Raw genomic sequence first — 69,604 nt, forward strand, 5'->3', positions numbered from 1 at the left:
TGAATTGTTTGAAATCTGATCCTTGGTATTAATCAAACATTTTTGATAAGCAAGTGTGCCTTTTCAAAAATTGTGCAATGTGTAGACCTAGGGTCAGGGGTTCATGTGTGGTAGGAGCACTCCTGATTATTGTTGAATATTACTGATTAGTTGACATACTTTTTTGTTCCCCTACCCTGCTTATCGGTATTAAGTAACAAACTTAACAATTGCTAAGTATAGTTATGATTAGCAATGGTGCCTCTTTCAAAATTGTGAATGCCATAACATCTAGCTTAAAACATGAACCAAATTCAATCATTTGAAAGTTGTTGCATGATGCTCAGGTGACCTATAAGGCCCATGGGCCTCTTGTTTTTTTTAAGTATTTTTTAAGAGGGCCGACTGTGATTTTCATTGCGCAATATTTTGTGCATCATTGTAAAATGAAGCGTATTTACTGTTATAAAGCAACTTATCTTCGCTTAATAAATAAAATTAAAGAAAATTAAGAAATTATAGGTTTAAAAATATAATTATATCTTATATAACTGATTTTTAATCCATTTTGCAATTAATACTAAAGGGAGGTTGACGTCGTTACAGTGTGTTTTTGACGTTATGATAAACTTAAGCTCTTAAAGAAAGGGGTAATAAAACTTATTAAAGAAAAAGTAATAAAGATACGCTCTTAAAATTCGGTGTCGGCGTCGCTGGTTAAGGTTAAGTTTTTTGGAGCAGTTTTCTTTTAAGTACTTCTATGTCCCGTATTGATTAGACATGCATGGAAGATGCTGAATCTGACCTACATTTTCCGAGTGAACAGGTTTATGTTTCGGTGCAGGTCTCATTTCCAAGTAACTATGAGCACTATGGTGACCAAACTTGCATGGATGATACATCTTAGGATGCATATTACCAGACTTGCTTCGGATGCTGAATCTGACCTACATTTTCCGGTTGAGTGAACAGGCTAAAGTATTTGGTGCAGGTTTCATTTCCAAGGTACTATGAGCCCTATAATGACTAAACTTGCATGGATGATACATCTTAGGATGCATACTATCAGACTTGCTTCGGATGCTGAATCTGACCTACATTTTCTGGACGAGTGTACAGGTTCAAGTTTTTGGTGCAGGATTCATTTCCAAGTAACTTTGCTGGCTTCGGATGCCTAATCTGACCTACATTTTCTGGATTAGTGGAAAGGTTAATTTTTTTTTATACAGGTTTCATTTTCAAGTAACTTTGAGCTCTATATTGAGCAAACTTGCATGGATGATACATCTTAGGATGAACACTAATGGACTTGCTTCAGATGCTGAATTCGATACACATTTTCCAGATAATGGACCTTGTAAAAGTTATGGGTGGTGGTCTATTACCAAGAAACTATAAGACTATATAAACCAAACTTGCACAAATGATGCATCAAGGGATAAAACTCTCAAACTTGCTTCAGATGCTGGATTTTAATTACATTTTCATGATGAGGTATCAGTTTGAAGTTTTTATATAGGTCTGTTCCAAAGTATCAAATCAAAATTGCATAAATTTTGCATGTTTTGGATGTACACTTTTTGTTGGTTAATTGTGTGACTTTGCCTTACTTAAAGACAAAATTCACTGAGGTGAGCTCTGTAATCTCTGATTACCTATGTTTCTATATAATCCTATAGTAAATGAAACAATTTTGAGATGGTCCCTTAAAAAAACTGGATGGTAGATTTCCCCCAAACTTGGCATGTACACTGCATGGAGTTCATGTCAGTTATGGTATAAAAATGAAGAGTTTGCTATTGTAGTGTTCACACAATAAAACCCCAGTCGACCCCCTTAAAATTTGTCATATTTTGAATTTGTTAATATATAAATGGTGCCTGTTTTGGAGGGTAACAGTTGAAATTGACACCCCAAGGAAAACCATTGTCAACCGACGCGTCAGCGGAGGTTGACAATGGTTTTTCGAGGGGTGTCAATTTCAACTGTTACCCTCCAAAACAGGCAACATTTATTTTATTATACTGAATGTCTTGTTGATTTAGGAAGTCAGAAAGAAAACCGTTGATCGTCTTTACGTTCACGTGTAGAAAGCTTTCAAACTCCCCGCTACTTCGAAAAAGATTTACTGACCTCTTTATTGTTTGTTTGATACAATAAGAGTCCTTTTATAATTATCATCTCAAGTTTTGTTATTTCTGTAGTTGCAAGCATGTTTCATCTGTCATTTGTTGTTTTGAAGTACATGTAAGATACATCGGACGCAAGCTTTATTGACGTTAGGCTTATTCCTGTTCTTTCAAACACGCAACTGACACTTTTAGAATTCTACGGTGAAACGTACGCGCATAATTTCCACACATGTGGCATTACCGTTGTGTTACTCATTGCCACGTGTGTTGCTAAGGCTGAGGGTAATAGAACGGATTGTTAACTGCGTCTAAACCAATCAGATTTTAGTATTTAACATGAAAGTATAATAAGTAAAAGTTTTATATCTTAAGTTTCACTTTTTATTTGGTACAGATCATTGTTTATATAAATTCAATTTTTTTATACCAAAAAATCAACTACAACTAAAGATTTTTTCTTAGAAAATAACTATTTTAGACTTGAAACGGTTAAGATAAAATTTGGGACCCATGTTTTTTTAATGCTGCCTAATGTGTCGACCACATTAGCAGGTTCCAAGCCCTTGCGAAAGCAGAGGAATTTTTTTTAGAATACACTTTTTATGTCACCTGAGTAAACTCAGTTGACCTATTGCTATCCGTTTTTGTCCATTGCGTGCAACGTTCGTCGTCCATCATGTGTTTACATTTGAACATTTTCAGCTTCTTCTCTGCAACCGCTCAACCAATTTCAACCAAATTTAGTACAAAGCATCTATGGGTGAAGGGGAACACAATTTGTGAATTTCATGGTCCCTACCCCCCTGGGGCATGAGGGGTGGGATCAAAAGCACTAAAATTAATGCAATCTTTGAAAATCTTCTTTACTCCTGGACATCAGGCAGTCAAAGTGTTGGCATGATTGTAATCAGCATTGAGTCCTCTATCAAAATTGTGAAATTCATGGCCCCTGGCTAAGGGGTTCTAGTGCTAGGGTGGGGCTAAATAGAGTATATAGTGAAAATGCATAAATTCTTTGAAAATCTTCTTCTCTGCTCCTGGGCATTAAATTAACTAACCAAGTACAAAGTTATGATGAGCAAGAACGTCTCTTCCAAAATTATGAATTTCATGGCCCCAGGGTCAGGTTTTTTAGTGTTAGGGCGGATCGAGCTCTATTGATTACATAGTGAAATTGCATAACTTCTTCAAAAATCTTCTTCTTTGCTCCTGGGTATTAAATAAACTAACAAACAAAGTACAAAGTTATGATGAGCAAGAATGTCTCTTCCAAAATTGTGAATGTCATGGCCCCTGGGTTAGGGGTTCTGGTGTTAGAGCGGGGCTCTATTGATTATATAGTGAAAATACATTAATTCTTCAAAATTTTCTTCTCTCCTCCTGGGCATTAAATAAACTAACCAAGTACATAGTTATGTTGAATAAGGCTGCCTCTTCCCAATTTGTGAATATCAGGGCCCATGGGTCAGGGTTTCTGGTGTTAGGGGGGACTCTATTGATTTTATAGTTAAATGCATGAATTATTTGAAAATCTTTTGCTCCTGGTTAATATGCCATTGATCTAATTACATCTTTATAATGAAGAAATGTGCCTCTTTCAAAATGATTAAATTCAGGGCTTCTGGGTCAGAGGTACAAGGGGGGGGGGGTACTTTGTCTAAAAGTAAATTAATGCTTTGAAATCTGCTATTTGGTATTAATCAACCATTTATGATGAAAAATAAATTATGATAAAATTTCCAAAATTTCTTAAAATGTGGCCGTAGGTTAGCAGTTCCTGTGGGATGGGGTGCACAACTGGTGGTTATAAAGTGGAAATGCATTTTCTCTTTGTAATCTGATCTACCTCTGGGTATTAAGTAACCAAAGTAAGCATGCCAAGTGATAATTATCATTAGTCTCTTTCAAATTTGTAAATTTTTCATGGTTTTTGTATTAAACAAACCAAGTTCAATTGCTTGAAAGTTGTTACATTATACTCAGGTGACCTATAAGGCCCATGGGCCTCTTGTTTTTTCTTACCGATTTTGTGCACGCGATTTCTCGAAAACGGCTTGATGGATTTCTATGAAACTTTCAGGACTTATGTTACATCACTTGAACCTTATGCTTTTTTTCCGTTTTGATGACGTCACTTCCGGTCCGGAGTTGTCAGCACTTTAATGGTTTTTTGAGGGTCGTTTTGTCCGCACAATTTCTCCTAAACGGCTTTTGATAGACACATGATACTTTCAGGTATGGTAGACCTATGTCTGTAGATTTGCAGAATGTATTTCATTTTTATCGGAAGTGCTGCACGTCGGCGCTCGCTTTGGCCCTAAAAAAGTCCTATCGCGAATTTCAAAATTTTTGACACCTTTTCATTGATATCTTTTAACCTGGAAATATTTTGTTAAAACATATAGAACAAAAAAAGTGTAGAATCTCAAGACATTTCAAATGATATCTCGAAAAAAGGGCTGGCCCCTAAAATTAAGGGCCTAGAGGGGCCGAAAGATTTTCCTTTATATCTCAAAAAGTATTGAGAAATTGTAATACATCAAAGAAGCAGAGTTGTTCAAAATGTCAAGCTTAATCAATTGGTGTCGTCAAAATATGTCCGGCGACGTCACTTCCGGTCAACCGGAAGTAGTCAAAAATTCATATTTTTGCCTTTCTTGACAAGTTTTTGGGTAACATCTGTCACTGGGAGCATAAAAATCAATTTTTCGTCCGTAAATGTCGTCACTTCCGGTCACACCAGAAGTAGCAAAAAATGGCTTAATTTTGCAATAATTAATATAGATTTGGAGGTTTAAACCATTTTTGGACTTCATTACTCTTTTTTTTTAAATTAAAGTTACTTCCGGTCAAACAGGACGGAAGACCTACTCGTTGCTTTGCAACGAGCTCGGCTCTAGTTATTAAGGTCTTTTGTCTTCAGCGGAAGACCTTATTGTTTTTCTTAGGTTTCTTTTCCACTATTTTTATTATTGTTTTTTTTTCTTACCGATTTTGTGCGCGCGATTTCTCAAGAACGGCTCGATCGATTTTCATGAAACTTTCTGGTCTGATAGAACATCAAAAAATCTAGACATATATTTTTTATTTTGATGACGTCACTTCCGGTTCGGAGTTTTTGGCGATTTAGTGATTTTTAGAGGGTCACTTTGTCCGGCAGGTTTCTCAAAAAGCACTTAACACAGAAGCATGAAATTTTCACTGATGCTTAGAGCAACCTTTGGAGAAGTGCACTTAGTATATCACAACTACCGGAAGTACGAAGCGCCGACGCTCGCTATGGCCCGAAAATAAACCTTTCAAGATTTTCAAAATTTTTACCACCTTTTCTACAATAACTTTTTACCTAGAAATATTTTGTTAAAGGATGTAGAACAAAAAAGGTGTAGAATTCTAAGATCTTTCAAATGACATCTCGAGTAAAGGGCTGGCCCCTTAAATTAAGGGCCAGGAGGGGCCAAAAATTTTTTCTTTACATCTCAAAAAGTCTTGAGAATTTGTAATACGTCAAAGAAGCAAAGTTGTTCAAAATGTCAAGCTTAATCTATTTGTGTCGTCAAAAAACGTCCGGCGTCGTCACCTCCGGTCAAACCGGAAGTAGTCAAAAACGCGTATTTTTGCCGTTCTTCTCAAGTTTTTGGGTAAAATATGTCTCTTGGGGCATAAAAATTAATTTTCCGTCCGTCGTCATCACTTCCGGTTAAACCGGAAATAGCAAAAATTTGCATATTTTAGCATTAATTAACCTACCTTTAGGGGATTCAAACCATTTTTAGGCGATATTTATCATTTTTGTTAAAAATGAAAGCCACTTCCGGTAAAACAGGACGGAAGACCTACTCGTTGCTTTGCAACGAGCTCGGCTCTAGTTATTCTTCTTTTTTTCTTACAATGTTTGTGCAGAAGATTTCTCGGAGATGGCTCCATCGATTTTGTTCAAATTTTCAGAGATTATGTGTATCTATCTGAAGTTTGTACCCCCGACTCAATTTTGAAAAAATCACTTCCGGTCGGAAGTTATCACCCTTTCAGTGAATTTTAGAGGGTCTCCTTGTCCATGAGTAAACTCAAAAACGGCATTAGCTAGAGAGCTGAAATTTTCAGCGATGATAGAGGATACATTGCTGAATTGCACATTGGGTTTACAATTTTTCAGAAAGGTCCAATATGGAAGCTCGGTAGGGGTCGAAATCTAGGACACGAATCATGAGTGAATTTTCGGGACAATTTGTGTCATATCTTTTAAAATATAATTATTTTGTTAAAACATACTGAACAACATTTGTGTGGAATGCTAAGATCTTTAATATGACACCAAGAAAAAAATGCTGACTCATCACATTAAGAACAAAGAGGGGCCAAAAGTATTCATTCAATAACTGTTTAGCAATGAGTATTTTGTTAAACATTACTGAAGCAAAAATTTTTATTCAACAATCTACAACTGTATATTATAATTTTAATGTCGTATATTACATAATAAGGGGCCAAAAGGGGCCAGAATACGAGGTCTTTGACGCTTTATATCTTGAAAGTGAGTATTTTGACAAGTAATGTTGAACAAAAGATGTTCAAAATCATGTTCTGAACAATATGCAACCTTTCATTTTTCGCTAAACGTCCCCATTAGGGAGTTGAGGGTTGGCCCCTAAATATTTCTTTTGCAAATAACTCAAAAACAAAAAAGAATCTCTGAATAGTTGTTGAACAAAAAGTGTTCAAAATCCTAAGAGCTTTAAGATGAAAGCAAGAAAAAGGGGCTGGGCACTCAAATTAGGGGCCAAAATGGGCTAAAAGTCTTTTTTCGATAACTCTTTATCAGTCAATATTTTGTAATGCATTACTGAAGCAAAAATGTTCATCTTAGCGATTTACTACTATATATTATGTTTTTGTGTCGTATATAATAAGGGGCCACAAGGGTCCAGAATTCTAAATCGTTGAAGCTTTATATCTCCAAAGTAAGAAAAATTTTGATAAGTAATATTGAACAAAAGATGTTCAAAATCATGTTCTGAACAATATACAACCTTTCATTTTTCGATCAAAGTCCCCAACAGGGAGTTGAAGGGTTGGCCCCTAAATATTTCTTTTACAAATAACTCGAAAACGAAAAAAATCTCTGAATAGTTATTGAACAAAAAGTGTTTAAAATCCTAAGAGCTTCAAGATGAAATCAAGAAAAAGGGGCTGGGCGCTCAAATTAGGGGCAAAAGGAGCTAAAAGTCTTTTTTCGATAACTCTTTAACAGACAATATTTTGTTATACATTACTGAAGCAAAAAATTTTATCTCAACAATCTACAGTAGTATATTATGATTTTAATGTCGTATTTTACATGATTAGGGGCCACAAGGAGCCAAAAATGCTAAAACTTTGACGCTTTATATCTCGAAAGTGAGAAATATTTTGATAAGTAATATTGAACAATATTGAACAAAAGATGTTCAAAATCATGTTCTGAACAATATGCAACCTTTCATTTTTCGCTAAACGTCCCCATTAAGGAGTTGAAGGGATGGCCCCTAAATATTTCTTTTGTGAATAACTCAAAAACGAAAAAGAATCTCTGAATTGTCGTTGAACAAAAAGTCATCAAAATCATGAGAGCTTTCAGATGATATGAAGAAAAAAAGGGCTGATCCCTAATGTTTGGGGCCGTGAGGGGCCAAAAGTCGATTTTTTAAAAAGCTTTTAATAATCAATGTCCCTGTACAGATTATGGTAAATTATTATTTTAGAATGAAAATCTTAATCAAAATCTTATCTCATCTTATCAAAAATCGGACGGAAGACCCACTCGTTGCTTGCAACGAGATCGTATCTAGTTAAGGTCTTCCGACTTCCTTCGGAAGACCTTATTGTTTTTCCTTCTGTTTTCTATTATTACAGACCTATGTCTGTAGATTTGTGGAATGTATTTTATTTTTACCGGAAGTGCTGCACGTCGGCGCTCGGTATGGCCCGAAAATAGGTCTATCGTGAATTTCAAAATTTTTAGCACTTTTTCTACGATATCTTTTTACCTGGAAATATTTTGTTAAAACATATAGAACAAAAGAAGTGTAGAATTTTAAGTTCTTCCAAATGATATCTCGGAAAAAGGGCTGGCCCCTAAAATTAGGGGTCTACAGGGGCCGAAAGTTTTTCCTTTATATCTCAAAAAGTATTGAGAATTTGTAATACATCCATGAGGCAAAGTTGTTCAAAATGTCAAGCTTAATCTAATGGAGTCGTCGAAATACGTCCGTCGACGTCATTTCCGGCCAAACCGGAAGTAGTCAAAAAATGCGTATTTTCACCGTTCTTGAAAAGTTTTTGGGTAACATCTGTCACTGGGAGCATAAAAATTAATTTTATGTCCGTCGTCAACACTTCCGGTCACACGGGAAGTAGCATAAACTTCCGGTCAAACAGGACGGAAGACCTACTCGTTGCTTTGCAACGAGCTTTGCTCTAGTTATTTTTCTTCTTCTTCTTCCTGGGTACTTTTTTGTCCGGGAATGATCTTGTAAACTGTTCGTCCGATGTAGGTAAAACCTTTTAGGGTCAGAAGACATGTTACGTAGATTTGCGGAATCAAGGTCATTTTGCACGCACGTGCTTGCAAGAGTGCGCACATGCAACACGTGAAGTGACAATAGATATAGCCGCAACTTTTCTATTTTTTGATGAAATGCTTTGAAACTCATAATGTGAAGATATGTTAGTAGTATAGACATGATGACATGGTCAAAATAGCAAGATCTCATGCGCATGCACGTGCACTTCGCTCTGATTGGCTGAAACTAAAGTCTCAATGTCTTTCTTGTTTTTTGACAAACTCATTTGAAATTTTGAACATAGTCATACATTATGAAGATCTACAGCCTGATATATAAGAATTATCATGAAAGCATGCGCATGCGCATGTGCTGCAATCTGATTGGCTGAAACTTTAAATGCCTATAACTTTATTGGTTCTCAACAGAACGGGATGAAATTTAGAATATGGATAGGTATGATGGATTACTACATTATGCTACTATCAGAAATGAATGCAAGGACACGCATGCATGCACGTGCACAATATGCAAAATGACCAATATATCTGAAAAACGGTAACATTTATATTTTTTATGATTTGTCTTATTGATTCTCACGACACAAAGAAATGGTTAAGACAACATGCCATGATCATCTTGAATGTGCATGCACGTGCGTGTGCGTGCAATTTGTTAATAAATAACATATTGTTGGTAACATTGTAGCTTTAATAATTCTTATAAGAAATCCTTTGAAACTGAGCATATTTTAAAAATGTCTTACAGGGAAATGGCACAAAGAGGGATTTGGGGAGCGTTTGGGGAACATCTGTAACGGTTCCCGTTACAATTAAAACTAGTTTTGTATTGTTTAATGGGCTTTTGATTTTGAATACTATTCTTTATTTAAATATGTTTCATGAAACTAAATTTAAATAAAGAATAGTATTCAAAATCAAAAGCCCATAAATGTGTTCAAATCATGACCCCTAGGATAGGGTCACAATTGGGCATCAAAGTTTTCCATAAGTCCTGGAATATATAGGAAAATTTTTTAAAAATCTTCTTCTAAAGAACAACAAAGCCGTGATTGGTCATATCTATATTGAAGTATCATCAGGTAGTGTTGATTGAAGTTTGTTCAGATCATGACCCCTGGGGTAGGATGGAGCCCCAATGGGTGATGAAAGTTTAACAAACAAAATATAGGAAATTTTTTTAAAAATCTTACATTAAGTTGAATCAAAAAAATATAATTGTTGTTAATTTTTCATGATATTTGTGTTGTAATTTCAGACCCATGATATGATGTATTGCTGTTTGAGAAAGAAGGTCCTTTGCAACAGAGAGTGGAACTTTTGCCAACCCACAATCTGGAGGCTTTCAGGTCATTTGAAGGACACATCATTTCTCACAGTAAAAAAATTTTTCATGGGAGGAATGTAGTTTAAGATTGAAGTCCATCAATTAAAGGAATATTGGTCATTATTTTTCATGAAATGTGTGTTTTTATTTCAGACCCATGAAATGATGTACAGCTGTTGTGATCTGTGAATACTTGTTCATCAACCTGTTAAAGAAAGAAGGCTCTTTGCAACAGAGCATGGAACTTTCGCCAACCCACAATCTGGAGGCTTTCAGGTCATTTGAAGGACACATCATTTCCCACAGTAAGAATTCTTTCAGGGAGGAGTGTAGTTTAAGTTTTATGTACGTTCATAAAAAAGAGTATTGTTTGTAATGTTAAGTGTAATGAGTGTTGTAATTTCAGACCCATGGAATGATGTACAACTGTTGTGATCTGTGAATACTTGTTGAATGATCCTGCTTGCCTGTTTGAGAAAGAAGGCCCTTTGCAACAGAGCGTGGAACTTTCGCCAACCCACAATCTGGAGGCTTTGAGGTCATTTGAAGGACACATCATTTCCCGCAGTAAGAATTCCTTTCAGGGACGAATGCAGTTTAAGTTTTATGAATTCATGAAAAGAGTATTGTTTTTCATGTTAAGTGTTATGAGTGTTGTAATTTCAGACCCATGAAATGATGTGCAAATGTTGTGATCTGTGAATACTTGTTGAATCATCTTGCTTGAATCTTTGAGAAAGAAGGCCCTTTGCAACAGAGCGTGGAACTTTTGCCAACCCACAATCTGGAGGCTTTGAGGTCATTTGAAGGACACATCATTTCCCGCAGTAAGAATTCTTTTCAGGGACAAATGCAGTTTAAGTTTTATGTACATTCATAAAAAGAGTATTGTTTTTCATGTTAAGTGTTATGAGTGTAGTACTTTCAGACCCTTGGAATGATGTACAACTGTTGTGATCTGTGAATACTTGTTGAATGATCCTGCTTGCCTGTTTGAGAAAGAAGGCCCTTTGCAACAGAGAGTGGAACTTTTGCCAACCCACAATCTGGAGGCTTTGTGGTCATTTGAAAGACACATCATTTCCCGCAGTAAGAATTCTTTTCAGGGACGAATCCAGTTTAAGTTTTATGAATTCATAAAAAGAGTATTGTTTTTCATGTTAAGTGTTATGAGTGTTGTAATTTCAGACCCATGAAATGATGTACAACTGTTGTGATCTGTGAATACTTGTTGAATGATCCTGCTTGCCTGTTTGAGATAGAAGGCCCTTTGCAACAGAGAGTGGAACTTTCGCCAACCCACAATCTGGAGGCTTTGAGGTCATTTGAAGGACACATCATTTCCCGCAGTAAGAATTCTTTTGTGGGAGGACTGCAGTATAAGTTTAATGTATTTTAATAAAAAGATTATTGTTTGCAATGTCAAGCAAGTGTAATGACTGTTGTAATTTCAGACCCATGAAATGATGTACAGCTGTTGTGATCTGTGAATACCTGTTGAATCATCCTGCTTGAATCTTTGAGAAAGAAGGCCCTTTGCAACAGAGAGTGGAACTTTCGCCAACCCACAATCTGGAGGCTTTGAGGTCATTTGAAGGACAAATCATTTCCCGCAGTAAGAATTCTTTTCTGGGACAAATGCAGCTTAAGTTTTATATGAATACATTCATAAAAAGAGTATTGTTTTTTTTGTTAAGTGTAATGAGTGTAAATATTTCAGACCTATGAAATGATGTTCAACTGTTGTGATCTGTGAATACTTGTTGAATGATCCTGCTTGCCTGTTTGAGAAAGAAGGCCCTTTGCAACAGAGCGTGGAACTTTCGCCAACCAACAATCTGAAGGGTTTGAGGTCATTTGAAGGACACATCATTTCCCACAGTAAGATCTCTTTTGTGGGAAGAGTGCAGTTTATATTTAATGTCCATTTACAAAAAGAGTTATGTTTTTTGAACTTTCGCCAACCCACAATCTGGAGGCTTTGAGGTCATTTGAAGCACACATCATTTCTCGCAGTAAGAATTCTTTTCTGGGACAAATGCAGTTTAAGTTTTATATACATTCATAAAAAGAGTATTGTTTTTCATGTTAAGTGAAATGAGTGTTGTAATTTCAGACCCATGAAATAATGTTCAACTGTTGTGGTCTGTGAATACTTGTTGAATCATCCTGCTTGCCTGTTTGAGAAAGAAGGCCCTTTGCAACAGAGCGTGGAACTTTCGCCAACTACAATCTGGAGGCTGTGAGGTCATTTGAAGGACACGTCATTTCCAGCAGTAAGAATTCTTTTCTGGGACAAATGCAGCTTAAGTTTTATGTACATTCATAAAGAGTATTGTATTTCATGTTAAGTGTAATGAGTGTAAATATTTCAGACCTATGAAATGATGTACAACTGTTGTGATCTGTGAATACTTGTTGAATGATCCTGCTTGCCTGTTTGAGATAGAAGGCCCTTTGCAACAGAGAGTGGAACTTTCGCCAACCCACAATCTGGAGGCTTCGAGGTCATTTGAAAGACACATCATTTCCCGCAGTAAGAATTCTTTTCAGGGAGGAATGCAGTTTAAGTTTTATGAATTCATAAAAAGAGTATTGTTTTTCATGTTAAGTGTTATGAGTGTTGTAATTTCAGACCCATGAAATGATGTACAACTGTTGTGATCTGTGAATACTTGTTGAATGATCCTGCTTGCCTGTTTGAGATAGAAGGCCCTTTGCAACAGAGAGTGGAACTTTCGCCAACCCACAATCTGGAGGCTTTGAGGTCATTTGAAGGACACATCATTTCCCGCAGTAAGAATTCTTTTCTGGGAGGAATGCTGTTTAAGTTTAATGTACATCTATAAAAAGAGTATTGTTTTTAGCTCTACTGGTCAGAGACCAGAAGAGCTTATGCAATAGTAATGTGTCCGGCATCCGTCCGTCTGTCTGTCTGTCTGTAAACAATTTTTCAAAATGCTACTCCTCTTACAGAGTTGGTTCCATTTCAATATATCTTGGCACACAAGTAGACTACACTAAGATACATAATTCTGTGCAACGGTTTTTGATATCGATGAACAGTGTTGCCATGGTTACTAAAAATAGAAATTTCTTTGAAATTCTTTCAAAATGCTACTCCTCCTACAGTTTTGATTCTTTTTCAGTGTAACTTGGCACATGAGTAGACTACACTAAGATACATAATACTATGCATCGGTTTTTAGCTTTGATGAGTGGCAAGGATCATTTTTCTAATTATTGCTGTTTTTAAAGTTTCATGTCGCAACTGCTACTTTTCCTTTGTTTTAAGTATAAACCAGTAGAGCTACAGTCTCGACAGAGACTTCTGGTTCATGTTTATTGTAATGTGTGTTGTCATTTCAGACCCATGAAATGATGTACAACTGTTGTGATCTGTGAATAGTTGTTGAATGATCCTGCTTGCTTGTTTGAGAAAGAAGGCCCTTTGCAACAGAGAGTGGAACTTTCGCCAACCCACAATCTGGAGGCTTTGAGGTCATTTGAAGGACACATCATTTCCCGCAGTAAGAATTCTTTTCAGGGAGGAATGCTGTTTAAGTTTAATGTACATCTATAGAAAGAGTATTGTTTGTAATGTTAAGTGTAATGAGTGTAAATATTTCAGACCCATGAAATGATGTACAACTGTTGTGATCTGTGAATACTTGTTGAATGATCCTGCTTGCCTGTTTGAGAAAAAAGGCCCTTTGCAACAGAGAGTGGAACTTTCGCCAACCCACAATCTGGAGGCTTTGAGGTCATTTGAAGGACACATCATTTCCAGCAGTAAGAATTCTTTTCTGGGACAAATGCAGTTAAAGTTGTATATACATTCATAAAAAGAGTATTGTTTTTCATGTTAAGTGAAATGAGTGTTGTAATTTCAGACCCATGAAATAATGTTTAGCTGTTGTGATCTGTGAATACTTGTTGAATCATCCTGCTTGCCTGTTTGAGAAAAAAGGCCCTTTGCAACAGAGCGTGGAACTTTCGCCAACCCACAATCTGAAGGCTTTGAGGTCATTTGAAGGACACGTCATTTCCTGCAGTAAGAATTCTCTTCTGGGACAAATGCAGCTTAAGTTTTATGTACATTCATAAAGAGTATTGTATTTCATGTTAAGTGTAATGAGTGTAAATATTTCAGCCCCATGGAATGATGTACAACTGTTGTGATCTGTGAATACTTGTTGAATCATCCTGCTTGCCTGTTTTAGAAAGAAGGCCCTTTGCAACAGAGAGTGGAACTTTCGCCAACCCACAATCTGGAGGCTTTGAGGTCATTTGAAGGACACATCATTTCCCGCAGTAAGAATTCTTTTCTGGGATAAATGCAGTTTAAGTTTTATGTACATTCATAAAAAGAGTATTATTTTTTTTGTTAAGTGTAATGAGTGTTGTAATTTCAGACCCATGAAATGATGTACAACTGTTGTGATCTGTGAATACTTGTTGAATGATCCTGCTTGCCTGTTTGAGATAGAAGGCCCTTTGCAACAGAGAGTGGAACTTTCGCCAACCCACAATCTGGAGGCTTTGAGGTCATTTGAAAGACACATCATTTCCCGCAGTAAGAATTCTTTTCAGGGAGGAATGCAGTTTAAGTTTTATGAATTCATAAAAAAAGTATTGTTTTTTTTTGTTAAGTGTTATGAGTGTTGTAATTTCAGACCCATGAAATGATGTACAACTGTTGTGATCTGTGAATACTTGTTGAGTCATCCTGCTTGCCTGTTTGAGAAAAAAGGCCCTTTGCAACAGAGAGTGGAACTTTCGCCAACCCACAATCTGGAGGCTTTGAGGTCATTTGAAGGACACATCATTTCCCGCAGTAAGAATTCTTTTCTGGGAGGAATGCTGTTTAAGTATAATGTACATCTATAAAAAGAGTATTGTTTTTAGCTCTACTGGTCAGAGACCTTAAGAGCTTATGCAATAGAAATGTTTCCGGCATCCGTCCATCTGTCTGTCTGTCTGTAAACAATTTTTCAAAATGCTACTCCTCTTACAGAGCTGGTTCCATTTCAATATATCTTGGCACACAAGTAGACTACACTAAGATACATAATTCTATGCATCGGTTTTTGATTTTTCAATAAATGGTGTTGCCATGGTTACTAAAAATAGAAATTTCTGTGAAATTCTTTCAAAATGCTACTCCTCCTACAGTTTTGGTTCTATTTCAATATAACTTGGCACACAAGTAGACTACACTAAGATACATAATTCTGTTCAACGGTTTTTGATATCGATGAACAGTGTTGCCATGGTTACTAAAATAGAAATTTCTTTGAAATTCTTTCAAAATGCTACTCCTCCTACAGTTTTGATTCTTTTTCAGTGTAACTTGGCACATGAGTAGACTACACTAAGATACATAATACTATGCATCGGTTTTTGCTTTGATGAGTGGCAAGGATCATTTTTCTAATTATTGCTGTTTTTAAAGTTTCATGTCGCAACTGCTACTTTTCCTTTGTTTTAAGTATAAACCAGTAGAGCTACAGTCTCGACAGAGACTTCTGGTTCATGTTTATTGTAATGTGTGTTGTCATTTCAGACCCAAGAAATGATGTACAACTGTTGTGATCTGTGAATACTTGTTGAATCATCCTGCTTGCCTGTTTGAGAAAAAAAGGCCCTTTGCAACAGAGAGTGGAACTTTCGCCAACCCACAATCTGGAGGCTTTGAGGTCATTTGAAGGACACATCATTTCCCGCAGTAAGAATTCTTTTCTGGGACAAATGCAGCTTAAGTTTTATATACATTCATAAAAAGAGTATTGTTTTTTTTGTTAAGTGTAAAGAGTGTAAATATTTCATACCTATGAAATGATGTACAACTGTTGTGATCTGTGAATACTTGTTGAATCAGCCTGCTTGCCTGTTTGAGAAAAAAGGCCCTTTGCAGCAGAGCGTGGAACTTTCGCCAACCCACAATCTGGAGGCTTTGAGGTCATTTGAAGGACACGTCATTTCCCACAGTAAGAATTCTTTTCTGGGACAAATGCAGCTTAAGTTTTATGTACATTCATAAAGAGTATTGTATTTCATGTTAAGTGTAATGAGTGTAAATATTTCAGACCTATGAAATGATGTACAACTGTTGTGATCTGTGAATACTTGTTGAATGATCCTGCTTGCCTGTTTGAGATAGAAGGCCCTTTGCAACAGAGAGTGGAACTTTCGCCAACCCACAATCTGGAGGCTTCGAGGTCATTTGAAAGACACATCATTTCCCGCAGTAAGAATTCTTTTCAGGGGGAATGCAGTTTAAGTTTTATGAATTCATAAAAAGAGTATTGTTTTTCATGTTAAGTGTTATGAGTGTTGTAATTTCAGACCCATGAAATGATGTACAACTGTTGTGATCTGTGAATACTTGTTGAATCATCCTGCTTGCCTGTTTGAGAAAGAAGGCCCTTTGCAACAGAGAGTGGAACTTTCGCCAACCCACAATCTGGAGGCTTTGAGGTCATTTGAAGGACACATCATTTCCTGCAGTAAGAATTCTTTTCTGGGAGGAATGCTGTTTAAGTTTAATGTACATCTATAAAAAGAGTATTGTTTTTAGCTCTACTGGTCAGAGACCAGAAGAGCTTATGCAATAGTAATGTGTCCGGCATCCGTCCGTCTGTCTGTCTGTCTGTAAACAATTTTTCAAAATGCTACTCCTCTTACAGAGTTGGTTCCATTTCAATATATCTTGGCACACAAGTAGACTACACTAAGATACATAATTCTGTGCAACGGTTTTTGATATCGATGAACAGTGTTGCCATGGTTACTAAAAATAGAAATTTCTTTGAAATTCTTTCAAAATGCTACTCCTCCTACAGTTTTGATTCTTTTTCAGTGTAACTTGGCACATGAGTAGACTACACTAAGATACATAATACTATGCATCGGTTTTTAGCTTTGATGAGTGGCAAGGATCATTTTTCTAATTATTGCTGTTTTTAAAGTTTCATGTCGCAACTGCTACTTTTCCTTTGTTTTAAGTATAAACCAGTAGAGCTACAGTCTCGACAGAGACTTCTGGTTCATGTTTATTGTAATGTGTGTTGTCATTTCAGACCCATGAAATGATGTACAACTGTTGTGATCTGTGAATACTTGTTGAATCATCCTGCTTGTCTGTTTGAGAAAGAAGGCCCTTTGCAACAGAGAGTGGAACTTTCGCCAACCCACAATCTGGAGGCTTTGAGGTCATTTGAAGGACACATCATTTCCCGCAGTAAGAATTCTTTTCTGGGAGGAATGCTGTTTAAGTTTAATGTACATCTATAAAAAGAGTATTGTTTGTAATGTTAAGTGTAATGAGTGTAAATATTTCAGACCCATGAAATGATGTACAACTGTTGTGATCTGTGAATACTTGTTGAATCATCCTGCTTGCCTGTTTGAGATAGAAGGCACTTTGCAACAGAGAGTGGAACTTTCGCCAACCCACAATCTGGAGGCTTTGAGGTCATTTGAAGGACACATCATTTCCCGCAGTAAGAATTCTTTTCTGGGAGGAATGCTGTTTAAGTTTAATGTACATCTATAAAAGGAGTATTGTTTTTAGCTCTACTGGTCAGAGACCAGAAGAGCTTATGCAATAATAATGTGTCCGGCATCCGTCCGTCTGACTGTCTGTAAACAATTTTTCAAAATGCTACTCCTCTTACAGAGTTGGTTCCATTTCAATATATCTTGGCACACAAGTAGACTACACTAAGATACATAATTCTGTGCATCGGTTTTTGATTTTTCAATAAATGGTGTTGCCATGGTTACTAAAAATAGAAATTTCTGTGAAATTCTTTCAAAATGCTACTCCTCCTACAGTTTTGGTTCTATTTCAATATAACTTGGCACACAAGTAGACTACACTAAGATACATAATTCTGTGCAACGGTTTTTCATATCGATGAACAGTGTTGCCATGGTTACTAAAATAGAAATTTCTTTGAAATTCTTTCAAAATGCTACTCCTCCTACAGTTTTTGATTCTTTTTCAGTGTAACTTGGCACATGAGTAGACTACACTAAGATACATAATAGTTTGCATCGGTTTTTGCTTTGATGAGTGGCAAGGATCATTTTTCTAATTATTGCTGTTTTTAAAGTTTCATGTCGCAACTGCTACTTTTCCTTTGTTTTAAGTATAAACCAGTAGAGCTACAGTCTCGACAGAGACTTCTGGTTCATGTTTATTGTAATGTGTGTTGTCATTTCAGACCCATGAAATGATGTACAACTGTTGTGATCTGTGAATATTTGTTGAATGAACCTGCTTGCCTGTTTGAGAAAGAAGGCCCTTTGCAACAGAGAGTGGAACTTTCGCCAACCCACAATCTGGAGGCTTTGAGGTCATTTGAAGGACACATCATTTCCCGCAGTAAGAATTCTTTTCTGGGAGGAATGCTGTTTAAGTTTAATGTACATCTATAAAAAGAGTATTGTTTGTAATGTTAAGTGTAATGAGTGTTGTAATTTCAGACCCATGAAATGATGTACAACTGTTGTGATCTGTGAATACTTGTTGAATCATCCTGCTTGCCTGTTTGAGAAAAAGGCCCTTTGCAACAGAGAGTGGAACTTTCGCCAACCCACAATCTGGAGGCTTTGAGGTCATTTGAAGGACACATCATTTCCCGCAGTAAGAATTCTTTTCTGGGACAAATGCAGCTTAAGTTTTATATACATTCATAAAAAGAGTATTGTTTTTTTTGTTAAGTGTAATGAGTGTAAATATTTCAGACCTATGAAATGATGTACAACTGTTGTGATCTGTGAATACTTGTTGAATCAGCCTGCTTGCCTGTTTGAGAAAAAAGGCCCTTTGCAGCAGAGCGTGGAACTTTCGCCAACCCACAATCTGGAGGCTTTGAGGTCATTTGAAGGACACGTCATTTCCCACAGTAAGAATTCTTTTCTGGGACAAATGCAGCTTAAGTTTTATGTACATTCATAAAGAGTATTGTATTTCATGTTAAGTGTAATGAGTGTAAATATTTCAGACCTATGAAATGATGTACAACTGTTGTGATCTGTGAATACTTGTTGAATGATCCTGCTTGCCTGTTTGAGATAGAAGGCCCTTTGCAACAGAGAGTGGAACTTTCGCCAACCCACAATCTGGAGGCTTCGAGGTCATTTGAAAGACACATCATTTCCCGCAGTAAGAATTCTTTTCAGGGGGGAATGCAGTTTAAGTTTTATGAATTCATAAAAAGAGTATTGTTTTTCATGTTAAGTGTTATGAGTGTTGTAATTTCAGACCCATGAAATGATGTACAACTGTTGTGATCTGTGAATACTTGTTGAATCATCCTGCTTGCCTGTTTGAGAAAGAAGGCCCTTTGCAACAGAGAGTGGAACTTTCGCCAACCCACAATCTGGAGGCTTTGAGGTCATTTGAAGGACACATCATTTCCCGCAGTAAGAATTCTTTTCTGGGAGGAATGCTGTTTAAGTTTAATGTACATCTATAAAAAGAGTATTGTTTTTAGCTCTACTGGTCAGAGACCAGAAGAGCTTATGCAATAGTAATGTGTCCGGCATCCGTCCGTCTGTCTGTCTGTCTGTAAACAATTTTTCAAAATGCTACTCCTCTTACAGAGTTGGTTCCATTTCAATATATCTTGGCACACAAGTAGACTACACTAAGATACATAATTCTGTGCAACGGTTTTTGATATCGATGAACAGTGTTGCCATGGTTACTAAAAATAGAAATTTCTTTGAAATTCTTTCAAAATGCTACTCCTCCTACAGTTTTGATTCTTTTTCAGTGTAACTTGGCACATGAGTAGACTACACTAAGATACATAATACTATGCATCGGTTTTTAGCTTTGATGAGTGGCAAGGATCATTTTTCTAATTATTGCTGTTTTTAAAGTTTCATGTCGCAACTGCTACTTTTCCTTTGTTTTAAGTATAAACCAGTAGAGCTACAGTCTCGACAGAGACTTCTGGTTCATGTTTATTGTAATGTGTGTTGTCATTTCAGACCCATGAAATGATGTACAACTGTTGTGATCTGTGAATACTTGTTGAATGATCCTGCTTGCTTGTTTGAGAAAGAAGGCCCTTTGCAACAGAGAGTGGAACTTTCGCCAACCCACAATCTGGAGGCTTTGAGGTCATTTGAAGGACACATCATTTCCCGCAGTAAGAATTCTTTTCAGGGAGGAATGCTGTTTAAGTTTAATGTACATCTATAGAAAGAGTATTGTTTGTAATGTTAAGTGTAATGAGTGTAAATATTTCAGACCCATGAAATGATGTACAACTGTTGTGATCTGTGAATACTTGTTGAATGATCCTGCTTGCCTGTTTGAGAAAAAAGGCCCTTTGCAACAGAGAGTGGAACTTTCGCCAACCCACAATCTGGAGGCTTTGAGGTCATTTGAAGGACACATCATTTCCAGCAGTAAGAATTCTTTTCTGGGACAAATGCAGTTAAAGTTGTATATACATTCATAAAAAGGGTATTGTTTTTCATGTTAAGTGAAATGAGTGTTGTAATTTCAGACCCATGAAATAATGTTTAGCTGTTGTGATCTGTGAATACTTGTTGAATCATCCTGCTTGCCTGTTTGAGAAAAAAGGCCCTTTGCAACAGAGCGTGGAACTTTCGCCAACCCACAATCTGAAGGCTTTGAGGTCATTTGAAGGACACGTCATTTCCTGCAGTAAGAATTCTCTTCTGGGACAAATGCAGCTTAAGTTTTATGTACATTCATAAAGAGTATTGTATTTCATGTTAAGTGTAATGAGTGTAAATATTTCAGCCCCATGGAATGATGTACAACTGTTGTGATCTGTGAATACTTGTTGAATCATCCTGCTTGCCTGTTTTAGAAAGAAGGCCCTTTGCAACAGAGAGTGGAACTTTCGCCAACCCACAATCTGGAGGCTTTGAGGTCATTTGAAGGACACATCATTTCCCGCAGTAAGAATTCTTTTCTGGGATAAATGCAGTTTAAGTTTTATGTACATTCATAAAAAGAGTATTATTTTTTTTGTTAAGTGTAATGAGTGTTGTAATTTCAGACCCATGAAATGATGTACAACTGTTGTGATCTGTGAATACTTGTTGAATGATCCTGCTTGCCTGTTTGAGATAGAAGGCCCTTTGCAACAGAGAGTGGAACTTTCGCCAACCCACAATCTGGAGGCTTTGAGGTCATTTGAAAGACACATCATTTCCCGCAGTAAGAATTCTTTTCAGGGAGGAATGCAGTTTAAGTTTTATGAATTCATAAAAAAAGTATTGTTTTTTTTTGTTAAGTGTTATGAGTGTTGTAATTTCAGACCCATGAAATGATGTACAACTGTTGTGATCTGTGAATACTTGTTGAGTCATCCTGCTTGCCTGTTTGAGAAAAAAGGCCCTTTGCAACAGAGAGTGGAACTTTCGCCAACCCACAATCTGGAGGCTTTGAGGTCATTTGAAGGACACATCATTTCCCGCAGTAAGAATTCTTTTCTGGGAGGAATGCTGTTTAAGTATAATGTACATCTATAAAAAGAGTATTGTTTTTAGCTCTACTGGTCAGAGACCTTAAGAGCTTATGCAATAGAAATGTTTCCGGCATCCGTCCATCTGTCTGTCTGTCTGTAAACAATTTTTCAAAATGCTACTCCTCTTACAGAGCTGGTTCCATTTCAATATATCTTGGCACACAAGTAGACTACACTAAGATACATAATTCTATGCATCGGTTTTTGATTTTTCAATAAATGGTGTTGCCATGGTTACTAAAAATATAAATTTCTGTGAAATTCTTTCAAAATGCTACTCCTCCTACAGTTTTGGTTCTATTTCAATATAACTTGGCACACAAGTAGACTACACTAAGATACATAATTCTGTTCAACGGTTTTTGATATCGATGAACAGTGTTGCCATGGTTACTAAAATAGAAATTTCTTTGAAATTCTTTCAAAATGCTACTCCTCCTACAGTTTTGATTCTTTTTCAGTGTAACTTGGCACATGAGTAGACTACACTAAGATACATAATACTATGCATCGGTTTTTGCTTTGATGAGTGGCAAGGATCATTTTTCTAATTATTGCTGTTTTTAAAGTTTCATGTCGCAACTGCTACTTTTCCTTTGTTTTAAGTATAAACCAGTAGAGCTACAGTCTCGACAGAGACTTCTGGTTCATGTTTATTGTAATGTGTGTTGTCATTTCAGACCCAAGAAATGATGTACAACTGTTGTGATCTGTGAATACTTGTTGAATCATCCTGCTTGCCTGTTTGAGAAAAAAGGCCCTTTGCAACAGAGAGTGGAACTTTCGCCAACCCACAATCTGGAGGCTTTGAGGTCATTTGAAGGACACATCATTTCCCGCAGTAAGAATTCTTTTCTGGGACAAATGCAGCTTAAGTTTTATATACATTCATAAAAAGAGTATTGTTTTTTTTGTTAAGTGTAAAGAGTGTAAATATTTCATACCTATGAAATGATGTACAACTGTTGTGATCTGTGAATACTTGTTGAATCAGCCTGCTTGCCTGTTTGAGAAAAAAGGCCCTTTGCAGCAGAGCGTGGAACTTTCGCCAACCCACAATCTGGAGGCTTTGAGGTCATTTGAAGGACACGTCATTTCCCACAGTAAGAATTCTTTTCTGGGACAAATGCAGCTTAAGTTTTATGTACATTCATAAAGAGTATTGTATTTCATGTTAAGTGTAATGAGTGTAAATATTTCAGACCTATGAAATGATGTACAACTGTTGTGATCTGTGAATACTTGTTGAATGATCCTGCTTGCCTGTTTGAGATAGAAGGCCCTTTGCAACAGAGAGTGGAACTTTCGCCAACCCACAATCTGGAGGCTTCGAGGTCATTTGAAAGACACATCATTTCCCGCAGTAAGAATTCTTTTCAGGGGGAATGCAGTTTAAGTTTTATGAATTCATAAAAAGAGTATTGTTTTTCATGTTAAGTGTTATGAGTGTTGTAATTTCAGACCCATGAAATGATGTACAACTGTTGTGATCTGTGAATACTTGTTGAATCATCCTGCTTGCCTGTTTGAGAAAGAAGGCCCTTTGCAACAGAGAGTGGAACTTTCGCCAACCCACAATCTGGAGGCTTTGAGGTCATTTGAAGGACACATCATTTCCTGCAGTAAGAATTCTTTTCTGGGAGGAATGCTGTTTAAGTTTAATGTACATCTATAAAAAGAGTATTGTTTTTAGCTCTACTGGTCAGAGACCAGAAGAGCTTATGCAATAGTAATGTGTCCGGCATCCGTCCGTCTGTCTGTCTGTCTGTAAACAATTTTTCAAAATGCTACTCCTCTTACAGAGTTGGTTCCATTTCAATATATCTTGGCACACAAGTAGACTACACTAAGATACATAATTCTGTGCAACGGTTTTTGATATCGATGAACAGTGTTGCCATGGTTACTAAAAATAGAAATTTCTTTGAAATTCTTTCAAAATGCTACTCCTCCTACAGTTTTGATTCTTTTTCAGTGTAACTTGGCACATGAGTAGACTACACTAAGATACATAATACTATGCATCGGTTTTTAGCTTTGATGAGTGGCAAGGATCATTTTTCTAATTATTGCTGTTTTTAAAGTTTCATGTCGCAACTGCTACTTTTCCTTTGTTTTAAGTATAAACCAGTAGAGCTACAGTCTCGACAGAGACTTCTGGTTCATGTTTATTGTAATGTGTGTTGTCATTTCAGACCCATGAAATGATGTACAACTGTTGTGATCTGTGAATACTTGTTGAATCATCCTGCTTGTCTGTTTGAGAAAGAAGGCCCTTTGCAACAGAGAGTGGAACTTTCGCCAACCCACAATCTGGAGGCTTTGAGGTCATTTGAAGGACACATCATTTCCCGCAGTAAGAATTCTTTTCTGGGAGGAATGCTGTTTAAGTTTAATGTACATCTATAAAAAGAGTATTGTTTGTAATGTTAAGTGTAATGAGTGTAAATATTTCAGACCCATGAAATGATGTACAACTGTTGTGATCTGTGAATACTTGTTGAATCATCCTGCTTGCCTGTTTGAGATAGAAGGCACTTTGCAACAGAGAGTGGAACTTTCGCCAACCCACAATCTGGAGGCTTTGAGGTCATTTGAAGGACACATCATTTCCCGCAGTAAGAATTCTTTTCTGGGAGGAATGCTGTTTAAGTTTAATGTACATCTATAAAAGGAGTATTGTTTTTAGCTCTACTGGTCAGAGACCAGAAGAGCTTATGCAATAATAATGTGTTTTCTGACTGTCTGTAAACAATTTTTCAAAATGCTACTCCTCTTACAGAGTTGGTTCCATTTCAATATATCTTGGCACACAAGTAGACTACACTAAGATACATAATTCTGTGCATCGGTTTTTGATTTTTCAATAAATGGTGTTGCCATGGTTACTAAAAATAGAAATTTCTGTGAAATTCTTTCAAAATGCTACTCCTCCTACAGTTTTGGTTCTATTTCAATATAACTTGGCACACAAGTAGACTACACTAAGATACATAATTCTGTGCAACGGTTTTTCATATCGATGAACAGTGTTGCCATGGTTACTAAAATAGAAATTTCTTTGAAATTCTTTCAAAATGCTACTCCTCCTACAGTTTTTGATTCTTTTTCAGTGTAACTTGGCACATGAGTAGACTACACTAAGATACATAATAGTTTGCATCGGTTTTTGCTTTGATGAGTGGCAAGGATCATTTTTCTAATTATTGCTGTTTTTAAAGTTTCATGTCGCAACTGCTACTTTTCCTTTGTTTTAAGTATAAACCAGTAGAGCTACAGTCTCGACAGAGACTTCTGGTTCATGTTTATTGTAATGTGTGTTGTCATTTCAGACCCATGAAATGATGTACAACTGTTGTGATCTGTGAATATTTGTTGAATGAACCTGCTTGCCTGTTTGAGAAAGAAGGCCCTTTGCAACAGAGAGTGGAACTTTCGCCAACCCACAATCTGGAGGCTTTGAGGTCATTTGAAGGACACATCATTTCCCGCAGTAAGAATTCTTTTCTGGGAGGAATGCTGTTTAAGTTTAATGTACATCTATAAAAAGAGTATTGTTTGTAATGTTAAGTGTAATGAGTGTTGTAATTTCAGACCCATGAAATGATGTACAACTGTTGTGATCTGTGAATACTTGTTGAATCATCCTGCTTGCCTGTTTGAGAAAAAGGCCCTTTGCAACAGAGAGTGGAACTTTCGCCAACCCACAATCTGGAGGCTTTGAGGTCATTTGAAGGACACATCATTTCCCGCAGTAAGAATTCTTTTCTGGGACAAATGCAGCTTAAGTTTTATATACATTCATAAAAAGAGTATTGTTTTTTTTGTTAAGTGTAATGAGTGTAAATATTTCAGACCTATGAAATGATGTACAACTGTTGTGATCTGTGAATACTTGTTGAATCAGCCTGCTTGCCTGTTTGAGAAAAAAGGCCCTTTGCAGCAGAGAGTGGAACTTTCGCCAACCCACAATCTGGAGGCTTTGAGGTCATTTGAAGGACACGTCATTTCCCACAGTAAGAATTCTTTTCTGGGACAAATGCAGCTTAAGTTTTATGTACATTCATAAAGAGTATTGTATTTCATGTTAAGTGTAATGAGTGTAAATATTTCAGACCTATGAAATGATGTACAACTGTTGTGATCTGTGAATACTTGTTGAATGATCCTGCTTGCCTGTTTGAGATAGAAGGCCCTTTGCAACAGAGAGTGGAACTTTCGCCAACCCACAATCTGGAGGCTTCGAGGTCATTTGAAAGACACATCATTTCCCGCAGTAAGAATTCTTTTCAGGGGGAATGCAGTTTAAGTTTTATGAATTCATAAAAAGAGTATTGTTTTTCATGTTAAGTGTTATGAGTGTTGTAATTTCAGACCCATGAAATGATGTACAACTGTTGTGATCTGTGAATACTTGTTGAATCATCCTGCTTGCCTGTTTGAGAAAGAAGGCCCTTTGCAACAGAGAGTGGAACTTTCGCCAACCCACAATCTGGAGGCTTTGAGGTCATTTGAAGGACACATCATTTCCCGCAGTAAGAATTCTTTTCTGGGAGGAATGCTGTTTAAGTTTAATGTACATCTATAAAAAGAGTATTGTTTTTTTTTGGTAGCTTAGTAGTAATGTGTCCGGCATCCGTCCGTCTGTCTGTGTCTGTAAACAATTTTTCAAAATGCTACTCCTCTTACAGAGTTGGTTCCATTTCAATATATCTTGGCACACAAGTAGACTACACTAAGATACATAATTCTGTGCAACGGTTTTTGATATCGATGAACAGTGTTGCCATGGTTACTAAAAATAGAAATTTCTTTGAAATTCTTTCAAAATGCTACTCCTCCTACAGTTTTGATTCTTTTTCAGTGTAACTTGGCACATGAGTAGACTACACTAAGATACATAATACTATGCATCGGTTTTTAGCTTTGATGAGTGGCAAGGATCATTTTTCTAATTATTGCTGTTTTTAAGTTTCATGTCGCAACTGCTACTTTTCCTTTGTTTTAAGTATAAACCAGTAGAGCTACAGTCTCGACAGAGACTTCTGGTTCATGTTTATTGTAATGTGTGTTGTCATTTCAGACCCATGAAATGATGTACAACTGTTGTGATCTGTGAATACTTGTTGAATGATCCTGCTTGCTTGTTTGAGAAAGAAGGCCCTTTGCAACAGAGAGTGGAACTTTCGCCAACCCACAATCTGGAGGCTTTGAGGTCATTTGAAGGACACATCATTTCCCGCAGTAAGAATTCTTTTCAGGGAGGAATGCTGTTTAAGTTTAATGTACATCTATAGAAAGAGTATTGTTTGTAATGTTAAGTGTAATGAGTGTAAATATTTCAGACCCATGAAATGATGTACAACTGTTGTGATCTGTGAATACTTGTTGAATGATCCTGCTTGCCTGTTTGAGAAAAAAGGCCCTTTGCAACAGAGAGTGGAACTTTCGCCAACCCACAATCTGGAGGCTTTGAGGTCATTTGAAGGACACATCATTTCCAGCAGTAAGAATTCTTTTCTGGGACAAATGCAGTTAAAGTTGTATATACATTCATAAAAAGAGTATTGTTTTTCATGTTAAGTGAAATGAGTGTTGTAATTTCAGACCCATGAAATAATGTTTAGCTGTTGTGATCTGTGAATACTTGTTGAATCATCCTGCTTGCCTGTTTGAGAAAAAAGGCCCTTTGCAACAGAGCGTGGAACTTTCGCCAACCCACAATCTGAAGGCTTTGAGGTCATTTGAAGGACACGTCATTTCCTGCAGTAAGAATTCTCTTCTGGGACAAATGCAGCTTAAGTTTTATGTACATTCATAAAGAGTATTGTATTTCATGTTAAGTGTAATGAGTGTAAATATTTCAGCCCCATGGAATGATGTACAACTGTTGTGATCTGTGAATACTTGTTGAATCATCCTGCTTGCCTGTTTTAGAAAGAAGGCCCTTTGCAACAGAGAGTGGAACTTTCGCCAACCCACAATCTGGAGGCTTTGAGGTCATTTGAAGGACACATCATTTCCCGCAGTAAGAATTCTTTTCTGGGATAAATGCAGTTTAAGTTTTATGTACATTCATAAAAAGAGTATTATTTTTTTTGTTAAGTGTAATGAGTGTTGTAATTTCAGACCCATGAAATGATGTACAACTGTTGTGATCTGTGAATACTTGTTGAATGATCCTGCTTGCCTGTTTGAGATAGAAGGCCCTTTGCAACAGAGAGTGGAACTTTCGCCAACCCACAATCTGGAGGCTTTGAGGTCATTTGAAAGACACATCATTTCCCGCAGTAAGAATTCTTTTCAGGGAGGAATGCAGTTTAAGTTTTATGAATTCATAAAAAAAGTATTGTTTTTTTTTGTTAAGTGTTATGAGTGTTGTAATTTCAGACCCATGAAATGATGTACAACTGTTGTGATCTGTGAATACTTGTTGAGTCATCCTGCTTGCCTGTTTGAGAAAAAAGGCCCTTTGCAACAGAGAGTGGAACTTTCGCCAACCCACAATCTGGAGGCTTTGAGGTCATTTGAAGGACACATCATTTCCCGCAGTAAGAATTCTTTTCTGGGAGGAATGCTGTTTAAGTATAATGTACATCTATAAAAAGAGTATTGTTTTTAGCTCTACTGGTCAGAGACCTTAAGAGCTTATTGAAATGTTTCCGGCATCCGTCCATCTGTCTGTCTGTCTGTAAACAATTTTTCAAAATGCTACTCCTCTTACAGAGCTGGTTCCATTTCAATATATCTTGGCACACAAGTAGACTACACTAAGATACATAATTCTATGCATCGGTTTTTGATTTTTCAATAAATGGTGTTGCCATGGTTACTAAAAATATAAATTTCTGTGAAATTCTTTCAAAATGCTACTTTGGCACACAAGTAGACTACACTAAGATACATAATTCTGTTCAACGGTTTTTGATATCGATGAACAGTGTTGCCATTACTAAAATAGAAATTTCTTTGAAATTCTTTCAAAATGCTACTCCTCCTACAGTTTTGATTCTTTTTCAGTGTAACTTGGCACATGAGTAGACTACACTAAGATACATAATACTATGCATCGGTTTTTGCTTTGATGAGTGGCAAGGATCATTTTTCTAATTATTGCTGTTTTTAAAGTTTCATGTCGCACTGCTACTTTTCCTTTGTTTTAAGTATAAACCAGTAGAGCTACAGTCTCGACAGAGACTTTGGTTCATGTTTATTGTAATGTGTGTTGTCATTTCAGACCCAAGAAATGATGTACAACTGTTGTGATCTGTGAATACTTGTTGAATCATCCTGCTTGCCTGTTTGAGAAAAAAGGCCCTTTGCAACAGAGAGTGGAACTTTCGCCAACCCACAATCTGGAGGCTTTGAGGTCATTTGAAGGACACATCATTTCCCGCAGTAAGAATTCTTTTGTGGGAGGACTGCAGTATAAGTTGTATATACATTCATAAAAAGAGTATTGTTTTTTTTGTTAAGTGTAAAGAGTGTAAATATTTCATACCTATGAAATGATGTACAACTGTTGTGATCTGTGAATACTTGTTGAATCAGCCTGCTTGCCTGTTTGAGAAAAAAGGCCCTTTGCAGCAGAGTGTGGAACTTTCGCCAACCCACAATCTGGAGGCTTTGAGGTCATTTGAAGCACACATCATTTCTCGCAGTAAGAATTCTTTTCTGGGACAAATGCAGCTTAAGTTTTATGTACATTCATAAAGAGTATTGTATTTCATGTTAAGTGTAATGAGTGTAAATATTTCAGACCTATGAAATGATGTACAACTGTTGTGATCTGTGAATACTTGTTGAATGATCCTGCTTGCCTGTTTGAGATAGAAGGCCCTTTGCAACAGAGAGTGGAACTTTCGCCAACCCACAATCTGGAGGCTTTGAGGTCATTTGAAAGACACATCATTTCCCGCAGTAAGAATTCTTTTCAGGGGGAATGCAGTTTAAGTTTTATGAATTCATAAAAAGAGTATTGTTTTTCATGTTAAGTGTTATGAGTGTTGTAATTTCAGACCCATGAAATGATGTACAACTGTTGTGATCTGTGAATACTTGTTGAATCATCCTGCTTGCCTGTTTGAGAAAGAAGGCCCTTTGCAACAGAGAGTGGAACTTTCGCCAACCCACAATCTGGAGGCTTTGAGGTCATTTGAAGGACACATCATTTCCTGCAGTAAGAATTCTTTTCTGGGAGGAATGCTGTTTAAGTTTAATGTACATCTATAAAAAGAGTATTGTTTTTTCTACTGGTCAGAGACCAGAAGAGCTTATGCAATAGTAATGTGTCCGGCATCCGTCCGTCTGTCTGTCTGTCTGTAAACAATTTTTCAAAATGCTACTCCTCTTACAGAGTTGGTTCCATTTCAATATATCTTGGCACACAAGTAGACTACACTAAGATACATAATTCTGTGCAACGGTTTTTGATATCGATGAACAGTGTTGCCATGGTTACTAAAAATAGAAATTTCTTTGAAATTCTTTCAAAATGCTACTCCTCCTACAGTTTTGATTCTTTTTCAGTGTAACTTGGCACATGAGTAGACTACACTAAGATACATAATACTATGCATCGGTTTTTAGCTTTGATGAGTGGCAAGGATCATTTTTCTAATTATTGCTGTTTTTAAAGTTTCATGTCGCAACTGCTACTTTTCCTTTGTTTTAAGTATAAACCAGTAGAGCTACAGTCTCGACAGAGACTTCTGGTTCATGTTTATTGTAATGTGTGTTGTCATTTCAGACCCATGAAATGATGTACAACTGTTGTGATCTGTGAATACTTGTTGAATCATCCTGCTTGTCTGTTTGAGAAAGAAGGCCCTTTGCAACAGAGAGTGGAACTTTCGCCAACCCACAATCTGGAGGCTTTGAGGTCATTTGAAGGACACATCATTTCCCGCAGTAAGAATTCTTTTCTGGGACAATTGCAGCCTAAGTTTTATGTACATTTATAAAGAGTATTGTATTTCATGTTAAGTGTAATGAGTGTAAATATTTCAGACCCATGAAATGATGTACAACTGTTGTGATCTGTGAATACTTGTTGAATCATCCTGCTTGCCTGTTTGAGATAGAAGGCCCTTTGCAACAGAGAGTGGAACTTTCGCCAACCCACAATCTGGAGGCTTTGAGGTCATTTGAAGGACACATCATTTCCCGCAGTAAGAATTCTTTTCTGGGAGGAATGCTGTTTAAGTTTAATGTACATCTATAAAAGGAGTATTGTTTTTAGCTCTACTGGTCAGAGACCAAAGAGCTTATGCAATAATAATTGTTCCGTTCTGACTGTCTGTAAACAATTTTTCAAAATGCTACTCCTTTACAGAGTTGGTTCCATTTCAATATATCTTGGCACACAAGTAGACTACACTAAGATACATAATTCTGTGCATCGGTTTTTGATTTTTCAATAAATGGTGTTGCCATGGTTACTAAAAATAGAAATTTCTGTGAAATTCTTTCAAAATGCTACTCCTCCTACAGTTTTGGTTCTATTTCAATATAACTTGGCACACAAGTAGACTACACTAAGATTCTGTGCAACGGTTTTTCATATCGATGAACAGTGTTGCCATGGTTACTAAAATAGAAATTTCTTTGAAATTCTTCAAAATGCTACTCCTCCTACAGTTTTTGATTCTTTTTCAGTGTAACTTGGCACATGATTAGACTACACTAAGATACATAATAGTTTGCATCGGTTTTTGCTTTGATGAGTGGCAAGGATCATTTTTCTAATTATTGCTGTTTTTAAAGTTTCATGTCGCAACTGCTACTTTTCCTTTGTTTTAAGTATAAACCAGTAGAGCTACAGTCTAGAGACTTTGGTTCATGTTTATTGTAATGTGTGTTGTCATTTCAGACCCATGAAATGATGTACAACTGTTGTGATCTGTGAATATTTGTTGAATGAACCTGCTTGCCTGTTTGAGAAAGAAGGCCCTTTGCAACAGAGAGTGGAACTTTCGCCAACCCACAATCTGGAGGCTTTGAGGTCATTTGAAGGACACATCATTTCCCGCAGTAAGAATTCTTTTCTGGGAGGAATGCTGTTTAAGTTTAATGTACATCTATAAAAAGAGTATTGTTTTTCATGTTAAGTGTAATGAGTGTTGTAATTTCAGACCTATGAAATGATGTACAACTGTTGTGATCTGTGAATACTTGTTGAATCATCCTGCTTGCCTGTTTGAGAAAAAGGCCCTTTGCAACAGAGAGTGGAACTTTCGCCAACCCACAATCTGGAGGCTTTGAGGTCATTTGAAGGACACATCATTTCCCGCAGTAAGAATTCTTTTCTGGGACAAATGCAGCTTAAGTTTTATATACATTCATAAAAAGAGTATTGTTTTTTTTGTTAAGTGTAATGAGTGTAAATATTTCAGACCTATGAAATGATGTACAACTGTTGTGATCTGTGAATACTTGTTGAATGATCCTGCTTGCCTGTTTGAGAAAAAAGGCCCTTTGCAGCAGAGCGTGGAACTTTCGCCAACCCACAATCTGGAGGCTTTGAGGTCATTTGAAGGACACGTCATTTCCCACAGTAAGAATTCTTTTCTGGGACAAATGCAGCTTAAGTTTTATGTACATTCATAAAGAGTATTGTATTTCATGTTAAGTGTAATGAGTGTAAATATTTCAGACCTATGAAATGATGTACAACTGTTGTGATCTGTGAATACTTGTTGAATGATCCTGCTTGCCTGTTTGAGATAGAAGGCCCTTTGCAACAGAGAGTGGAACTTTCGCCAACCCACAATCTGGAGGCTTCGAGGTCATTTGAAAGACACATCATTTCCCGCAGTAAGAATTCTTTTCAGGGGGGAATGCAGTTTAAGTTTTATGAATTCATAAAAAGAGTATTGTTTTTCATGTTAAGTGTTATGAGTGTTGTAATTTCAGACCCATGAAATGATGTACAACTGTTGTGATCTGTGAATACTTGTTGAATCATCCTGCTTGCCTGTTTGAGAAAGAAGGCCCTTTGCAACAGAGAGTGGAACTTTCGCCAACCCACAATCTGGAGGCTTTGAGGTCATTTGAAGGACACATCATTTCCCGCAGTAAGAATTCTTTTCTGGGAGGAATGCTGTTTAAGTTTAATGTACATCTATAAAAAGAGTATTGTTTTTAGCTCTACTGGTCAGAGACCAGAAGAGCTTATGCAATAGTAATGTGTCCGGCATCCGTCCGTCTGTCTGTCTGTCTGTAAACAATTTTTCAAAATGCTACTCCTCTTACAGAGTTGGTTCCATTTCAATATATCTTGGCACACAAGTAGACTACACTAAGATACATAATTCTGTGCAACGGTTTTTGATATCGATGAACAGTGTTGCCATGGTTACTAAAAATAGAAATTTCTTTGAAATTCTTTCAAAATGCTACTCCTCCTACAGTTTTGATTCTTTTTCAGTGTAACTTGGCACATGAGTAGACTACACTAAGATACATAATACTATGCATCGGTTTTTAGCTTTGATGAGTGGCAAGGATCATTTTTCTAATTATTGCTGTTTTTAAAGTTTCATGTCGCAACTGCTACTTTTCCTTTGTTTTAAGTATAAACCAGTAGAGCTACAGTCTCGACAGAGACTTCTGGTTCATGTTTATTGTAATGTGTGTTGTCATTTCAGACCCATGAAATGATGTACAACTGTTGTGATCTGTGAATACTTGTTGAATGATCCTGCTTGCTTGTTTGAGAAAGAAGGCCCTTTGCAACAGAGAGTGGAACTTTCGCCAACCCACAATCTGGAGGCTTTGAGGTCATTTGAAGGACACATCATTTCCCGCAGTAAGAATTCTTTTCAGGGAGGAATGCTGTTTAAGTTTAATGTACATCTATAGAAAGAGTATTGTTTGTAATGTTAAGTGTAATGAGTGTAAATATTTCAGACCCATGAAATGATGTACAACTGTTGTGATCTGTGAATACTTGTTGAATGATCCTGCTTGCCTGTTTGAGAAAAAAGGCCCTTTGCAACAGAGAGTGGAACTTTCGCCAACCCACAATCTGGAGGCTTTGAGGTCATTTGAAGGACACATCATTTCCAGCAGTAAGAATTCTTTTCTGGGACAAATGCAGTTAAAGTTGTATATACATTCATAAAAAGAGTATTGTTTTTCATGTTAAGTGAAATGAGTGTTGTAATTTCAGACCCATGAAATAATGTTTAGCTGTTGTGATCTGTGAATACTTGTTGAATCATCCTGCTTGCCTGTTTGAGAAAAAAGGCCCTTTGCAACAGAGCGTGGAACTTTCGCCAACCCACAATCTGAAGGCTTTGAGGTCATTTGAAGGACACGTCATTTCCTGCAGTAAGAATTCTCTTCTGGGACAAATGCAGCTTAAGTTTTATGTACATTCATAAAGAGTATTGTATTTCATGTTAAGTGTAATGAGTGTAAATATTTCAGCCCCATGGAATGATGTACAACTGTTGTGATCTGTGAATACTTGTTGAATCATCCTGCTTGCCTGTTTTAGAAAGAAGGCCCTTTGCAACAGAGAGTGGAACTTTCGCCAACCCACAATCTGGAGGCTTTGAGGTCATTTGAAGGACACATCATTTCCCGCAGTAAGAATTCTTTTCTGGGATAAATGCAGTTTAAGTTTTATGTACATTCATAAAAAGAGTATTATTTTTTTTGTTAAGTGTAATGAGTGTTGTAATTTCAGACCCATGAAATGATGTACAACTGTTGTGATCTGTGAATACTTGTTGAATGATCCTGCTTGCCTGTTTGAGATAGAAGGCCCTTTGCAACAGAGAGTGGAACTTTCGCCAACCCACAATCTGGAGGCTTTGAGGTCATTTGAAAGACACATCATTTCCCGCAGTAAGAATTCTTTTCAGGGAGGAATGCAGTTTAAGTTTTATGAATTCATAAAAAAAGTATTGTTTTTTTTTGTTAAGTGTTATGAGTGTTGTAATTTCAGACCCATGAAATGATGTACAACTGTTGTGATCTGTGAATACTTGTTGAGTCATCCTGCTTGCCTGTTTGAGAAAAAAGGCCCTTTGCAACAGAGAGTGGAACTTTCGCCAACCCACAATCTGGAGGCTTTGAGGTCATTTGAAGGACACATCATTTCCCGCAGTAAGAATTCTTTTCTGGGAGGAATGCTGTTTAAGTATAATGTACATCTATAAAAAGAGTATTGTTTTTAGCTCTACTGGTCAGAGACCTTAAGAGCTTATGCAATAGAAATGTTTCCGGCATCCGTCCATCTGTCTGTCTGTCTGTAAACAATTTTTCAAAATGCTACTCCTCTTACAGAGCTGGTTCCATTTCAATATATCTTGGCACACAAGTAGACTACACTAAGATACATAATTCTATGCATCGGTTTTTGATTTTTCAATAAATGGTGTTGCCATGGTTACTAAAAATAGAAATTTCTGTGAAATTCTTTCAAAATGCTACTCCTCCTACAGTTTTGGTTCTATTTCAATATAACTTGGCACACAAGTAGACTACACTAAGATACATAATTCTGTTCAACGGTTTTTGATATCGATGAACAGTGTTGCCATGGTTACTAAAATAGAAATTTCTTTGAAATTCTTTCAAAATGCTACTCCTCCTACAGTTTTGATTCTTTTTCAGTGTAACTTGGCACATGAGTAGACTACACTAAGATACATAATACTATGCATCGGTTTTTGCTTTGATGAGTGGCAAGGATCATTTTTCTAATTATTGCTGTTTTTAAAGTTTCATGTCGCAACTGCTACTTTTCCTTTGTTTTAAGTATAAACCAGTAGAGCTACAGTCTCGACAGAGACTTCTGGTTCATGTTTATTGTAATGTGTGTTGTCATTTCAGACCCAAGAAATGATGTACAACTGTTGTGATCTGTGAATACTTGTTGAATCATCCTGCTTGCCTGTTTGAGAAAAAAAGGCCCTTTGCAACAGAGAGTGGAACTTTCGCCAACCCACAATCTGGAGGCTTTGAGGTCATTTGAAGGACACATCATTTCCCGCAGTAAGAATTCTTTTCTGGGACAAATGCAGCTTAAGTTTTATATACATTCATAAAAAGAGTATTGTTTTTTTTGTTAAGTGTAAAGAGTGTAAATATTTCATACCTATGAAATGATGTACAACTGTTGTGATCTGTGAATACTTGTTGAATCAGCCTGCTTGCCTGTTTGAGAAAAAAGGCCCTTTGCAGCAGAGCGTGGAACTTTCGCCAACCCACAATCTGGAGGCTTTGAGGTCATTTGAAGGACACGTCATTTCCCACAGTAAGAATTCTTTTCTGGGACAAATGCAGCTTAAGTTTTATGTACATTCATAAAGAGTATTGTATTTCATGTTAAGTGTAATGAGTGTAAATATTTCAGACCTATGAAATGATGTACAACTGTTGTGATCTGTGAATACTTGTTGAATGATCCTGCTTGCCTGTTTGAGATAGAAGGCCCTTTGCAACAGAGAGTGGAACTTTCGCCAACCCACAATCTGGAGGCTTCGAGGTCATTTGAAAGACACATCATTTCCCGCAGTAAGAATTCTTTTCAGGGGGAATGCAGTTTAAGTTTTATGAATTCATAAAAAGAGTATTGTTTTTCATGTTAAGTGTTATGAGTGTTGTAATTTCAGACCCATGAAATGATGTACAACTGTTGTGATCTGTGAATACTTGTTGAATCATCCTGCTTGCCTGTTTGAGAAAGAAGGCCCTTTGCAACAGAGAGTGGAACTTTCGCCAACCCACAATCTGGAGGCTTTGAGGTCATTTGAAGGACACATCATTTCCTGCAGTAAGAATTCTTTTCTGGGAGGAATGCTGTTTAAGTTTAATGTACATCTATAAAAAGAGTATTGTTTTTAGCTCTACTGGTCAGAGACCAGAAGAGCTTATGCAATAGTAATGTGTCCGGCATCCGTCCGTCTGTCTGTCTGTCTGTAAACAATTTTTCAAAATGCTACTCCTCTTACAGAGTTGGTTCCATTTCAATATATCTTGGCACACAAGTAGACTACACTAAGATACATAATTCTGTGCAACGGTTTTTGATATCGATGAACAGTGTTGCCATGGTTACTAAAAATAGAAATTTCTTTGAAATTCTTTCAAAATGCTACTCCTCCTACAGTTTTGATTCTTTTTCAGTGTAACTTGGCACATGAGTAGACTACACTAAGATACATAATACTATGCATCGGTTTTTAGCTTTGATGAGTGGCAAGGATCATTTTTCTAATTATTGCTGTTTTTAAAGTTTCATGTCGCAACTGCTACTTTTCCTTTGTTTTAAGTATAAACCAGTAGAGCTACAGTCTCGACAGAGACTTCTGGTTCATGTTTATTGTAATGTGTGTTGTCATTTCAGACCCATGAAATGATGTACAACTGTTGTGATCTGTGAATACTTGTTGAATCATCCTGCTTGTCTGTTTGAGAAAGAAGGCCCTTTGCAACAGAGAGTGGAACTTTCGCCAACCCACAATCTGGAGGCTTTGAGGTCATTTGAAGGACACATCATTTCCCGCAGTAAGAATTCTTTTCTGGGAGGAATGCTGTTTAAGTTTAATGTACATCTATAAAAAGAGTATTGTTTGTAATGTTAAGTGTAATGAGTGTAAATATTTCAGACCCATGAAATGATGTACAACTGTTGTGATCTGTGAATACTTGTTGAATCATCCTGCTTGCCTGTTTGAGATAGAAGGCACTTTGCAACAGAGAGTGGAACTTTCGCCAACCCACAATCTGGAGGCTTTGAGGTCATTTGAAGGACACATCATTTCCCGCAGTAAGAATTCTTTTCTGGGAGGAATGCTGTTTAAGTTTAATGTACATCTATAAAAGGAGTATTGTTTTTAGCTCTACTGGTCAGAGACCAGAAGAGCTTATGCAATAATAATGTGTCCGGCATCCGTCCGTCTGACTGTCTGTAAACAATTTTTCAAAATGCTACTCCTCTTACAGAGTTGGTTCCATTTCAATATATCTTGGCACACAAGTAGACTACACTAAGATACATAATTCTGTGCATCGGTTTTTGATTTTTCAATAAATGGTGTTGCCATGGTTACTAAAAATAGAAATTTCTGTGAAATTCTTTCAAAATGCTACTCCTCCTACAGTTTTGGTTCTATTTCAATATAACTTGGCACACAAGTAGACTACACTAAGATACATAATTCTGTGCAACGGTTTTTCATATCGATGAACAGTGTTGCCATGGTTACTAAAATAGAAATTTCTTTGAAATTCTTTCAAAATGCTACTCCTCCTACAGTTTTTGATTCTTTTTCAGTGTAACTTGGCACATGAGTAGACTACACTAAGATACATAATAGTTTGCATCGGTTTTTGCTTTGATGAGTGGCAAGGATCATTTTTCTAATTATTGCTGTTTTTAAAGTTTCATGTCGCAACTGCTACTTTTCCTTTGTTTTAAGTATAAACCAGTAGAGCTACAGTCTCGACAGAGACTTCTGGTTCATGTTTATTGTAATGTGTGTTGTCATTTCAGACCCATGAAATGATGTACAACTGTTGTGATCTGTGAATATTTGTTGAATGAACCTGCTTGCCTGTTTGAGAAAGAAGGCCCTTTGCAACAGAGAGTGGAACTTTCGCCAACCCACAATCTGGAGGCTTTGAGGTCATTTGAAGGACACATCATTTCCCGCAGTAAGAATTCTTTTCTGGGAGGAATGCTGTTTAAGTTTAATGTACATCTATAAAAAGAGTATTGTTTGTAATGTTAAGTGTAATGAGTGTTGTAATTTCAGACCCATGAAATGATGTACAACTGTTGTGATCTGTGAATACTTGTTGAATCATCCTGCTTGCCTGTTTGAGAAAAAGGCCCTTTGCAACAGAGAGTGGAACTTTCGCCAACCCACAATCTGGAGGCTTTGAGGTCATTTGAAGGACACATCATTTCCCGCAGTAAGAATTCTTTTCTGGGACAAATGCAGCTTAAGTTTTATATACATTCATAAAAAGAGTATTGTTTTTTTTGTTAAGTGTAATGAGTGTAAATATTTCAGACCTATGAAATGATGTACAACTGTTGTGATCTGTGAATACTTGTTGAATCAGCCTGCTTGCCTGTTTGAGAAAAAAGGCCCTTTGCAGCAGAGCGTGGAACTTTCGCCAACCCACAATCTGGAGGCTTTGAGGTCATTTGAAGGACACGTCATTTCCCACAGTAAGAATTCTTTTCTGGGACAAATGCAGCTTAAGTTTTATGTACATTCATAAAGAGTATTGTATTTCATGTTAAGTGTAATGAGTGTAAATATTTCAGACCTATGAAATGATGTACAACTGTTGTGATCTGTGAATACTTGTTGAATGATCCTGCTTGCCTGTTTGAGATAGAAGGCCCTTTGCAACAGAGAGTGGAACTTTCGCCAACCCACAATCTGGAGGCTTCGAGGTCATTTGAAAGACACATCATTTCCCGCAGTAAGAATTCTTTTCAGGGGGGAATGCAGTTTAAGTTTTATGAATTCATAAAAAGAGTATTGTTTTTCATGTTAAGTGTTATGAGTGTTGTAATTTCAGACCCATGAAATGATGTACAACTGTTGTGATCTGTGAATACTTGTTGAATCATCCTGCTTGCCTGTTTGAGAAAGAAGGCCCTTTGCAACAGAGAGTGGAACTTTCGCCAACCCACAATCTGGAGGCTTTGAGGTCATTTGAAGGACACATCATTTCCCGCAGTAAGAATTCTTTTCTGGGAGGAATGCTGTTTAAGTTTAATGTACATCTATAAAAAGAGTATTGTTTTTAGCTCTACTGGTCAGAGACCAGAAGAGCTTATGCAATAGTAATGTGTCCGGCATCCGTCCGTCTGTCTGTCTGTCTGTAAACAATTTTTCAAAATGCTACTCCTCTTACAGAGTTGGTTCCATTTCAATATATCTTGGCACACAAGTAGACTACACTAAGATACATAATTCTGTGCAACGGTTTTTGATATCGATGAACAGTGTTGCCATGGTTACTAAAAATAGAAATTTCTTTGAAATTCTTTCAAAATGCTACTCCTCCTACAGTTTTGATTCTTTTTCAGTGTAACTTGGCACATGAGTAGACTACACTAAGATACATAATACTATGCATCGGTTTTTAGCTTTGATGAGTGGCAAGGATCATTTTTCTAATTATTGCTGTTTTTAAAGTTTCATGTCGCAACTGCTACTTTTCCTTTGTTTTAAGTATAAACCAGTAGAGCTACAGTCTCGACAGAGACTTCTGGTTCATGTTTATTGTAATGTGTGTTGTCATTTCAGACCCATGAAATGATGTACAACTGTTGTGATCTGTGAATACTTGTTGAATGATCCTGCTTGCTTGTTTGAGAAAGAAGGCCCTTTGCAACAGAGAGTGGAACTTTCGCCAACCCACAATCTGGAGGCTTTGAGGTCATTTGAAGGACACATCATTTCCCGCAGTAAGAATTCTTTTCAGGGAGGAATGCTGTTTAAGTTTAATGTACATCTATAGAAAGAGTATTGTTTGTAATGTTAAGTGTAATGAGTGTAAATATTTCAGACCCATGAAATGATGTACAACTGTTGTGATCTGTGAATACTTGTTGAATGATCCTGCTTGCCTGTTTGAGAAAAAAGGCCCTTTGCAACAGAGAGTGGAACTTTCGCCAACCCACAATCTGGAGGCTTTGAGGTCATTTGAAGGACACATCATTTCCAGCAGTAAGAATTCTTTTCTGGGACAAATGCAGTTAAAGTTGTATATACATTCATAAAAAGAGTATTGTTTTTCATGTTAAGTGAAATGAGTGTTGTAATTTCAGACCCATGAAATAATGTTTAGCTGTTGTGATCTGTGAATACTTGTTGAATCATCCTGCTTGCCTGTTTGAGAAAAAAGGCCCTTTGCAACAGAGCGTGGAACTTTCGCCAACCCACAATCTGAAGGCTTTGAGGTCATTTGAAGGACACGTCATTTCCTGCAGTAAGAATTCTCTTCTGGGACAAATGCAGCTTAAGTTTTATGTACATTCATAAAGAGTATTGTATTTCATGTTAAGTGTAATGAGTGTAAATATTTCAGCCCCATGGAATGATGTACAACTGTTGTGATCTGTGAATACTTGTTGAATCATCCTGCTTGCCTGTTTTAGAAAGAAGGCCCTTTGCAACAGAGAGTGGAACTTTCGCCAACCCACAATCTGGAGGCTTTGAGGTCATTTGAAGGACACATCATTTCCCGCAGTAAGAATTCTTTTCTGGGATAAATGCAGTTTAAGTTTTATGTACATTCATAAAAAGAGTATTATTTTTTTTGTTAAGTGTAATGAGTGTTGTAATTTCAGACCCATGAAATGATGTACAACTGTTGTGATCTGTGAATACTTGTTGAATGATCCTGCTTGCCTGTTTGAGATAGAAGGCCCTTTGCAACAGAGAGTGGAACTTTCGCCAACCCACAATCTGGAGGCTTTGAGGTCATTTGAAAGACACATCATTTCCCGCAGTAAGAATTCTTTTCAGGGAGGAATGCAGTTTAAGTTTTATGAATTCATAAAAAAAGTATTGTTTTTTTTTGTTAAGTGTTATGAGTGTTGTAATTTCAGACCCATGAAATGATGTACAACTGTTGTGATCTGTGAATACTTGTTGAGTCATCCTGCTTGCCTGTTTGAGAAAAAAGGCCCTTTGCAACAGAGAGTGGAACTTTCGCCAACCCACAATCTGGAGGCTTTGAGGTCATTTGAAGGACACATCATTTCCCGCAGTAAGAATTCTTTTCTGGGAGGAATGCTGTTTAAGTATAATGTACATCTATAAAAAGAGTATTGTTTTTAGCTCTACTGGTCAGAGACCTTAAGAGCTTATGCAATAGAAATGTTTCCGGCATCCGTCCATCTGTCTGTCTGTCTGTAAACAATTTTTCAAAATGCTACTCCTCTTACAGAGCTGGTTCCATTTCAATATATCTTGGCACACAAGTAGACTACACTAAGATACATAATTCTATGCATCGGTTTTTGATTTTTCAATAAATGGTGTTGCCATGGTTACTAAAAATATAAATTTCTGTGAAATTCTTTCAAAATGCTACTCCTCCTACAGTTTTGGTTCTATTTCAATATAACTTGGCACACAAGTAGACTACACTAAGATACATAATTCTGTTCAACGGTTTTTGATATCGATGAACAGTGTTGCCATGGTTACTAAAATAGAAATTTCTTTGAAATTCTTTCAAAATGCTACTCCTCCTACAGTTTTGATTCTTTTTCAGTGTAACTTGGCACATGAGTAGACTACACTAAGATACATAATACTATGCATCGGTTTTTGCTTTGATGAGTGGCAAGGATCATTTTTCTAATTATTGCTGTTTTTAAAGTTTCATGTCGCAACTGCTACTTTTCCTTTGTTTTAAGTATAAACCAGTAGAGCTACAGTCTCGACAGAGACTTCTGGTTCATGTTTATTGTAATGTGTGTTGTCATTTCAGACCCAAGAAATGATGTACAACTGTTGTGATCTGTGAATACTTGTTGAATCATCCTGCTTGCCTGTTTGAGAAAAAAGGCCCTTTGCAACAGAGAGTGGAACTTTCGCCAACCCACAATCTGGAGGCTTTGAGGTCATTTGAAGGACACATCATTTCCCGCAGTAAGAATTCTTTTCTGGGACAAATGCAGCTTAAGTTTTATATACATTCATAAAAAGAGTATTGTTTTTTTTGTTAAGTGTAAAGAGTGTAAATATTTCATACCTATGAAATGATGTACAACTGTTGTGATCTGTGAATACTTGTTGAATCAGCCTGCTTGCCTGTTTGAGAAAAAAGGCCCTTTGCAGCAGAGCGTGGAACTTTCGCCAACCCACAATCTGGAGGCTTTGAGGTCATTTGAAGGACACGTCATTTCCCACAGTAAGAATTCTTTTCTGGGACAAATGCAGCTTAAGTTTTATGTACATTCATAAAGAGTATTGTATTTCATGTTAAGTGTAATGAGTGTAAATATTTCAGACCTATGAAATGATGTACAACTGTTGTGATCTGTGAATACTTGTTGAATGATCCTGCTTGCCTGTTTGAGATAGAAGGCCCTTTGCAACAGAGAGTGGAACTTTCGCCAACCCACAATCTGGAGGCTTCGAGGTCATTTGAAAGACACATCATTTCCCGCAGTAAGAATTCTTTTCAGGGGGAATGCAGTTTAAGTTTTATGAATTCATAAAAAGAGTATTGTTTTTCATGTTAAGTGTTATGAGTGTTGTAATTTCAGACCCATGAAATGATGTACAACTGTTGTGATCTGTGAATACTTGTTGAATCATCCTGCTTGCCTGTTTGAGAAAGAAGGCCCTTTGCAACAGAGAGTGGAACTTTCGCCAACCCACAATCTGGAGGCTTTGAGGTCATTTGAAGGACACATCATTTCCTGCAGTAAGAATTCTTTTCTGGGAGGAATGCTGTTTAAGTTTAATGTACATCTATAAAAAGAGTATTGTTTTTAGCTCTACTGGTCAGAGACCAGAAGAGCTTATGCAATAGTAATGTGTCCGGCATCCGTCCGTCTGTCTGTCTGTCTGTAAACAATTTTTCAAAATGCTACTCCTCTTACAGAGTTGGTTCCATTTCAATATATCTTGGCACACAAGTAGACTACACTAAGATACATAATTCTGTGCAACGGTTTTTGATATCGATGAACAGTGTTGCCATGGTTACTAAAAATAGAAATTTCTTTGAAATTCTTTCAAAATGCTACTCCTCCTACAGTTTTGATTCTTTTTCAGTGTAACTTGGCACATGAGTAGACTACACTAAGATACATAATACTATGCATCGGTTTTTAGCTTTGATGAGTGGCAAGGATCATTTTTCTAATTATTGCTGTTTTTAAAGTTTCATGTCGCAACTGCTACTTTTCCTTTGTTTTAAGTATAAACCAGTAGAGCTACAGTCTCGACAGAGACTTCTGGTTCATGTTTATTGTAATGTGTGTTGTCATTTCAGACCCATGAAATGATGTACAACTGTTGTGATCTGTGAATACTTGTTGAATCATCCTGCTTGTCTGTTTGAGAAAGAAGGCCCTTTGCAACAGAGAGTGGAACTTTCGCCAACCCACAATCTGGAGGCTTTGAGGTCATTTGAAGGACACATCATTTCCCGCAGTAAGAATTCTTTTCTGGGAGGAATGCTGTTTAAGTTTAATGTACATCTATAAAAAGAGTATTGTTTGTAATGTTAAGTGTAATGAGTGTAAATATTTCAGACCCATGAAATGATGTACAACTGTTGTGATCTGTGAATACTTGTTGAATCATCCTGCTTGCCTGTTTGAGATAGAAGGCACTTTGCAACAGAGAGTGGAACTTTCGCCAACCCACAATCTGGAGGCTTTGAGGTCATTTGAAGGACACATCATTTCCCGCAGTAAGAATTCTTTTCTGGGAGGAATGCTGTTTAAGTTTAATGTACATCTATAAAAGGAGTATTGTTTTTAGCTCTACTGGTCAGAGACCAGAAGAGCTTATGCAATAATAATGTGTCCGGCATCCGTCCGTCTGACTGTCTGTAAACAATTTTTCAAAATGCTACTCCTCTTACAGAGTTGGTTCCATTTCAATATATCTTGGCACACAAGTAGACTACACTAAGATACATAATTCTGTGCATCGGTTTTTGATTTTTCAATAAATGGTGTTGCCATGGTTACTAAAAATAGAAATTTCTGTGAAATTCTTTCAAAATGCTACTCCTCCTACAGTTTTGGTTCTATTTCAATATAACTTGGCACACAAGTAGACTACACTAAGATACATAATTCTGTGCAACGGTTTTTCATATCGATGAACAGTGTTGCCATGGTTACTAAAATAGAAATTTCTTTGAAATTCTTTCAAAATGCTACTCCTCCTACAGTTTTTGATTCTTTTTCAGTGTAACTTGGCACATGAGTAGACTACACTAAGATACATAATAGTTTGCATCGGTTTTTGCTTTGATGAGTGGCAAGGATCATTTTTCTAATTATTGCTGTTTTTAAAGTTTCATGTCGCAACTGCTACTTTTCCTTTGTTTTAAGTATAAACCAGTAGAGCTACAGTCTCGACAGAGACTTCTGGTTCATGTTTATTGTAATGTGTGTTGTCATTTCAGACCCATGAAATGATGTACAACTGTTGTGATCTGTGAATATTTGTTGAATGAACCTGCTTGCCTGTTTGAGAAAGAAGGCCCTTTGCAACAGAGAGTGGAACTTTCGCCAACCCACAATCTGGAGGCTTTGAGGTCATTTGAAGGACACATCATTTCCCGCAGTAAGAATTCTTTTCTGGGAGGAATGCTGTTTAAGTTTAATGTACATCTATAAAAAGAGTATTGTTTGTAATGTTAAGTGTAATGAGTGTTGTAATTTCAGACCCATGAAATGATGTACAACTGTTGTGATCTGTGAATACTTGTTGAATCATCCTGCTTGCCTGTTTGAGAAAAAGGCCCTTTGCAACAGAGAGTGGAACTTTCGCCAACCCACAATCTGGAGGCTTTGAGGTCATTTGAAGGACACATCATTTCCCGCAGTAAGAATTCTTTTCTGGGACAAATGCAGCTTAAGTTTTATATACATTCATAAAAAGAGTATTGTTTTTTTTGTTAAGTGTAATGAGTGTAAATATTTCAGACCCATGAAATGATGTACAACTGTTGTGATCTGTGAATACTTGTTGAATCAGCCTGCTTGCCTGTTTGAGAAAAAAGGCCCTTTGCAGCAGAGCGTGGAACTTTCGCCAACCCACAATCTGGAGGCTTTGAGGTCATTTGAAGGACACATCATTTCCCGCAGTAAGAATTCTTTTCTGGGACAAATGCAGCTTAAGTTTTATGTACATTCATAAAGAGTATTGTATTTCATGTTAAGTGTAATGAGTGTAAATATTTCAGACCTATGAAATGATGTACAACTGTTGTGATCTGTGAATACTTGTTGAATGATCCTGCTTGCCTGTTTGAGATAGAAGGCCCTTTGCAACAGAGAGTGGAACTTTCGCCAACCCACAATCTGGAGGCTTCGAGGTCATTTGAAAGACACATCATTTCCCGCAGTAAGAATTCTTTTCAGGGGGAATGCAGTTTAAGTTTTATGAATTCATAAAAAGAGTATTGTTTTTCATGTTAAGTGTTATGAGTGTTGTAATTTCAGACCCATGAAATGATGTACAACTGTTGTGATCTGTGAATACTTGTTGAATCATCCTGCTTGCCTGTTTGAGAAAGAAGGCCCTTTGCAACAGAGAGTGGAACTTTCGCCAACCCACAATCTGGAGGCTTTGAGGTCATTTGAAGGACACATCATTTCCCGCAGTAAGAATTCTTTTCTGGGAGGAATGCTGTTTAAGTTTAATGTACATCTATAAAAAGAGTATTGTTTTTAGCTCTACTGGTCAGAGACCAGAAGAGCTTATGCAATAGTAATTTGTCCATGAAATCCAACTATTGTGATCTGTAAACAATTTTTCAAAATGCTACTTGCCTGTTTAGAAAGTTTTTTCAATAGATCTTGGCAACTTTGCCAACACTACAATCATAATTCTGTGCAACGGTTTTTGACACAGTGTTTTGGTTACTAAAAATAGAAATTTCTTTGAAATTCTTTCAAGTTTAATGTACATCATAAACAGAGTGAAGTGTAACTTGGCACATGAGTAGACTTATGCAATTAATGTGTGCATCGGTTTTTGCTGTTGTCTGTAAACAATTTTTCAAAATGCTACTTCTTACAAGTTGGTTCCATTTCAATTATCCTTTGTTTTAAGCACACAAGTAGACTACACTAAGATACATAATTCTGTGCAACGGTTTTTGATTGCCATTTACTAAAAATAGAAATTTCTGTTGTGATTGTGAATACTTGTTGAATCATCCTGCTTGATTCTGTTTGAGAAAGAAGGCCCTTGGCAACAGAGAGTGGAACTTTCACCAACCCACAAGAAAACAAACCAATGTAACCTTTGAAACAATTCTGAAAATAAAACAAAATTTTTTACGTACTTGTATATTATGTATTTGAATATCTTTTTAGTCAACAGTGTGTGCTCATTTCTGTGAATTTGAGTTACAACGTCTCTTTTGAGGTGAAAATGTAATTTATTAATATAAACAACGTCAGTCTGCAATGATAAATACGACCAATTATAATCAAGATAAACAGAAAGCATCAAAATCAACATTTGTTTATCACTTTAATATCCACAATTATATACTCAACCAAAGAGAACGGATTTTACAAGTCAAATGAGTTTAAATTTTAAATTAGTTCTGAAAATAAAATTTTCATCATTTGTGTGCATTTGAATTTCATACAAACTTTAAATATTATAAACTAAACTAAACATGTTTGTTAAAAATGTCAAAATATTGAGAAATTTAAATTTTAACTCAAGTCTGTTACAATGTATTTGCTTATTTTCAAAGGGCCGGAGAAATGAACTTTTATGATCTTTTATGACCTTCACAGTTCCATATCTCTTTGTCTTGTCTGATTACGTTTTGCTTTCTTTTTCAATATATTTATTAAACACACTTTGCAACATAAGGTGAATATTAAATAAAACACATAAATCTTATCACCTGATTATAATTGTTCTTTGTTTTAATGATAGACATGTCTTTTGTACGGCGATAATAAAATGATAAACAACTTTATTTATTAACTTTTCTTCTCTTCGTCTGTTACATGCAGTCTAGCCAGTGACGAAACGCAGACTCAGGGTGAAATGTAAAGTGCATCAAGAAGTACGTGTAAGGTACACGCTTTTCCGGGATGTTCATTTCAGGAAAGCTATGTTGAACATGAATCTTATAGTGTCTCGTTAGCCTTTCTAGACCTTGGTTGGTATGAGTCATCTTGGATTTGACTTGAAATCTTAAGATGTCATTAATATTTATTTTTGCCATTAAATTTAAAGCTATTCATATTCATAAAATGCATATATATGCGCAATTTGCAATTAATTTGCGTTTCTTTTCCTTTGAGACATAACATTTACAAATAGGCGTCCTGTAAACTTAAACTCCATTCTTCAACTGCAGAATGGGAATTTTTTTTCCAGGATTTAACATGGGCGTGTTTGATTTCTGCATAATCTTTCACGTCCATTATTTTAATAATAGACTATATTTATATATTTTTTTTCTTCAGACTATAAATCCATTCTACTTTCACAGCTACCATTGTAATATTATACTTGCAGATATACTTAGTACATCTATTCTTTGTACTTTAAGATACACAAGATAAAACAACTAAATACTTTCCTCATATATTAACCGTCTAAATTTATATAGTACATGTACCAGCACATGTGTTATTCACTTTTCCTCTATTTGATTGATTTAGATCTAAAGTTGAAATATAAGTAGTAATAGTAGGTGTTTTTTTTTTAACTTAAAACTGAGTGTGTTGATACTCTTTTCTTTTGGTGTTACATTTTATTTAAGGAATGAATTTAATAGCTACCCATTTTATACGGTATAAACTGGGTTGGGGCAGTTTACGCTTTATAAACCGCGAAGCGGTTTATAAAAAAGCGTAAACTGTTCCAACCTAGTTTATACCGTATAAAATGGGTAGCTATTAATTTCATTGCTTATAATTTAATTTTCATTCATTTGATGTAAGAAAAAAAGATGATTGTTCTAACAAATGACTTCAGTTTTTACAAAATTTGAATGTAACGTCAGGCGGATTGATACGTTTTTGACGCAAGTCATTGTGTCGTAGGCAACCCATTTTATAGGATATGAAATAATTTTTTTATCCAATCAAATACAGCGTTACAACCAGAATTAAATTATTCGCAAATGATCTTAAAATTCTCTGGTCACATGATACATGTATTTGTTATCATTATAATCTGAATTGAGTGACACCTTCACATCCAAAAAAAAAAAAAAAAAAAAAAAAAAAAAAAAAAAGGACTTTTCGGTACAAGTTAAATATGACCTTAAATGAATAAATGTTGAATCCGTTCTTTGTTTACCCTCACTTTCATGAAAAGGTCTTTTTTTTTTGGCTTGACCACATCTTGTCTGTATTTTAATCTGCCGAGGCAATTTGAATATATAAATGGTAAGAAAAATTAAAAAAAATTGTTTACATGTGCATGTACGTATTTCGAGTGGGTATCTTTAATACATTTAAGGAAAATATCCCACCTCTGATGTTTCGGAGGTCCGTGTTTGCCCTGCTCCTATTTTGTATTGTTTTATGGACTTTGATATTGAATACTGTTCGTTATCTCCATATTCTTCTTACAATATTTTTACAGGTTTTTAAATAAGAAAATTGTTCTGAAAAAGGTTTTGAAAAATGTGACCGCATTCTACAGGTGTTAATTACAACAGTGAACCCAAATCGTAATATTAACAATTATACAGCCTTGAAATATAAAAAAGCCTACGAAAGTTCAGTATCTTTGACAATTACATTTATCCTCACTAAAAGTGGTAAAATAAATTTACAAATATGGCATTAATTTATTCATAAGCCTTTCGAATTTGCTAATTCATGCTATTTTACCGTTTATTTTACGCAAGAAAGGAAATTCAACCACCCATATTTTTGCATAAAGTTTAATTTCAATTAAATCAGAAAACAATTTTTAATAGTAAAACATCGTCCTTTTTGATACTGAAAAGTGTAAGTTCAGTGTCCGTACAGATGCTTCAGAGTCGGCGAGTACAAAAAATATAAGAGGTATTCTTTTGCGTAAATTGTCGACGGTCACCTTGAACAAAAAGTGCCATCATTAGATAGACTGTAATCCGAGATCTTTCAGATATGTAACATTTGAAATTCTAAGGATACTCTTTCCATGGTCATAGGTTATATGGGCTCCAAAAAGTTTGACTTTCAGCTGAAGAACCCCAAGGTCATTCATATGCGGCATTGTTATGGAGATGTTATATTTTTTCGCCAGCGCCATTTTGTTTTATCGCTTTTCTTTCCATATCTATGCAAGTAACCTTCAAATGACTTTGAAATAGATACTATTTCATACTAAGTGGAAAAGTGAATTAAATGTAGAAAATCGCTTAAGTAGACTATACTTATCGAGGAAATCTCTGACCTTTATTGAAATGTTCCTACGTTGCAATGAAATTGCTGCATCATTAGTTAATTAATTAGTTGCAAAGTTAATAAAATAATGAATTACAAATAAGATTTTTTTTCACGCTCATGTTAAAAGGAAAAATTGAAGTACATTGACCTAAAATATTATATGAATATGATGTAGAATTTGCTTACTGTTTTTGTTTTTCCCTTATAATCAAAGGTACCTCAACGCTCCGTGATTTACATAGGTAAAGCCCTCCTCAAAATGAAAACACTGTTTTTTCATGTGCAAATTCAATTTCGAAAGATCCATGTTATTAGAAGCTGAGAACAGTTCGTGGACTTCATGTACAGGGGTCTTAAAGTAATTATTGACTATATGTGTAAAAATGCTAGATATGTTTCAATCCGCGACACCTTTGTAACGATAACAGGGGGTGTTCATTAACGAGTACACATACCCTTATCTCACTGGTTTATGCGTTTATTGGCCAGGTATACATGTGAAAGGCGGATTAAAAAGCAGTGATCAAAGTGTCGAAAGTAGGCAAAATTATCTACCTTCCTAAAATAATGCAATAGTCAAGGTAAAGACAGGGATGTCAGGAGAACTCATAACTTTCTATTTTACATTGATTTGCAATTTAAAATCGTATCTTTAAAAAGAATTCATTGGGATATTTTTATGCTAGCAATTTCAAAGAAAATCATTAATAAAAAAAAAAAAGGAGTATTTATTTAAGTATAGTAGCTTGGCACCTTTTTACATCCTTGGTTTACGGGTTAAACATTAGGTATTCAAATTTTATTTGTTTTTAATGTGTTTAACAAAGTGTCATTAATGATAGCATTGTGTTTTTATTTGAATAATAATTAAGGATATCCGATCCTCAGCCAGGAAGGATAACTCCAAAAATTATTTTATATATTAATTTGAAATGCATCAAAATGAAGCTTAAAAATGAATTTTTTTTCATGCAACAATTTTCATTTTATTCATCTTTATAACATTCAAGGTTTTTGGAAGTCTTAGAAAAGGACTTAGAAAAGTTGATTTGTATCCTATAAAAGTGAAAACATTACAGTTTTAGAGAAATAAAACTTTCTTGAATCCAGCCTTAGATGCCAATGTTATTAGCATGATATGAAATAAGAAGTGATTTGTGGTGTCTTAATTGCAATGATAGCAAAATCATTTTACATTATGTATTAAAGAATACATGACGGTAATAGAAGACAAAAAATACCAAATAAGTATAAAACTCATGACAATTTCTCTGAATGGCTGGATACCTATTGCTTTTTAACCTAAAATATATTTGTTGATCAGTTTGCAATTAGAAAATGCATTGCTGATCTTCCAATTCTGCAAAAATATTGGAGATTTGACAATTTACCCTATATAATATGATTAACTTTAATCTTTAACTTTCAAAAAATACTGTGGATAAATTTACATAACTTTGCGGATTCAGAGATACTTTTATGAGTATTTTTGATTACTTAACTGCTAATTTTATAAACCTGAGGATCGGACTACCTTAAACAAAAAAAAACAAAAAAAAAAAAAAACAAAACAAAAAAAAAAAGCAAAGTTTTAACATCCATCGCACTAAAAAAGCCGGAATATTCCCTCGGTTTCTCAATTACATGGGAATGGGCGGAGTTATTTAGACTAGATATTATAAAATAAATCACTTGACATATTTTCCTTTCAACGAAAAATTACATTTTCACGACTAACAATAAACTTAAAAAGTTTCCTAGTTTGTATTTTTAAGCATCCACATCTGATTTTCACTACTTCTTGAATCTATTCTTGCATGTTCAGTACCCCTGAAGCTTTTCCTGCACTGCCATCAGTATTTTTAGTGAGGATCAATGAAGGAGCCTTGGTAGAACATTGACTGAAACCCGCTATTTATCTTTGTAGGGTTTTACGAAGAAATCCAGTTTAGGTATGGCTATACAAATTCATTTTGATATTGTTTTGGAATAAAGAAAAAAGAAATCAAAATTGATATTATATTATTTTGAAAAATTCCCTCCCTAGAAAGAGAACTTTGTTTAAGATAGATAATCATGATCAAAATCAAATTCCTGCTCCTCTAAAATGCAAATAAAATAATGTGCTTTACAGAACATGGCAAAGACACTGTTGTAGCCGCGCGCCTTTGTTAAGAACTTAAGTTAACTATAGCTTACAGCCTTACTATAGTTAATTATAGTTAATCAAAGTTTTCACTTTAGTTAATAGTAAGTTTTTCAGCTACAACAAATTTCAGATAGATAATTTCATTTCATTAAATTCCTAAAAAAAATTCTCAAGTAAAGTTTCATAGTAAATCAAAGTACTTACAATAGTAAACTATACATGTAGTTAATTAATACTATAGTATATTTTTATTAAGGCAGCCCATGCTGATCGTGAAATCTACCAGGTACTGTAAATCACTCTTTTTATTCGCGAGAACTTTATTTTCGCGTAATTACGCGAGACGGTATGCTCGCGAAAATTTCATTCTCGCGTATAATACATTTCCTTAAGATTATTTAGAGCAATGACCACAATTCGTGAAAATTTTGTCTCGCTAAAAAAGAGTCAATGACTATCTCGCGAAAATAAGGTGTCGCGAAAATTAAGTGATTTACAGTATTTTTAATTCATTTTTCACATCTGGGTTATTGAACACAGATGGATATATGGTTTTTATACTGCCCTTCAATTAGTTAATGTGAGATTTTATTAAGTTTTAATCCATTCTGACAAAGCATACATGTTTCTTTTTCATGTTTGGTACATTGCATTGCGTAATCTTAATAGACTTCACAATACATGTATATGATACATGTATATGAAATTGATATGTATAATTTTGTATATGTATATTGAAATGTAGGGGTTCCCTAAAAGTTGGCATTTTAAAAAAGTGACTTAGGTCCTCATAACATAACTATTTACGTCACAAGTAATGACATGTCTAGCAGGATTATAGTTGTAGGGTGATGAATATGAACAAGTACTTTGGAGGATATGTTAAAAAATTTCAGAGAGACCCAAGTAATAAAAGTATTTGGAGAGAATAGTCGATGTATATTTCTAACTTCAACATGAATTATGGTAGTGAATACAAGACTGGACCCTTTTGTGATTTAATAGGACTATCACTTATATTAACAGTATAGATTCCTTTCTATGATATGTTTAATTAAAAATCGGTCTACTTATACCAGTTTAATTTGATTGTAACTATTTGGTGAGAATAGGTATCTCTCATCAGAGTGCGAGCTCCGCAAGCTTCAACTCTGTTATTATCTAAAAAGTAGTTCGGATTGTCTCATAATTAATTGGCAGTCTTAGCGCCAAAGAAAAGTGTGTTGATGTTTTGTAGGTTGCCAAATGATGTTACGTGTTTTAAGCTCTCTGGTCGAAAATATATTCTAAAATAAAACTGAAAAATCAAAACAAAATAGTTCTGTACATGTACATATTGAAGTTATTTTAATACACATGTATATATCAAGCTTTTGAAAAATAAAAAAAAAGTTCTGCCGATTCATATTTTTAACTTTATTTTTAAAAACCAACAATTTGATGAGAATATGTATTTTCTTTGGTTTTACAAGATTTTTGTAATTTAGAAGATAACAGAGGTGTTGGAGCGGAAAGTAAAAAGCCCTATGATGAGAGCTTGATTGGCGTAGTCTGAAGTCGGCTATATTTCAACAAATGAAAATCCAAAATCTTATTTATATGTCAATACTATATGTTGTAACTTTGAAGTCATGAGAACTCTTCAGTAAATAATCCAAATGAAATCAGATAAACTCAAAGGTATTTCACTCTCTATGACCTTTTTATGGAAAACTTTATTTTATTCAAAGCCTGCGTCACCCGCGGGTCTGCTTAATAACAGAGAACGATATTCAAGTACATTCGATGAGCTTATATGAAATTAGAAAAAATATACAGTAACATGCATGCGCAAAATCCCTTAGCTTAGATAATTTTCTTCCATAACAGAGTTATGTCTGGTACTATCATTTCGGAGAATGCCCTTGAACTTTATATCCTGTTTTCAGCAAAATTGTCCTCCGGTTTATTTGTCTTCTGTTCATCTTTCATGGCGAGTCCTTGGTTTCTGTTATAGCGAATAAAAATCCTTACCACAGCAAAAAGAATGCATACAATACCAAAGCCAGCAAAAATAAGGGAATATGGAACGCTAATGGAGCTGTAGTTGTCTTCCCCTTCTGCTGCTTTTGTGGAAGCGTCCATAGCAATGAATCGAAGAAGAACAGCGAACTCAAATGTACCTGTGAATCCAAACATAAGAATATTACCGCTTACTGTTTGAATAATTAGATATATTTATATTTACTTTCGTTATTTTTCCTAATAAAAGGTTTTAAATAATTTCAAGGAAAGTGATAAGTATACATAACACCCAAGACCAAATCGTTGTAATCTGTTGGGCGTATGAATACAAAAAATATTTATTTGTTTCAGAACATAAAAGCCTGTTTATGCCTATTTTATTAATAGTAAGGGGAAGAGTTGTTACCTGCCATCATTAAGAGGATTCCCCCAGTCACAAACATTGTAGGAAATGACACTTTCTTCTTGGCATTAAACAAAAGAATCAACCAACCGACTCCCCCGAGAACGACAGCAAGAAGACTCTCTATCTGCACATCTATCATTGCTGAAGGAAAGTGTTATAATACGTTATTTACAAATTTACATTACAGATTAAAATGTCAAAAATTGCAGTTAATCATAAAGAGTTTATATCAAAAACAGTGAGAGAGAGAGAGAGAGAGAGAGAGAGAGAGGGAGAGGGAGAGGGATTGAGAGAGGGAGAGTTACATAGCTGAAGCGCCCCATTAGTGTTCTTTTCATCATCAAGAGCTAGGTAAGATCTTGTTGAGCATTTATCAAACACACAAGTCCTGGCATAGAAGATGCTCCTCATCATGTTTTCCTATACATTATTGTAAAATTTAAATGATTTATTAAGGGTTTTTTTTCTTATACAATAAATGGGTAATTGTATCAATCCTTCCATGTATCAATGATGAGAAAAATATCACCTTTTTGATCGTTCAAAATCAGATTTGAATTACCTCATCCACTATAAATCCAGGAGTTACCATAGAAACGAAATAAAAAACTAATCCAACAGCAGATGAGAACAAATCAAGAAACAACGTCTTGGTCTGAGACATACTTGTCTACTTTGAAAAATATTATAAAGAAAAGAAATAAAAAAAAATTACAGACAGTGCTATTACTTTGGGTTTGGTTTAAAAAAAAAAACAGATTTTATTAAATGTTAAAATTTAAGTGTATTGAATATCTTGATAAATACTACTAACGCAAGTTCAAGTAGTTCTTGCTTGCAATGTGCAATCTTCACACTTTCTGATATTTGACACTTTTTTCAGTTTTCAACAACCTTTAACCATCACCCTTGATGCTTGGACAAATCTATGTTTATTCTGTTTAAATGACACAGTGCTTTAATTGACGTCAAAACATTTTTTAAGAATAACAAAGAGAATATGTTGTAATTGTTAATGTAAGTCAATATCATGAGCATAAAGGAAGGGCAATAAAATTCAGAGTAATGACACACATATAACAGAAAGTATCTGTTTGAAATTATTTTAGATTCTTTTAGTGTAAAATGTGTTTTGTAGACCATGATATGTTTATAATAACATGTAGAATCTATACAAACATGCATGGCATTGCATTGCTTTACTGTATTTTCTTAATCAATAAAATAATGATCCAAAAATTTAAACAAAATCCGTAAATAATAAATGCCTGTAATCTTCAGTGGGTTCAACGGTGTATTTTATCATGTAATACAGTCCATTGTTTCAAAGAGGAAGTTCTTACGTTTTTTTTTAGCTTGCCCGATCAGTCGGTTCATAAACACAAAGAATTAAATTAAAAAATGTGAAGATAGAAAAAACAGCGACCCATGTCGAAAAATTCATAATTTTATTGGCTTGTTGTTGATAATGTCATTTGAATTAATTTCATTTAAATATTATTTTTTATTCACAGATGTTAAGGGGAATAGGATTGGGCAACAGACTCAGCCTCTTTTAGCGCTCATGCTCATGGGGTATTTATCGTATTGACATAAAATGGAAATATCTACATATGTGCAATCCGTTCATAAAACACTTTTACATAAAAAAATCCCTTCACAAAGTTAGGGAAAGAATGAATCAATCTGTATATCTTTAATCAAATTATAATCCGATGTACTGCCTTGTCATTATCAAAGAAAAGGGGAAAAATGATAGACTTAAACTAATGGGATGATATCTTTATAAACAAATTATGGTATGTACTTATTCTTGCAAAATGTACAATTTCATGAAATAGTAAGCTTTCCCATAAATTCTATCAAATATTTCATTTTGACACATTCAAAACATATTTTTGACATATAATTAAAAGTTGGCAAAAAATAGAGAAAACTGTATTCCATTTTTACACCCCCCCCCCCCCCCCGTTTTTCTTATCAGTAGAGGTATCTCCTTCTCATTGAGAACATTTCTAGCCATGACATAACGGGTGTTACTGATTTGTTTTTAGGACACGTGAGTAAACTCAGGTGACCTATTGCTATCCGTTTTCGTCCGTTGACGTTCGTCGTGCATTAATATTTGAACATTTTCAGCTTCTTTTCTGAAACTGCTCTACCAATCTCAACCAATTATGGCACAAAGCATCTATGGGAGAAAGGGAACAAAAATTGTGAATTCACGGTCCTTGCCCCCATGGGCCTGGGGGATGGGGCAAAAACCATTAAAATTAATGCAATCTTTAAAAATCTTCTTCTTTACTTCTGGACATCAAGCAGTCAATCTGCTGGTATGATTGTAATTAGCATTGAATCCTCTACCAAACTTGTGAAATTCATGACCCCAGGGTCAGTCTTTCTGAAGCTAGGGCGGGACTAAATAGAATATATAGTGAAAATACATTATTTCTTCTCAAATCTTCTTCTCTGCTCCTGGGAATTAAATGAACTAATTATAACCAAGCGCATGGTAATGTTAAATATGGCTGCCTCTTCCGAAATTGTGAATTTCATGGCCCAAGAATCAGGGGTTCTAGTGCTAGGGCGGGGCTATATAGATTATACAGTGAAAGTGAATTATTTGTTTGAAAATCTTTTTCTCTCCTCCTGGGTATTAAATAAACTAACCAAGTATATGGTTATGTTGAATAAGGATGCCTCTTTCAAAATTGTGAATTTCATGGCCCCAGGGTCAGGGGTTCTGTGTTATGGTGGGGCTCTATTGATTATGTAGTGTAAATGCATGAATTCTTTAAGAGTCTTCTTGTCTGCTCCTGGGAATTAAACCAATGAACTATGTACTACATAGTAATGATAAGGAAGGATGCCTCTTTGAGATTTGTGAATTTCAAAGCCCCTGGGTCAGGGCCTCTTGTGTAAGGGCGGGACTGTAATGTTTACATGTATATAGTAACAATGCTTGAATTCTTTGAAAATCTTTTCCTTTGCTCCTGGGTATTATACCAATGATCTAAGTACATATTTATGATGAAGGAATGTGCCTCTTTCAAAATTGTTCATTTCAGGACCACTGGTTCAGGGGTACTTGGAGTGTGTGTGTGTGTGTGTGTGTGTGTGTGTGTGCGTGCGTGAAGGGTATCAAACGGGGACATTTGTTTGTTTACACACCTTCCAACCGGGGACGTCCCCGGTTGTCTCCGATTAAAAATAGCGCCAAATTCGAAATCAGGGTTGTCTAATTACCCCAAAAAGCCGAAAAAAACTCCATTATTAAAATGTTGAAAAAATGTCCCCGGTTAGTTAGGATTAAAAGATGTGTGTTAGTGTGAACTTTTCATAATGAGCGAAGGTTTGTACTTGGGGGTTACACACGTGACCCCGGTATTATAGTGAAAAACGTGTCACGTGACCTTTCCTGAAACAAACATTACCTTGAGATATGTTCTCTTTCTTATTTTTAAGTCCGTATTTTTTAAGTTGCACATATTATGTTACTAAGGTATGATCATCAGCCAGTCTGACAAACATTCGTGTCTATGGAACATTTTTAAGTCCGTATTTTTTAAGTTGCACATATTATGTTACTAAGGTATGATCATCAGCCAGTCTGACAAACATTCGTGTCTATGGAACATCTTGATTATAGATGTACGATTAACTTTGTACTTACGCATGTAAATTAAGTTTCGTAATCGAGCCTATAATTTTTTTTAAGGAATAAAGGTTATTTAAACTTATGTTATTCGAATAATTCGATAATTCTAACATAACTTGGGGCAGTTTGCACGTTATTAACCACGTAGTATTGCAGATTGATGATTGACGATAAGCAGTAGCGATAAGCAAATTAAACAGGGGGGGGGGGGGGGGCTAATATTGAAATGGGGCTTATCCCCAATAAAACCGTAACCCTATTTTCAGTGTCCACATAATGCATATCTTTGCAAAAAGTGGAGTACTTAAGCCGATAATTCGAAATAATATTGTTTATATTATGTTTAAATGCTGCAGTAGGGTTGATTTGGTGACAAAATAATACTCATTTAGATAAATATGCTTTAGTATAATTCGCATAATTAAAAGTTTCCTGTAAATATACATTTCACCAGAATTGAACGTTGTCATGCATTTTTTTTTTGGGGGGGGGGGGGGGGTAAGAGCGGGATTGGGGTTGGAAAGTTAAAGCTAACAGTGTTTTTACAATTTTATTTCTAAGCCGTTATTTGCATAGCTAAGGGTGGTAGACATATCCATATACATGCATGAGATTCCTACAATGTGCCTTGTAATAGTGGTGTGGCAAATGCTAGCTGCAGAACGGTAGTTCTCCGAAAATATATTTTGACGGACTGGAGAGCTACAGTCCCATCCATTTTGAAAACTGTATATTTATTGCCTGGACAAAAAGCAGCGGTAAGTTCCGAATTAATTCTCCAATTTCTTTTACCTGAATTGCGAAAAAGGGTATATCTTTAAAAACTCTCGTTCAAATATAGGTGACATCTGCACAAAGTGCGTTGGACCAAATTATCTTGCAAACCAAATTGAAAGTATAAATTGTCGAAATTTTTGATGATCACATGAGGGCTATTAAAAACAAAAAAAATTTAAAATAAAGCTACGACAGTCTGAGATTTCTGAAGGGGAGAGATACTGGAAGGAATCTAAAAATATCAATAGATGCCTCGCTTTATGAAAATGAAATGTTTAATGTGGTGTTGAAGAGAAGGAAGGGGGGTTATGCTGTAATATTTCCATTTCTCTAATTTTTCTCTCTGTGATAACTCTTTGAAACTTAGCGGAGTTAATTCCTTGGTAATTATACCGGAATGTAAGTAAGGCAGGTCAATAGGTCAGCAGCTAAGGAGGCCTAATATGCATGCAAATCTCGTGCGCATCTGTCTGCGAGTCTAACGCTAAGGAGGCCTTTGCATGAAAATCTCGAGCGGCTGCTGTTGTGTTTGACTTCCGTGGCCGATGGCTATTGAATTAGGATGGGAATCGTCGTGTAATTCAAATCTATGTCTGCATTTTATTTAAGTTTAAATCTACAATATTTTTTTCACAATGAAATGGAAGTATAAGAAATCACTGACTAGGAAACATGGGATAATTTATGTATAATAGGCTTCGCCCGTTATGCAAATTATCCCATGTTTCCCACTATTGTTGATGCCCTGGCATAATATACTACATGTAACTCCGCAGTGATTCCTTAATTTTATGCTGTCTATATGCCACAGCGATCTCATCATTCCCCTTAGAATTCGAAGTGTGTGAAGACGATATATTGAAAAAAAAACTATATATCAAACCTGTGCGATTCATAAAGTTAGCTTATATAGAGTATTTTCAAAAAATCTGATTAATTAAAAGGATCCTTTATCTGTAATTAACCAGTAACCATTGTAAATATTCGGACAGCCATTATATCTGCTACTAGTATTTTCAAATTAAAAATATAAAAAAATCATATTTTTATAATACACAGAATAAGTAGCAGTCCACTCCCGGTACCTCGGTACGTGGAAGTTGTTATGCATGGACATATACAGTAGTACAATGCATACGTTTGATCACAGTCGAAAGAGAGAAAGGAAGAAGGCGTAAAGAATAATGAAGAAAAAATATTTAATCATTTGACTAATTTTATGAAAAAAAGGGGTCCTTAAGGATATACTCAAGGTACCTTACCTGCTGATAATTTTTCAAGATATTCTTAATTAAAGATTAAAATGTCATCAGATGTTTATAGAAAAAAAAATCAGCATGCATTACCAGGGTTTTTGAAAGATAAAAAAAATTCGCATTATTCAAAGAAAAGTATACAAAAATTACAAAACACAATTTACAGATTTTTTTTTTCGAAATTTGTTTTAGAAGAGGTGTGCAAATCCATAATTATAGAAAAATTTAAAGTATTGCACACAAGTCAATCATCTAGTAGAATTCAACCCCAGGGAAGAGCTCAATAAAGTTCAAAGTATGTTGCATACGACCTTAAGGTCAAAATTTCATAAAGGTATCGTCGTTATTCAGTAAGAACGTATAATGGAGAGATAATGGAATTAAATAATAGTTTTGCAACTGATAAATTAGTGTTCTTTTTATATGTCAAAAAAAGTATCTCCTTGTTTACGATTTTTTTTTCAGCAGTGATAAAGTTAATCCTCAAGTTTATTGGCAGCAGAACAACTTAAGAATTTTTCATAACTAAGCCCCAACGCTAGATAAAATTTTAGCCCTTTATCAAATATTAGAAAGATAATTATTAATAGGATTTAATGTGACAAAAAAGTGTGTAGAAAATTAAGGATAGTTACAGAAAGATGGAAATTTGAACATCTAAGTAAATTAAAATTTCTAAGTACATATTTATGTACATGTATTTTTGAAATCTATTTTTTGAAAATCATTTACAACCAAAAAAGATCTAAGAAAAGATTCCCATCTATTCGATCAGTTTTTTGTTTGTATCATCTGTTCTATGATAACAAACCTGTTATTTTATACTGCATGACATTGATTGATTGATTCCTCTGGAGAACTTTTCACTCATATTTAGACGTACGCCACCACTTTCCGGTGGAGAGCTTCAAACTTTGCCCTACACTCGGCAACCAGGGTCATTGAGCAGTGAGGGATCTTTTTTGTGCCAGCACCTACTGCAACACGGGACTTCGGTTTATACCGTCTCAAACCCGCGGCTTAAGGATCATTTTCACTCAAAGATGATTGATTGATGCTGTTAAACGTCCCTCTCGAGAATATTTCACTGATATGGAGACGTCACCATTTCCGGTGAAGGGCTGCAAATTTAGGCCTATGCTCGGGACTTACGGCCTTTGAGCAGGGAGGGATCTTTATCGTGCCACACCTGCTGTGACACGGGGCCTCGGTTTATACGGTCTCATCCGAAGGACCGCCCCGTTTAGTCGCCTTTTACGATAAGCAAGGTGGTATTGAGGACCTATTCTAACCCGGATCCCCACAGGGCTTCACTCAAAGAAAACCATTGTCAACTAAGGCACAGCCAAGGTTGCCAAAGATTTCGAAGGGTGAAAATCCCAAAGTAGCATTTAACTACATGCTTTATGCATTATAATATTCTTAATATTCTATGAAAACATATTACAACTAGAGGTACTGTAACAATGAACTCACTAAATAATACCCCCGCCTCCCGTATGAATATAATGACAGTATCCATGTTTTGCTCTGGAAAATCCAAATATATGTCAGATGAAAAAGTGAAATAGTAGGTGCACAATGGCTATATGTAATAAAAATTCTGTGAAAGTTTCATTGACATAAATTTCCTTCAGTGGTATGAGAGGAGTTGCAGATAAGAGATGGGTACCCCAAAGCGTAAAAGACGGACGTACAGACGGACGGACGGGCATACTATTTTTTATGTATACCCTCCTCCTTTTCAAGCGGGGGTATAATGAACCTTGCCCGCATGAATTCTGCACAATCAATTTTTTTTTTAATAATATCACCGTCATCAAGCAGTGTTGATTGTTGCCAAGCTTGAGGGCGTGGTTTCATTAGTCAGGGGATAATAGTGGCTGTGTCTCGGGGAAAAGTCCTGGTCAAGGGGAACTAGAATCTTGCTAACTCACCAATTGTATATTTTTTGACGATGTTATTATACCAATATAAAATTAAACAAAAAAAAAAAAAAAAAAGGATTACGAATGACCGGGGATTAGCTTCCGAACTAACTCATGAGGATTAGCCCCTTAACATATTAGAACCGAAACAAAAGTAAAATCTAGAAATAACAGATAATCGAGGAATTAACTTCCGAAGCAGGGATTAGATCATTTGACTATCTCACGGGGATTAGCCCATTCGCAGAGATTTCTAGGGAATTATTCACATTTCACTGCATGACTTTTATAGAGGAAAAAATCAGTAGACGTATAAAATAAAAGGAGCTATTTATGAAATTAATTAATTCGTTTTCACATGATACGAACTCAAACAATTCTTCCGTTCATTGGATTCAAGCAAAATATAAGTAATAAAATGTATGCATAAATAAAGGACTTTCTATGAAAAAAAAAATCTTTAAACACCCTTGTCAAAGAGAACTTTAAAAATACATCTACCGCTAAAGCCTTAGAGGTGTTAAATTGTTAATACATCTAATCCTGGGAGATTTGCGTTTCTTTTGAAAGCTAAACATTTTGGTTGATGATTTGAAATATATACTTTCTAAATATACATAAGCTGAAAAACACTCATTTACCATTCAAAAATATGTCTGTAGTTTATTTCATTATAATGCGGCTGTGGTTTATATCTACTCTCTATATGACAAGGGATGGGGAGCCGGGGATCCTACTCTGAGAAAGAGAGAACTTCAAGGAGTAATTTTGTTCTGGTGTGTGAATTTCCCTTGGAGGGAAATTCTGCTCTAGGGTACGATTCCCTGTGGGGCAGTTGGGGGTTGGCTATGGGGGAAATGTAGCTCTACAACACAAGTGTCTACTTTCGGAATTTTTTTTTTATCAATGAGGACGAGGGTGCTCGAACCCGCCCTTACAGTACAGTATACATATCTCAATCAATCAGATGATTTTGCAAAAAAGTTAATTGGTTTAAAGTACCCTATTTGCAACAGTCGCAACTGAAATGTCCTGTAAATTTTCTTTTATAATTTAAGCAACGGTTGTGAAAAACATTTTAACTCCTGTTTTTTTTTTTTATCTCTGTTAATTTAGTTCATTTGTATATTTCTTATAAAAAATAAAATTATTTGACTTTAGTGAAATGTATTCATAAACATTTTGTGCCATTCAAAATACTGCACATGTATAATACTTCCGGATCATCGGTTTTCTGCATAAAAACAAAAAATGAATAATTGTCTTCGCTTTGAAAGATATTTTAGTTAATGTTTTTTTTAATAAAAGTACCTGATCAAAGATGCAATGGAATGTAAATATTTTAAAGAAGTCGTCATACTCCATTTTGTAATGAAGCGTATACGTTAATGCATTGGATTTGATTTAAAGTATTCATCGATTATATTCAATAGCTGACCATTATCAAAGGACAATATAAATTTTTCTTTTCATTTTGAAATTGGTCATTTTTTGGAGTGGTTTTATCAGCGCCCCCTTCAGACCTTGTGTTATATTTTTTTTATAGTTGTAAGTATGTCAAATGACAATTATTATTCTTGTTCAATACTCTAATTCTGAGGCAAAAAATTTGGAAAATCATAAATTACATGTAAAACAAGTAGCTTTGATATTTGCAAGCTATGTTGCAATCACCATATTTAAATTCCATTAATCATGCCGCTGCGACAAAGAGGTCAGTGATGCCAAATTGATAAATTTAAGACAGATTCCTAAATTTCAAAATTATTTGAGAGAAAAATTAAATATATATTTTCATCATGCAATAACTGTCCGTTATGAACTCATATCCGAGTTAAAATATTAAGCATTCAAGTGCCTATGAAGACAGGTGTCTTAATCGGTGAAGAAACGGTGGTAATGAGTGAATAAAGGGCACAATAGAGAGGATTTTATTCGTTTTGGAAAATGTCCCCGTTTAGATACAATAAAACAAGAACTGGTGTGTGAATATTAATGAGTGTGAAATAGGTCCCCGCTTGTGCTGTGAAATGTGCTTAGCTTAAAATTAAAGATATTGATATGTAATCATTATATTTGTCATCAAGGTTACATAGTGATTAATATTTTAAGTCAAAAGTCAAAGAAATATTTAAAATGAAGAAGTCCCCACTTTGACAGTCTTTAACCCCTGTCCCCGTATGACACCCTTCACACGTATGTGTGTGTGTGTGTGTGTGTGTACATAGTCTGAAAATAATTTAATGTTTTAAAATCTGATCTTTCGTATAAATCAACAATTTATAATGAAATAAAATTTATGATAAAATTTCCAAATTTTTGAAATATATGGCCCCAGTGTCAGTAGTTCTTGAGGGGTGGGGTGCACAATTGGTTATAATTGGAAATGCATTTTCTCTTTGTTACTCTGATCTACCTCTGAGTTTAGGTAAGCAGAGTAAGCATGCTAAGTGTATACATGTATAGTTACTAGTATGATACATGTAAGCAATGGTGCCTCTTTCAAAATTGTAAATTTCACGGCCTCTGGTTTATAACACGAACCAAATACAATTGTTGGAAAGTTTTTACATGATACTCAGGTGACCTCCTCTTGTTGAGTAAAGTTTGTGTCATTTGTCAATAAGAAATTCTAAATACAGAGAGCATAGATCTTTCAATTTGCGATAGAATATTTTTATCATGAATTCCGTCGACAATTTTGTCAGAAGTGCGGTATGTTTGGATAACTATGAAAAGTAGGAAACTTTGTCAAAAAGTGTTTTTGAAATCGAATTAAAGTGAAAAGGCAATGTGCAAATTATCCATCCTGCTGTAAGTTTCACCAAATCGGAGGTGATAGAAGAATAAGAAAGATTACAGAAACAATATCTAATGTTTCCAGTAGACAGGGCTTGTAACAATATCGTCTTTGTAAGACTCATTATTATAAATGTATCGAATAAGAACATTCTAATCATCCAAGGTGAGTTCGACCTACCATATCGATAGCGGATTCCTAAACTTTATGAAAATCTTTGAAAAACACAGATACACTGCCGGGTACAACAAATGTTGTACCAAGCCCCTATCTTTACTATGACTAAAAAAAGTGCTGTGAAAGAGAAACTTCAGATGCACTGTGATACACAATATTCTAGAAATCGTGTTTATGAAATGTGGGTTCTCAAAAACTACAAAAACTTTTAGAAAATTTCCTCTTTGCTTGCCAAGATTTTCCGATCCGAATTCTCTCTACAATTTACCCTTGGCAGATTTAGTCCTTCCACGGGAATTCAAAAGTCAATAACATCTAAATGTAAGATTTTTTCAAAACAATAAACAACCATTCCTTACGAAATTTTTAAAAAAAAAAAAAAAAAAAAAAAAAAACAGCCATTCCTTAGGAAATCATAAAATAGGCTTTTTTGAATCACAGACAACTGTAATTTCAATATAAATAATTGACCATCAACAACATTACTTTGTTAAAAGTCACCCTGATTCTAACATAAGTACTTTGAGACTCCCCCCCAAAACTGGGAATTTCTTTTGCAATTAATCGTGCTCCTTTCTGAGCCATATTTTTATATTCGTGTAAAGCAGATTTATTCATAAATATTTACATTTTTGATGTCATTGTCCGAGATAAAATAACAAATTGTCAATGTACTTTATTTCCTCATCAATGCACTGGTTCATCGATAGGCGCGGTTAAAAAATGATGTGCAGGGCGGGACAAATGGAGAAAAGAAGCAAGGCCTGAAGCACGTGGATTGGCGGAATGAAGAGCATGTAAATGTAAAGAATAATTGTCCACAGAGGATCGTGATTTAGGTTGTAATACATTAATCTACCTTAATCATCCTTAATTGCTTATAATAATCATGTATCAAGTTTTCCTTCTTAATACTAAGGATCACATGCAGAAGATTTGTTTAAATGTTATGCAAGTTAATTATAGCCAATTGACAAAAACATTACTTTATTTCCATTCAAGAGCCTACAGAGAGGTATCAAAGATATACCATCGTAGAAATAAAAAAAATGATAAGAATTATAGAAATAAAACTCTATAGTCTAAAATACACACAGAGCAAGTTGTTGTTGCTTTAAAATATTACTTAAGATTCGAGAGAACTATTTTCAAGCTGAAGTAAATTATCAATATTTTTTCACAGGTAATGATCCAGAAATATTTTAAATTTGATAACTATCTAAACTAGAAAATTTACATCATGTTTCTATGCTTTGATATTTTTCATTATAGAGTGAACAATCTATAAGAAAACTCAATTCCCTCTCGGCTGTATTGAGACTATTCCTTGGCCTCTTTCTGCCCTTCCCCCTCCTCTGCCAGACCAGACTTCAATGTGGAGACGAGCACCTCATACTTCTTGGCTTTATGTTCTTTCCCGTCATAACCAAAATAAGCACATCCATGAGTTGTTTGTACTTTACATGGAATAAGACTCCCCTCGTGGTGGACTCGACCCACGTACAGCCCCTCACCCACCCTCAGAGCGTTGTGGGGGACGTTTCCGTTTGAGGCGCCCTCCCAGCTATACATCCATTTATGATTATAGCTATTGGTCAGATAATAGAACCATCCGCAAACCTTTTCTTTACCACCGTACGGAACACAGGCTCCACTCAATGTTTCCCGTATTTTCCAGGTGTAAAGACGCCATCAATGTGAGACAGACTACGTGAAGTGTTTTGCCGTCTGCCTCGTGTCCCCCTGTAAACACATCAGTTGGCAGGTAGCCACCTGTGCTATACCAACAACCGCTGTAAAGAACAGTTATATAGAGTATTAGAGATATTTATCAAAAATCATTATCTTGAAATAAAAGTATATATATATATATATATATATATATATATATATATATATATATATATATATATATATATATATATATATATATATATAGACTTAGTACTCACTCTATGCAAAAATCTCTATTCAGGCCGTCACTTTGCATTGTAATAAGAATATGAAAGTACTCTGTCAAAAGGAAATACAGCTAGAGTCATATATTATACACACACTAGATTTAATAAGCACGATTCCGGACCAACTTCATCCGTTTGATATAAGCTATAATGTAGTATTATAAATTCATAAAAATGTGTCCTGTTTTGCAGTTTTCTAAATTCACAAACATCGAGTAACATCGGGTAACTTGCAACAGCTTTTAATAATGATTTAAGAAATAATCATGCACAATCATGCACAATATAAGAAATATTAAATATGTTCTATATACCATGTTCTGTTAATAATCAGGTATGTTATATCCTGAAAAGGGGTCTGTTTTGGAAAAAATAAGCATACACTATATTAATTATATTTATATGAAGCCATTTTTAAAAGGTGTCTATTTTTTTATATTCCTTTAGGTTTTTTTCTCTTGTCAAAAATGATTTCTATATAGGGAAAAAAAATTCATCAACTTCTCAATCCAATTGCTTCCTGAATCGGGAGAGGGCAAACAAACATAATTTGAGGATAACCCAAGTTTTAAAAAATTAAAACGAGTGCCTCGGTGTAAGTCGAATTTTATATCCGACGATCTGCATTTTGACGTTGTTCCCGGAGAGAAAAGAAAATAAAGTTAAGCATATCGTATACAGGTTTTAGACCTTTCTGGTAGATTGAAATTTTTATTCAAAGTGCGTTAAAACTGGGACAGAATTAGCGCACTTGGAATCTTTTTCAAAGTGTTCCTAAATTTGGGACAAAATCATCATTCTTCGAATTTTTTTTCAAAGTGCGTAAAGAGTGTACATCAACATTTTTTTTTATTCTATGGACACACTTAACACACTCTAAAATATATAATTAAAAAAGATCTTTTTCAAAGTGCGTTAATATGGCATTTGTATACTGCATAAAATTGATGAAATAGATTTTTGATCACATGCTTATTGCAATTTGATAATCCCATGAAAATGCTGCATCTACATTTAATTGTATTAATTTATATATCATATATGCATGTTTATATTTATGTGTTAATGTTTCTTTGTGTATATGTAACCTTTCATTCAGAAGTTTCTAATTTATCATTTAACACTTGTATGCCTTGGTCATATTAATGCACTTTAAAAAGAAAAAAAAAATCATTTTTCAAAGTGTGTTGAATAACTTGGTCCCAATTATAAAGGGACATAAAAACAATTTCAACTGAATTTTTACAACCAGTTTTAATGCTTACAATTCTTAACTAAGGCATCATCTTATGATCATCAAAGATTTGAACATCATACATTGATTAACAAACAAGATACAGAACTTAAAGTTCTCCATAATGTAAACAAGATTCGTGCCTTGTTTTTGCCTTCATATAGAATATATCATATCTATACAAAATGAAATTCAGCAAATCACTAGAAACTGTCTAAGCGTATTAAGAATTAACTTTTTATTAAAATTATCTGTTTTGAAGGAACATATATTAGTATATAAATCTATGTAAACGGATTATGACACGGATCCTATTTACATAACAAAGGTTAAGAGCTCTATATCCGTCTTGTATCACGACAACTGAAGATCAAATTTTGGATGATCATTAGAAAAACCTTAGTTAAATATTTGTAAAAATGGAAAAATGAATTTGAAAATTTTAAGCTGAAACTGTGTCTTTATTTTTTATGCATTCCGGAAAATAAATTTTGAAAATTCAGCACTAATATTGAAACTTTCTGGAGGAAAAGTTCTTATAAAAAAATCGTAAATACTTATTAACGGAATATTTCACAAAAAATGTATATTATAATATATCAGATATAGTACTTTGATATTTTGTTAATGAAATTCAATATTTATTCAAATTAACTTTGAAATAATATCATTAGGTATAAATAAGCTTAGATACATAATATGAAAGGAAATCGTCATGATTTTCTGGATAATAATGATGTGGTACATGCAAAAGTGCATGCTGAATAAAACGTGAAAATTTATTCAACTAGTAAAATTGTTTTGAATATACTACAGCTGCGATTGATAGTAATATATATAAATAAGATATATCAGGTTTCGGTTTTCACCGCTTTATAAATCAGTGGACTACCCCCTCCCCTCTACAATACTTTTAAAAACTTAATTTATTTGTATTCTTGTTTTCAACTTATATTATTTCATATATATTTTTTATACATGTATTTATTATTATGTAATTATATTTAAACAATTGTTCTTTATATAGAATATTTATGTAATTAGGTTTAAAAATCATACCGATGAAATTTTTTCAATTTCAATAATACCTTAAATCTTATATTTTTGTTGCAATGCAATTGCTAAAGTACATTCAAAGATGTTTAAGAAGGCCACCTTTGGGAACTTTGGAAACTGGTCACTTAAGACAGGTGGCCTCTTATTCCAGTTTGCCATTAAAATAGCCAGTCGTTAAAAAATGAGCAACATTTAGCACTACAGTTAAATTTAAAATAATCAGAGAGTAAAACAGGTCAATTTATCAAAAGCTTTTATGTGTATATATATTAATTCATGTGCATTTAAAATATGTTAAGAAACCCAAAAAGATTTTGTTGTTGATATATTGAAATATTAAACTATTTTGATTATCATTTGAAGAAATACATGTGCACTAATATCTTTTAAATATTTTTTCTACCCCCCCCCCCCAAAAAAACCACACACTAAAACAGTTTAGTAGTTTAAAAAATCTAGAAAATATTTCAGTAAGATAATAGCAGTGAATTCTTTAAAAAAAAAATGACTGTCATATGTTCAAGTAATGATCAGCGGTATAACCCCCCCCCCCCCCCCCCAC

The 69,604-nt window shown here is 35.2% G+C and overlaps 5 long non-coding RNA genes across 5 annotated transcripts; all 5 read left to right on the top strand.

Moving 5' to 3' along the window:
* The first annotated feature begins 13,728 nt into the window (after positions 1-13,728).
* LOC134244137 (uncharacterized) lies at positions 13,729-14,308 on the top strand. The gene is made up of 3 exons (XR_009987165.1): positions 13,729-13,792; positions 13,894-14,054; positions 14,154-14,308. It is a non-coding gene; the product is annotated as an uncharacterized LOC134244137 (long non-coding RNA).
* A 6,059-nt stretch (positions 14,309-20,367) lies between these two features.
* Positions 20,368-20,947, top strand: LOC134244138 (uncharacterized). The gene is made up of 3 exons (XR_009987166.1): positions 20,368-20,431; positions 20,533-20,693; positions 20,793-20,947. It is a non-coding gene; the product is annotated as an uncharacterized LOC134244138 (long non-coding RNA).
* A 6,020-nt stretch (positions 20,948-26,967) lies between these two features.
* LOC134244139 (uncharacterized) lies at positions 26,968-27,547 on the top strand. Its single transcript, XR_009987167.1, has 3 exons — positions 26,968-27,031; positions 27,133-27,293; positions 27,393-27,547. It is a non-coding gene; the product is annotated as an uncharacterized LOC134244139 (long non-coding RNA).
* A 5,985-nt stretch (positions 27,548-33,532) lies between these two features.
* Positions 33,533-34,112, top strand: LOC134244140 (uncharacterized). The gene is made up of 3 exons (XR_009987168.1): positions 33,533-33,596; positions 33,698-33,858; positions 33,958-34,112. It is a non-coding gene; the product is annotated as an uncharacterized LOC134244140 (long non-coding RNA).
* Positions 34,113-40,171: 6,059 nt separating this feature from the next.
* On the top strand, positions 40,172-40,751 carry LOC134244141 (uncharacterized). The gene is made up of 3 exons (XR_009987169.1): positions 40,172-40,235; positions 40,337-40,497; positions 40,597-40,751. It is a non-coding gene; the product is annotated as an uncharacterized LOC134244141 (long non-coding RNA).
* Positions 40,752-69,604: the final 28,853 nt, after the last annotated feature.

The sequence above is a fragment of the Saccostrea cucullata genome, unplaced genomic scaffold (assembly GCF_032062105.1).
Source record: "Saccostrea cucullata isolate Sc308-1 unplaced genomic scaffold, CSIRO_AGI_Scuc_v1 ctg2098, whole genome shotgun sequence".
NCBI lineage: Eukaryota > Metazoa > Mollusca > Bivalvia > Ostreida > Ostreidae > Saccostrea > Saccostrea cuccullata.